At 42.2% G+C, this 72,089-nt stretch overlaps 1 protein-coding gene across 7 annotated transcripts; it reads right to left on the reverse strand.

The window, feature by feature from the left end:
• Positions 1-12,510: 12,510 nt before the first annotated feature.
• Positions 12,511-38,167, reverse strand: LOC103124992 (quinone oxidoreductase-like protein 2). 7 transcript variants are annotated; one of them, XM_016193722.2, is made up of 11 exons: positions 38,020-38,167; positions 37,838-37,946; positions 34,476-34,572; positions 33,816-33,874; positions 33,201-33,266; positions 30,297-30,406; positions 29,416-29,497; positions 25,682-25,738; positions 24,769-24,879; positions 21,051-21,279; positions 12,511-12,686 (listed from the first exon to the last, which is right to left on the reverse strand). In XM_016193722.2, the coding sequence occupies exons 1-10, from the start codon at positions 38,076-38,078 to the stop codon at positions 21,061-21,063; spliced, it is 969 nt and encodes a 322-aa protein (XP_016049208.1). In that variant the 5' UTR covers positions 38,079-38,167; the 3' UTR covers positions 12,511-12,686; positions 21,051-21,060. The 7 variants fall into 7 exon arrangements, with proteins under 7 accessions (XP_016049208.1, XP_016049205.1, XP_016049207.1 ...); XM_016193719.2 differs by having other exon boundaries at positions 24,698-24,879; XM_016193721.2 differs by lacking the exon at positions 33,201-33,266 and having other exon boundaries at positions 24,698-24,879.
• Positions 38,168-72,089: the final 33,922 nt, after the last annotated feature.

The following is a 72,089-nucleotide window of genomic DNA, read 5'->3' on the forward strand; positions in this document are numbered from 1 at the left end:
GGCTCCCCACCTGCAGGGGAGTCACTTCACAGGCCGTGAAGCAGATCTGCAGGTGTCCATCTTTCTCTCCCCCTCTCTGTCTCCCCCTCTTCTCTCCATTTCTCTCTGTCCTATCCAACACAACGACATCAATAACTACAACAATAGAATAACAAAGGGAATAAATAAATATTTAAAAAAATAGACACCTGCAAACCTGCTTCACTGCTCGTGAAGAGACTGACCTGCAAGTGGGGAGCTGGGGACTCAAAGCAGGATCCTTGTGCGGGTCCTTGTGCTTAGGACTATGTGCACTTAACCAGGTGTGCCACTGCCTGGTCCCCAATGATTTCTATTCTTTATAACTTTAAGTAAATTTCAATTTTTTTCCAGGAAGTGTTATTTTCATAATCCAAAGAAACAATAATGTTGGTTCTGTTATGTAAAAATTATTGTCAAGTGAGGGGTATATTGTGTGGTGGAGGATAGAAATGGTCTTTTCCTGGGAGTCAGGCTGTAGTGCAGCAGGCTAAGCGCAGGTGGCGCAAAGCATAAAGACCAGCATAAGGATCCCGGTTCGAACCCCGGCTCCCCACCTGCAGGGGAATCGCTTCACAGGTGGTGAAGCAGGTCTGCAGGTGTCTATCTTTCTCTCCTCCTCTCTGTCTTCCCCTCCCTCTCTCCATTTCTCTCTGTCCTATCCAACAACGACAACAACAATAATAACTACAACAATAAAACAAGGGCAACAAAAGGGAAAAAAATAAATTAAATAAATATTTAAAAAATTTAAAAAAAGAAATGGCCTTTTCCTGGTGAACTATATATAATGTGCTATATAAACATCGATTTTTAATGATGCATACCTGAAACTTATGCAGTATTCCCAATGTAGTGTAACTTCAATTATGGAAAAAATATTGATACTACTACCTTGCTTGAACTCTTAAGCCTCTGAGTAACTCTACAGAATCTTAAATACGCTTGGGCCTTTTTATTCTATGTGTTCCAAATGCACTTAACAATTCTAAAGATGTTTTTAAGCTTATCTGGAACAGATAGGCCATGCCAAAGAGAAATGTAAAGCACTTTTCTAGCCTAGACCTCACATTCCTTTTAGAGATTGTTTCCAGAACTGGGTCACATCTTCACATTCATCCATGGCCTGGGTTGCAGAGGGAGGGCCCCATTACATAAGTTCATAGGGAGATGTGTTGTGCTTTCTGTCAAAAATGTGGGAAAGGCCTGATATAAGTAACATTTCTGAACTATAGACTTCTTCTCAAAAAGAAGTCTTCTTTTACTTTTAACTACAAAAGGAACCCAAAGTAGAACCCAAAATACTAAATTTTTTCATTCAAGCAATAATTTTAGATAGAAATGGAGATTCAGAGAGGTTCAGTAGCTGGCCTGACAACACACCATAAAACTTAGGGAGCAGATTCTTTTGACTACAAATTGACAAGTTAATGAAAAGTAAATGAATTCCTGCAATCTCACCACTAGAAGAAAGCAGTGGAACTGGAGAGACAAAACAGAAAAAACTATCTGCATTGTGCTACAGAACTCAAATATAGATAAATCAGTAATGTAGCCCATTGAGCCATTACCAAGGACTAAATGGCTCTCGTTGCCACAGTGATACAAGAAAATTAAATGCATAGAAGAGTCACATGTTAAAGACAAGGTAGTGTTCACTGTTAAACTGTCTAATGTAGAGAGACTCAATTATAAAGAAATTTAAAAATAGGATAGGTTAATAAGACTTAGATTGCTCCAACTGGGCTTTCTGGAGAGTTTGATAAGTATTTCTGGGGTCTAGTATGAACATTCCAGTAAAGGGAGTGGGTCCTAAGCCCTCAAAGCTCACTGAGAGATAGTATCAGCACCCCTGTCTTAGTTTAAGAAACTAAGGTTTATAGACAGAAAGTGATTTTCTCAACATCAGAAAGCTAGAAAGCTTGGAAATTTCTAAGTCTGGCATAGAACCTGAGTCTTTCAACCTAGAATGTATGGCTTTGTCTACACAGCATGAAAGCGAAAGCAGAGTTAGGATGGATAAGGAGACATAAGGAAAATGTTCTATGTGTGGGAACAAGGATTAATATTTTATTATTACATTTAGCTCATCGGCTCCTGAGAGCCGGCCGATATCCCCAGATGAGAAGCTGTTTTCAATCCTTCGGCTCTTAAAATATCTAGGTCAGCAAGAAGAGGATCACAAGGTCTTCATGTGGTTATTTTTAACTACAAAAAATAATAACCTCTAAAAAAAAAAGCGGATGAAATGACTATTTTTTTTCACAAGTTTTGAAAGCAGACATTAAAAAGAATCTGTTCAATGGGGACAGCTATGTAAATGACCCCCAACTTGGGAGCTGCACAAATGGATCCCTTATTGTTCACAGGAATCCTGACTCCATCAGGATGGAGAAAGGTGAAATTGACATCAAAGAACTGACCTAAGGCCTGAGCAGAAACTGAAGGCTGGAGACCCCAAGGTGCTAGTGTGCCTCTCCTCACCTGCCTTCAAATGATACCATCCTAAATGCTTTCTGCCCAGAAAGAAATTCAGCAGACCTGATAATGATTCTTCCTTTGCCTCTTGCCATATTCAGAGCAAGAGTAAAGGAAGGAGATTCTTTCCAGCATAACGCTCTCTTTAATGAAAGTAGCATCAACTGACAAGTGAACATAGCTATTCTTACGAGAAAGGTATCCTGAGTGCTGCTCTGTGTGTTTTGAGACATATCAGCAATAATACAAACCCTGGGTATAGTTTTCCCATCAATGCAGATACCAGAAATGAGGCAGCTATTAAGTGCCAGAAAACAAGTTTCCCAGGACCTTAAAGTGACAGGTTGCAACAAAACATTCCACTGCAACAAGGGCCAAATGCAGCCCAAGGACAGGCGTGTTCCTTCCGGTCTGGGTGAGACAGGGGCTTTCCTACACCAGGTCAGTGGGTGAGAGAATATTCAGGGACAGATCCTGACTCTAAGGAACCTTCTCCCTATTCTCATCCCTAACACAGATGGTGCTAGGGACTAAACTTGGGACCTTTGAAGCGTTAGGCATGGAAATCTTTTTTGCATAAGCATTACGCTATCTCTCCAAACCAAATGTCTTCTAAATGCAGAATGTCACTGAAAGATAAGATACATGATACAACATAGTAAAAATGATGCATTTATGTAAATTCATGGCCACCTGAGTTCAGAATGCTGTGACCTGGAACAGCAAAATCAATAAAAGCTGATTTCACTTAGAATGGTGCCTTCCAGGGGATGGGCGACTGCGTACAGGTTAAGTGCACATAGTGCTAGGCACAAGGACTTGTGCAAGGATTCTGGTTCAAGCCATTGGCTCCCCACCTGCAGGGGGCTTGCTTTAAAAGCAGGTCTGTAGGTGTCTAGCTTTCTCTCCTCCTATCTTCCCTCTCCCCTCTCAATTTCTCTCTGTCCCATCCAACAACAACAACAGCAGCAGCAACAATAATAGCAAAGGGGTCAGGTGGTAGTGCAGCGGGTTGGGCGCACATGACCGTGAAGCGCAAGGACTGGCTAAGGATCCTGGTTCAAGCCCCCAGCTCCCCACGGGGGTGGGGGGGGGAGTCACTTCACAAGTGGTGAAGCAAGTCAGCAGTTGTCTTTCTCTCCCCTCTATGTCTTCCTCTCTTCTCTCCATTTCTCTCTGTCCTATCCAACAACAACACCAATAACAACAATAATAGTAACAACAAAGATAAACAACAAGGGCAACAAAAGGGAAAAAATAGCCTCCAAGAGCAGTGGATTCTACTGCAGGCACTGAGCCCCACTAATAACCCTGAAGGCAAAAAAAAAAAAAAAAAAAAAAGCCTCCAGAAGAAGTGGATTCATGGTGCAGGCACTGAGCCCCAGCTATAACCCTGGAGGAAAATAATAATAATAATAATAACAACAATGGGCGGAGGGTAGATAGCATAATGGTTATGCAAACAGACTGTCATGCCTGAGGCTCCAAAGTCCCAAATTCAATCCCCCGCACCACCATAAGCCAGAGCTGAACAGTGCTCTGGTTAAAAAAATAATAATAAAATTTTTTAAAAAGTTAACATTAAAAAAATAATAACAACAGCAACAACAACACTGGAAAAAAGATGGCCACCAGGAGCAGTGCAAAGCCCCAGCAATAACCCTGGAGGCAAAAAAAAAAAAAGAGCCTTTTGCTGGCCCCTGAATGGACACAACTTGCAGAGAAAGGGAGAGACTAGAGAAGGGGGATTGTTGTCCACTGTGCAGTACAATCTTCCTTGTGATTTATTTTGAATCGCCAAACAAGCCCTCTGAATCTTTTCTGTGATTGACAACACAGTTGTGAAATAATGATAGTTCTACTGAAAGATGAGATGTTCTAGACCCTCTTCCCTTTCATACTCCATACTTTCCATGGACCACCTCAGCCACATCACAGACATCAATATCACCTTCATGCAAATGATTCCCAAATCGGAGTCGCTAGGCTACATATCTCTTTCTCTAAAGATAGACAGATAGAAAGTTATATATAGGGGGTTGGGCGGTAGCGCAGCAGGTTGGGCGCCAAGTGCGCAAAGCGCAGGGACCTGCATTGGGCCCCCGGCTCTCCACCTGCAGGGGAATCGCTTCATGGGCAGTAAAGGAGGTTTGCAGGTGTCTATCTTTCTCTCCTCCTCTTTGTCTTCCCCTCTTCTCTCAATTTCTCTCTGACCTATCCAACAAGGAACAACATCAGCATTAACAACAGTGGTAATCACAGCAGGGCTGCAACAACAGAGGCAACAAAAGGGGAAAAAGAGGGTGGCCTCCTGGAGCAGTGGATTCATGGTGCAGGCACTGAGCCCCAGCAATGACCCTGGAGGCAAAAAAAAAAAAAAAAAAAAAAAGAAATATATAATGGCATTCCTGACATCTTCTGATGTCTTGATAAATACAAAGCTTTCTCTCTGCCCCCATCATAAGCACTCTAATTGTCTTTGGGAAGCCTAAAACCATTTTTCTTTTCTTATTTTTTTTTTCCTTTTTATTTCTGAGTAGCAACAGAGAAAAATTGAGAGGGAATGGGGGAAAGGAGAGGGAGAGATAGAAAAACACCAGCAGCACTGTTTCACCACTCAGGAAACTTCCCCCTGCAGGTGAGGACCAAGGTCTTGAACCTGGGACAAACCCAATTTTCTTTGGATGTCTTTCTTTGAATGCCTATGCAGGAACCAGGGAGTCATTTTGACATTTCTCTCTTGTGCCCCACTCAGTCTCACTCCTTTGTCCATCTAACACAGGTCACTGCAATCAATTTTACCTGCTGTAGATCTCTCACTCTGTCCATTTTTTTTTCTTCCCCATCATTGCCTCCTTGGTTCAAACTCCATCATCAGATCTACTTCACCGATTGTGAAGCAACTCCCCTGCAGGTGGGGAGCTGGGGGCTCAAACCGGGATCCTTACATCAGTCCTCGTGTTTTGCACCATGTGTTTAACCTGCTGCCTCCAGGCTCCCCAAACTTTCTTTTTTTTAAGGTCCTCTTGTCATGCTTTCATCTGCAGCTAAGTTCTAAACTATTCTACCCTTACTTCCCTGACTACTGAAATTCTAAGAGATCAATTTCTAGAAGCCTCATGAAAACCTTCCATGACCTGAGTTACCACAACCACCACCTCCACCTTTACCCTTACATGGTCCTGCTATGGCAGGAATTTCTACTTTTAATAAATGTTGCACTCCCCACTAGATTTGCAAACTTTTTCTCACCATCACATACTCCGTGCTGAGCTGGGCACACAGAGGCACATAAATCAGTATTTGTTAAATAAATAAGCCCACAAATGAGAATATGGCTATACTACCCAAATAAAGAGACCCCTTACAAAATGGGAGATCTTTACATGCCACACATCCGACAAGAAGCTATTAGCCAAAATATATAAAGAGCTCAACAAACTCAGCAAAACAGACAAACAAAAAAATCCAGAAATGGGGAGAGAATATGAACAGAATATTCATTCACCAAAGAGATCCAAAAGGCCAACATATGAAAAAATACTCCAAGTCATTGGCTGTCAGAGAAATGCAAAGGAAGACAGCAATAAAATACCACTTCACTCCTGTGAGAATGTCATACACCAGAAAAGGCAGCAGCAATAAATGCTGGAAAGGTTGTGGGGACAACGAAACCCTTCTGGTGAAAAAGCAAATTAGTCCAACCCCTATGGAGAGCAGTCTGGAGAACTCTTAGAAGGATAGAAATGGACCTTCCCTATGACCCTGCAATTCCTCTCCTGGGGATATATCCTAAGGAAACAAACACACTCATCCAAAAATATTTGTGTATACCTATGTTCATAGCAGCACAATTTGTAATAGCTAGAACCAGCAACCCAGGTATCCAACAACAGGTAAGTGGTTGAGAAAGTTGTGGTATATATTCACAATAAAATACTACTCAGCTATTAAAAATGGTGAATTCACCTTTTTCACCTCATCTGGATGGAACTTGAAGGGATTATCTTAAGTGAAATAAACCAGAAAGAGATGAATGAATATGGGATGATCCCATTCATAGACAAAAGTTGAAAAATAAGAACAGAAGAGAAAACACTAAGCAGAACTTGAACTGGATTTGGTGTATTGCACCAAAGTAAAGGACTCTGGGGGTGGGGGAAGTGTTCAAGTCCTTGAACATGATGGTGGCAAAAGATCTAGGTGGGGGTTAGAGTGTTATGTGGAAAACTGAGAAATATTACACATGTACCAACTGCTGTATTTTACTGTTGATTGTAAACCACTAATCCTCCCAATAAAGGAAAAATAAATTTAAAATAAATTTTAAAAAGAATACTTTAAAAAAGAACATGGTTGTATATGACCTACATAGTCAACAAAGAAAGTTAAATACTGGGAGCCAGGTGGTAGTGTACAGGGTTAAGTGCACATGGCATGAAGCATAAGGACCCCAGATCCCCACCTGCAGGGGGGTTGCTTCACAAATGGTGTATATCTTTCTCTCCCCATCTTCCTGGCCTCTCTCGATTTCTCTGTCCTATCCAACAACGATGGCAACAACAAAATAATAATAACTACAATAATGGCAACAAAAGAGAAAAAAATAGCAGTGAATTCATAGTGCAGGTACTAAGCCCCAACAATAATCCTGGAGGCAAAAAGAGAGAAAGGAAGAAAGGAAGAAAGAAAAAAAAGAAAGAAAATAAAAATTAAATACCTATTAATAAGAATGGGATAGTAATTCCATGTTTACTAACATTGAACGATATCCATGACATATCATGGACATCATGACCAGTACATTTCAAAGCCTCTGTGTGTCTCAATAAAAATAAAAATAAATCTGCATGAGTATGTTGGAAAGGTCTGTAAGACTAGTACCAAATACCTAGAGTGGTTTTCCTGGAGAATAGAAACTAGCTAGAATAGAGAAAACAGGATAACAATTTCTATTTACAAGTCTCTTGATAGTTTCACTTCTTTTTTTTTCCCTCAAGGGTTATTGCTGGGCTCGGTACCTGCAGCATGAATCCACCGCTCCTGGAGGCCATTTTTTCCCCCTTTTGTTGCCCTTGTTGTTGTAGCCTCGTTGTGGTTATTATTATTACCATTGTTGATGTTGTTGGTTGTTGGATAGGACAGAGAGAAATGGAGAGACGAGGGGAAGACAGAGAGGGGGAGAGAAAGATAAGAAACCTGCAGACCTGCTTCACTGCCTGTGAAGCGACTCCCCTGCAGGAAGGGAGCCGGGGGGTTGAACCGGGATCCTTATGCCAGTCCTTGCGCTCTGCGCCACGTGCGCTTAACCCACTAAGCCACCGCCCGACCCCCACTAGTTTCACTTTTTCAGTGACTCTGTGGTGTTGCTGTAATATCACTAAAAAAAAAAGAGGGGAGTCGGGTGGTAGCGCAACGGGTTAAGCGCAAGTGGTCCAAAGCGCAAGGACCGGAGTAAGGATCCTGGTTTGAGCCCCCGGCTTCCCACCTGCAGGGGAGTCACTTCATAGGTGGTGAAGCTGGTCTGCAGGTGTCTGTCTTTCTCTCCCCCTCTCTGCCTTCCCCTCCTCTCTCCATTTCTTTCTGTCCTAACAACAACGGCATCAATAACAACAGCAATAACTACAGCAATAAAAAGACAACAAGGGCAACAAAAGGGAAAATAAATAAATTAAATTTTAAAAAAAGATGCATTGCATTGAAGTTCAGGAAACCAACTCTTTGTAGTAAATACAGAAAAAAAAACCTTTGCATATGATTTCTCAAAGACATTAAAGTTCCAGTAACCAGTGTATTCTATGTTCAGATCTTCAATCTAGCAATAAGCTATGAGGAAGACTCAAAATGGGATAGACATACCAGCATCTGTTTATATAATTAGTCCCCTTACATGACTTTTATGTACAAGTAATATACTGAGTGCTATTTATAAACACACACACAATCTTAGGAGAAAAAAGAGAAAGAAATGAATCTTTTCTTAAATAAAAACATCTTTATTTGCCTTCACTTGCCAAGTAACACAATTATTGTTGTTTTTATTCTAACTCAAATAGAATGGATAGCTTTCTAAAGCCAGGCAGATTTCAGAAGAAAGAACAGGAACAAATACACCAATGAAATGTAGTCAGGCTTATTCCACAGCTAAAAGCCTAAAAGCTCACTTGGTTGTTAAGAGAAGTCTATGCAGGTAGAAAGACCCACAGTTCCTGAGAAAGGAGAGGCAGGTGTGTGGGTGCAATTTTTTTTTCCAGCAGCCAGCCTACAAGGGGAGAGCTGGGAAAAGTCTGTATTCTAGAATAAATGCTGTCACTTGGAACGACATTGCTTCTTTTTTCAGACTAACTAATGGCTCAGATGGTGGGCCAAACAATGACTAAAATATGAGTCAAATGCTTTTAAGTCAAATCATTCCAATGAAATAGGCACACAGGAGAGCTGAGGGCGGGGTAGGGGGTTGTCAGGAGTTCCAGCCAGTCTTGTGACACTAGGAGAAGTGCATGTTCCTTCAGACCTGCCTCCTTCCATCTATGTCACTTAGATTTTGGTGAACTGGGGATCTTACATCTCTTCTGCTAGATCACCTCAGTTCAACTGCAATGGGGAAGGTGGCTCCAAATGGCATGCACATCTCTCACCATGCTTGTCATCTGTCTTCCCTCCGGGGTCCATCAGCACATCTTTAATTATCCTGCAGGGTGCTGGGAGATTCTAAACTCAGCCTCAATATTGGTGTCCTGATATATTTGAAAGTCAACTTTCATTTACATGCAAGAACAGCTGGCTCACAGTAAGAAGTCAGGTGGGGAAGGAAGGGAAGGAGAAGCAGAATATGAAATGCTGCCCCCAGAGAGGTGAGATATGCCCTCTCCCCTAGGGCAGGAGTGAAGTAGCAACTGCTCTGCTCCCAGAGCCAGTGCCCCCCTTTCTCAGGGCCCATAGCAGACACCATGGATTGTTTCTGGGACATCTTTCCCCTGTCCCTGCATCCTGCCAACTTCTTTTTTATTCTTCTCCTACCCCACCCCCAGAACTTCTTGTTTTCAAGCTTCCCCAAATAGCTTTTTCCCCCCACTCCCTACTTTACAATTTGATTCTTCTTTTTAAATGTATTTATTTACCTTATATGAATGAGAATGCATGAGAGAGAGGTAAGAGAGAGACCGGAATGGTGTTTTAGCCAAATGTCCTCATGACAGGGATCAAGTCCAGGGCATGTGTTTGAATCACTAAGTCACCACCTCAGTCAACAATTCAATTCTTTAGTGAACCTTCACTGTTGAGGGGTCCCTGAGAAGAGATGTGTTTTCAAATGGTCTGAGGTGCTTCTCTGGAAACACTGCCTTCCACCACATTTATTGAATGAGGACCTCACAAAGACTCAGTAGAAGGACCACCATCCCTGCGGTATCATAGAAGAACTGAAAATGATCTTCAGCACCCAGCAAACTGACAGGAACCAATCCCCACAAACCAGAACTTTAAGACAGGGGGTTTTACCAACCCCAGTTAGGTACCCAACTCTCATCTTCTGTTAATTTCTCTGAACAGATTTATATAGACATGAGGAGAGCAAATTCATTTGTTAAATCTTCCGTAGCGTAGTAAAATATACATAATATAAAATTTTTTCCAAGGGGACATTCAGTACATTCATAATGGCCTGGGAGCGGAGGTTTGATCGTGGGTATTTGCACCTTGTAACTTCTGTATTCTTCCAGGTATGCCACCATCTGGCCCCAGTAGCATATTCTTAACTGACCCCCACCCCAAAATTTAAGCCTTACAGATACTTCAAATTATTTACCAAGGATTTCTCACTGTGCCAGACACTGTGGGAAGTACAAAAGTGAATGGTACTGACTCTCAAGTAAAAAAAAAGCTACATTGGGAAAAGGAGAGAGAAGTGAAAGTCACTAGAATTTTCTTTATTTTTTTTTTAGCATTCAGTATTTATAAAGCAGTCACATATTAATGTACAAATCAATGAATTATATAAGATATATATATATATTTTTTTTTTTTTTTACTTTTTTGTGCCTAAACAGATGTTCAAAAAATCACTCAAGCTCAAGGATAGAGAATTATTTGTGTCTTATTTGGGTTGAAGATCCAAGAGATACAAGATGTAATGCCACTATGCAGGGGCCAGGTGGTGGTGTACCTGGTTGAGCACACATGTTACAATGTGCAAGGACCAGGGTTCAAGCCCCCAGTCCCCACCTGCAGTAGGAAACTTCACAAATGATGAAGCAGTGCTGCAGGTGTCTCTCTGCCTCTCTCCCTCTCTCCCACCCCCTTCCTCTCAATTTCTGGCTGTCTTTATCCAATAAGAAAATAAATATAATAAAAAAATTGAGAAATTATTTTTTAAAATAAAAAGATAAAACCACTATGCAAAGTTTCAAGAAGCAATTTCTATAAACACAATGTTTTGAACCTAAACTGAAACCCCACCTCTATTCCAGAGATTAGAGAAGTGGGAAGAGCTGGAGATGGAGAGATTTGGGGTTTAGTGGCCAATATGCAGTATAATCTACTCCTAGTAAAAGATTCGCCTTGTGCCTTTTAAGCTAGCCAACTACTCTGGTTCAAGGACAGAGAGGCTGCTACACTTACAGCTTATATTTATGGAGATGATTACATTAATATGTTCTTGCTTGTGGGATATGAGAGATATGGGATATGAGGAAAAGCCTGTCTAGGCAAGAGAAAGCCAGCACAAAAGAATATTCCCAAAGGCTAAAGAAGAAAGTACAAGAAAGCAGTCGGAGGGGAGATCAGGCCCCATCACAGGTTGGACAGGTAGCTGAGATGTGTGCAGTGATCAGAAAAGTTTTCAGAAAATATCCTAGGAGACAATCTTTACAAATACCAAGTGCAAAGAAACCCCAGCTTTTAAGCAGGAAGTTTCCTCCTCCTCCTCCTCCTCCTCCTCCTCCTCCTCCTTCTTTCTCTCTCTCTCTTCCAGTAACCAGCATTTTCTAATAGCTTATCATGTGCAGGATGCTTTACCCAATCAGTACCTGCATTGTCCATCACACTCCCAGTGCATCACCCACATCACTGCAAAGTGTATGTAGTAATATCTATATCTTAGTGAAAAGACGATGGCCCAGAGAACCTTCTATAACCAATTCCAAAGGGGTGAGACTAGGGTTCAAATCCACATCATATATTTAGAATCTTGTGTTCACTTTTCTGGAGGTTCCCTGTGACTCAAAGCAGAGTATGAACAATCCTGGGGAACATACCATAGGAAAGAAGAAGGGAATGAGAAGAGATGACCCAGGGGATGAAATCAGGGCAGAGGTAGGTCTTTTCTTTTGAAGATTTTTTTTTTTCCAGGAGGGAGAAATTAGAGCATGGCTCAGCTTTGACACATGGCAGTGCTAGGAATCAAACCTGGGACCTCAGGCATGGAGTTCTATGCTCTACCACCAAGATTTCTCTCTGGTCCTTCAAGGTAAGTCTTGATGGTCAAAAAGGCTTACGTTTGACAGAGAGATGGGAGGAGAGAATATCTCGAAAGTACAGCAGAAGGGGAGGAGACAAAATTCAGGTGCAAACTTACAGATGGAGGTGTTGTGAAACATAAAACAGGAAAGCAGAGAAGGGCAAAGTCAAGTTTATAACTTAAGCAGTTCTCTATGCAGGCAAGGGTGAGCCACTATAGGTCTTCAGAGATACAATTGTAACTGTGCTTTGTGAAGGTCACATTGACATTAGGGGGTGAGAGGTAGTTTAAAGGAAAGAGAACCAGTTAGGAGATCACTGGAAATAGCAATGAGACAGTATCAGTCAGAATTGAAAAAGGATATGGAAGTGAGAGACAACTTAGACATGGGGAAAACAGAACTTGGCAGCCGATGTATGATGAATCACATTGCCTGCTTTACCCAGGACATAGGTGTTCCTAGTGTAATTACAGATGGTACCCTTGTATTCTCAAACAGGTCCAAGTATCTGCTCATCTAAATTGGGAACAATAAGAAACAGAATCAAAGAGGACTCTTAAAGATTCTGAACCTAGATAGAGGGGGACCAGGTTTATTTATTTGGTTTTAAAAAGATAATGAGTTTGGATTTGAACCTGCCACGTTTGCTTCTAAGGTAAGGCTTTATTTCATAGAGAGAAGCACCTTGCCTGTGGATTTGCGCTGTGTCACATGAAGGAAGGCAGCATTGATCTACAAAAAAACAAAAAAAAAAAATCAGAAACAATTGTCAGATTTCCATATTTATATATTTAGCAAGCACTCATTACTGGCTCAGTTCTTAAAATAGCTAAAGTATTATAACAAATCTCCAGTAAACTGTATTACTAGCTATACAACACTAAGAAAATAATCAACACAAATGCAAAGGAAAATAATAATATTTAAGGATAAACCAAGCTCAGAATTTTTCTAATTAGACTATTATTTTTTAGTGTGGACAAGTAAATGACAACAGTGGAAAGACCTCAGGCTCATCCATGGTCTATTACAGTATTTCTCTATGTTCTGTTTTTGAAAGAAGGGGACCATTGTCAGAAGATCAGGCATGAATTTTGCCACAGTTTTTGTCCCTATTTATTTACTGTATATTAACACCATTCCCATGACCAAAGGTCCATGTCTCCATCCCCATTCCCCTATAGTGAAGCTAAAAATCTACCATCTCCCCCCACACAGAGTTTTTTACTTTGGTGAAACACTCCAAACTTAGTCAAATTCTACTGTGTTTTTCCCTATCTGTCCTTAGTTTTTGTCCTTTTGTTAAAACAATCCTGTTCCCAGTGTGACTGTAATTGCAATTTATCTCAAAGCCTTTTTTTACAAATATGAATTTATAAAGCATAAATATAAAGTAGGCACAGTAATCAAGAGAAAGTACGATACTGGTGAAAGAACAGACAAGCAGATCAATAGAAAAGAACAGACAGCCCCAAATTAGACCTACACAAATATAGTCAACTGGTCTTTGACAATGGAGTAAAGGCAGTTCAATGGAGAAATGACAGTCTTTTCCAGAAACAGTGCTGAAACTGAATACCCACAAGCATGAAATTGATCAAAACACTGTCCTTGAACCCTTTGAAAAAATTAACTCAAAATGGATCTTACACATAATTGTAAAATTCAGAACTTTATTATTATTTACTTTGACTAGAACTAAACTCAGGGAAAGTTTTATCTATGTTGGATTAAAAAATGAGTACATTGGGGGACGGGATGGTGGCACACTATTAAGCACACATAGTAGTAAGCACAAGAATTGGGTTCAAGCCCCCCCCCACTCCTCACCTGCCAGAGGGATGCTCCACAAGCATGTCTGCATGCTTGTGAAGCATGTCTGCAGATGTCTATCTTTCTTCTCTCTCCATTTCTATCTTCCCCTATCCTCTCAATTTCTCTGTTCTAGCAAATAAAATGGAAAAAAAAAAAATGACTGTCAGGAGCAGTGGATTCATAGTGCCAGCAATGAGCCTCAATGAAAACCTTTGAGGCAAGGGGTAAAAATGAGTACATGAAAGTATAAGCCATAGAAAATAAATTACTGGGGAGTCAGGCGGTAGCGCAGCGGGTTAAGCGCACGTGGCACAAAACACAAAGACCTCTCCTCCTCTCTGTCTTCCCCTCCTCTCTCCATTTCTCTGTCCTATCCAACAATGACGACATCAATCACAACAACAATAATAACTACAACAATAAAACAACAAGGGCAACGAGAGAATAAATAAATAAATAAATATTTTTTAAAAAAGAAAATGAATTACTGGATTGGCCAACTGAGTTTGAATCCAGTTTTGGTTGTACAGTATGGACCTTATTCTATATCTGTGATTTATTAAGGAATAAACTTAACTTTTAATATTTATTTTCTTATTTATTTTATTGTTATTATTATTATTATTTTTTTTACCACTGCTCAGTTCTGGCTTATGGTGGTGTGGGGACTGAACCTGGGACTTTGGAGCATCAACATGAGAGTCTCTTTGCATAACCATTATGCTATCTACCCCCTTAACTTTTCTTTTGTAGTCATCATAACTCACAGCTCCAGGTGACTTTTTCATTCATATAAAGAGACATACAGATGAGGCAAATACCACAACACTGAAACTTCCTCTATTGCCATAGCAGTTCCCATGTGAGTCCAGGGGTAAAACCCAGGTTGTGTGCCTGGCAATGCAGGCATCCTACCCAGCGAGCTCCAGTCCATAAGAAATAAAACTCTCGGGAGTCGGGCGGTGGCGCAGCGGGTTAAGCGCACGTGGCGCAAAGCGCAGGGACCGGAGTAAGGATCCCGGTTCGAGCCCCCGGCTCCCCACCTGCAGGGGAGTCGCTTCACGGGCGGTGAAGCAGGTCTGCAGGTGTCTATCTTTCTCTCCCCTCTCTCTCTGTCTTCCCCTCCTCTCTCCATTTCTCTCTGTTCTATCCAACAACAAAAGCAACGTCAACAATAGCAATAATAACCGCAACGAGGCTGCAACAACTAGGGCAACAAAAAGGGGAAAAAAAAAAGAAATAAAACTCTCTAGGCAAAATAATAATTCTTTGTCTTTTGCAAGAAACAGAATCCTGAAGATCCTAAGTGCATTAGACCAATCTGAAAAGAGGGGAAAGATTTAATGAGGATTAAGGAAATACAAACAACAACAACAAAAAAAAAAAACCCAAAAACTGGCAAACATAAAAACAGAAGATAGGCCATGTGTGGTCCAACAACAAAAATGTTTATAGAAATGAAAATTATGATTAACCAACCCTTTCTACTTAAAACCTCCCCTTAAAGCATAAGAAAAAGAAAGGAAGAAAAAGAAGCAGGGAAACAATTATGGCAGTGTCTGTAGCATGAAATGTCTAATTTCTAAAACACCTGTCTTCTGGGACTTTGTGCCTTTCAGCCACCTTTCCCATCGAAACAGATTTAGACTCACTAGGAGGAGGTGAAAGAGGTCTAAAATGGATCAAGGACCTGGATGTTAAACCAGAAACTATCAAATACTTATAGGAAAACATTGGTGGAACACTTCCCCACCTAAACCTCAAGGACATCTTTGATGAAACAAACCCAATTGCAAGGAAGACTAAAGCAGAAACACCAATGGGACTACATCAAATTGAAAAGCTTCTGCACAGTCAAAGAAACTATCACACAAACAAAGAGACCCCTCACAGAATGGGAGAAGATCTTCACATGCCATACATCATACAAGAGACTAATCACCAAAATATACAAAGAGCTCAGCAAACTTAGCAACAAAAAAAGCAAATGACCCCATCCAAAAATGGGCAGATGATATGAACAAAACATTCACTTCAGAGGAGATCCAAAAGCCTAACAAATATCTGAAAAAATGCTCCACATCGCTGATTGTCAGAGAAATGCAAATAAAGACAACATTGAGATACCACCTCACTCCTATAAGAATGGCATACACCAAAAAGGACAGCAGCAACAAATGCTGAAGAGGCTGGGGACACAGAGGAACCCTTCTATACTGCTGTGGGAATGTAAATTGGTCCAACCTCTGTGGAGAGCAGTCTGGAGAACTCACACAAGGCTAGACATGGACCTTCCATATGACCCAGTAATTCCTCTCCTGGGGATATACCCCAAGGATTCCATAATGTCCAACCAAAAAGATATGTGTACACCTATGTTCATAGCAGCACAATTCATAATAGATAAAACCTGGAAGCAACCCAGGTGCCCAACAACAGATGAGTGGCTGAGAAAGCTGTGGTATATATATATACAATGGAATACTACACAACTATTAAGAACAATGAACCCACCTTCTCTGATCCATCTTGGATGGAGCTAGAAGGAATTTTTGTTAACTGAGCTACGTCAGAAAGATAAAGATGAGTATGGGATGATCCCACTCATCAACAGAAGTTGAGAAAGAAGAACAGAAAGGGAAACTAAAAGCAGGATTTGACTAAATCTGGAGTAGGGCACCAAAGTAAAAACCCTGTGGTGAGGGTGAGGGTGGACATTTGACTTCCTGGGGCGGTGGGGGTGGGGGGGTGGGATGGGACACAGTCTTTTGGTGGTGGGAATGGTGTTTATGTACACTCCTATTAATTTGTAGTCATATAAATCACTAATTAATATGAGAGGAGAAAAATTGACTGTATGCCTCAAACTTTTTAAAGCACAGACTGAGTCTTTTTATACATAGGCTGAGTCTTTGATATGTTGACTTTCTCAAAAGCCTAGACCAGGGAGAACAGAAGCAACTGGTGGCACAGCTATATATAAGATGCTGGGTATTATACAGCAAATCCTAACAAAGGGACTTTTCAAAGTTAACCCAGTTACCAAATAATGTGATGATAACAATAATTATCTATTGTCTTCTTGAACCCTAAGAGAGCACTATAGAACCTGTATTTCCCCCAGTCCTGGAACCTTTGGGTGGGGCCCACTTTCCTGCATGCTTCTCTCAATTCATATCAAGTAATATTGCATCTGCTGATCACAACCTAATCAATGCAACAAGTGCCACCTCAACATGCTTCACTTCAGACTGTATCCAAAGACTTCAGGTGTGGAATGACAACCCTTCAGCTTCATTACTTGGGTGAGACCTTTCCTTTCACAGTATTCTCTAATTCCATTCTAGGTGGTTCACTTCCTAACAAAGTTCCCAAACCTAGATATAGACCAGGTCCCCTGAGATAGAGCATATGGTCACATGTATCCATAAACTAGGGCAAAATATATACCTGAAAGCAAAAGTACATAATAGTCTTCAGTGAGTACCCCCCAACACTTCATCTGCACTATTCCAGCTTTTAGGTCCATGATTGTTCAACAATTTGTTTGGCTTTGTATGTTAACTCTCTTTTCAGCTACCAGGTTCCAGATGCCAGCATGATGCTGACCAGACTTCCTTGGACAGATGACCCCATCAATGTGTCCTGGAGCTCGGCTTCCCCAGAGACCCACACTACTAGGGAAAGAGTGAGGCAGACTGGGAGTATGGGTCAAACAGTCAAAACCCATGTTCAGCAGGGAAACAATAACAGAAGCCAGACCTTCCATCTTTTGCGTCCAACAATGACCTGGGGTCATACTCCCAGAACAATAAAGAATGAGAAAGCTATCAGGGAAGGGGATGGGATATAGAGATCTGGTGGTGAGAATTGGGTGGAGTTGTACCCCTCCTATCCTACAGTTTTGTTAATGTCTCCTTTTGTAAATAAATAAATAAATAGGGGTCTAAGACCAATGTTTGACACACACTGGTCCCTGTTCTGTCAGTCAAGTAAAAGTACAGCTCCAGGTGACTCACAGTTGCATGTTTCTCTCTCCCTGTCAGCTAGAAGCCACTTTTTCCCAGATATGTGTCATAAACCAAGAGCAGGAACAACTGGAGAAAATAGCCATAATCTGAGATAATGGTGCTTTTCTCACATGGCATCCTAGAGATATGAGGAATATGCCACAGGTCTATGTTAACCTAAATAAGAAAGTGGTCCCTTCAAATGCTAAAGTTTATTATTATTTTGCATATAGACACTTATTGCAATATGGCATATATTTACCAGCTTTCTTTCTTTTATGATACAAATCTTATAATTTTTGTACCCTAAGATATATTGATAATAATTTTTACAAAAGTACTAAAATAAAATTGATGTATAAGAACTATGTACATCGTGATTATCCTACAAATTTTTTCATTTAACAGAATGTTGACATTACATTCTGCTAAGTATTACTTGAATCATGGTGTTACATAGCCCTTTTTTTTTTTGCCACCAGGTTTATTACTGGGGCCCAGTGCCTGCACAACAAATCCACTGCTCCTGGCAGCCAATTTTTTCCCTCTTTCTATTTTATTAGATAGGGCAGAGAGAAAATGAGAGGGGAAGGGAAGTCAGAAAGGATTGATAAAGATAGACATCTGCAGCCTTGCTTCACTATTCCTGAAACTTTCTCAGCATATGGAGAATGGAGGCTTGAACCTGGGTGATCGCACAAGGTAACATGTGCATTCTACTGGGCACATTCTATCTGGTCCCTTCATGATTTCTTTTGTAAAATAATAATGGGGGGAAAGTATAACTTCCTGGTCACCTGTTGGGAACATGTGTAAGCCTGATAGAGCTTAGGGAGAACCACCCCCATCTTTGGATGGAGGTCTGAGAAGATAACCTCTTGGTAAGTCTCTCTCAACCGAGGTGAGCATAAGGGGGGAAACTCAGACTTGGTTCTTTCCTTCTTGACTCTCAGGCCCACAGATACCCCAGTACCTCCCTCCATTAACCACAGGCCACATGGCTGCAGATTCACTTATTCAAAGTCACCTTCTGATCACAGAAGAACACACCTTATCACACACTTCATCACACACCTCAGACCCCAGACAAGATAAATTCCAAACTATATGGCCTTTTGATATTCATCTTCTCTCTGTCTCACCCTACGAGTTTAACCCCTATGCTTCTCTCAAATACCTTTGGATAATTAAGTTGCTTGTGTCATGGAGAATAACTGTCTTGTATCTCATCAATTCCTGTCATACCAGCCCCCTACCTTAGGGGCATGCTGACTGTTAAGAAAGCTGTAATTTCTGTCATATTTCAACAATAATTACCTCCATTGCTTTTCTATTTAACTCATGTCAATTTTGCTAATAAACGGACTCTAGGATTCTGGGACTCTAAGGACTCAGATTCTAGATTCACGCTAAGAGTCCCCTGGTGTCTTTTACTTCATGTCACCCCTGTCGTGAGCAAGAAAGAACCAGCCCATTACCTTTCCCCTGGAGGCCACCCTGCCGGAGAAGGAGAGAGACACCCCGAAAGTCACCTGAGGATGTCACCATTTGGAGACCAATATTTTGTCTTTTGGTTTCCAAAGGTTCTGTCACATCTATGTACAGTTGCTGCTTCTTCTGTGATTGTAGCTGCCTCTAAAAATAGCCTAATTCTGTCTCCTTCCGCCTGATGGTTTTGTTCCAATGCAGTGGACTAGGAAAACAACTATTTGCATTAAAGACTACACATTTAGTAAGAGTAATAAACAATGTGATGAAACTCACAGGAAGGAAGGAGACCTAGAATTCTCTAAAGTGGAAAGGCAGGAGGATATCAGCAGTGTTCAATCTGTGCTTCAGAAGCCACAGTGGAGATATGGGGGTGATAGATAGGGGGGTGGGAGTAGACAGGTGTGGACTCAGGCTGCCTGGTCTGTGTTCCCACCTCCGCTGGCATCTGAGTAGCTGCATATGCCCTTCCACTTTAGAGATAAGGAAACAAAGGGCTAGAAAAGGGAGGGAACCTCCATAAAAGTATGCAGGGGGGGCAGGAAATGGGGATGAGGGTACCAACATGCAGTCAGTTTCCTATCAGTTCATCACTCCCCCCCCCCCTTTTACCCAGAGTGCTGCTTTCTGGACTGACATTCCACAAGGATGAGGAAGGAAGGAAGGAAGGAAATGGTGTTTGAGATGTCTGTAAATCATCACAGGAAATACATATAAACAGAAGACTGGTGAGCAAGCTGCACTGACAGCTTGGGCTCCTCTCCTCTGCACAGAACAAAACATTGCCTCCACTGGGCTGACTCCAATTACCAAAACAGGTTTTTGAACATTAAAATTAATTAAGCCCCCCAAAAAATGTTTTAAGACTTCGCATTGCAAGGTATACAGATTCAAATCTACATCTATACTGCAAATGCAGGCACAGGATGACTCTTTGGAGGACGTTTCAGCCATGTTCATGGGCCTGTGTGAACTGAAAAGGGGTGTAACTGGCCAACAGAATCAACTACAGGAATAAACTGAGAAATTCTAGTCTTAGGATGCTAGGTAGGGTTTGGTGTTTTCTTCACAGGACTCCAGCTCAGATCATGTGGTTGTACCTGAAAGTGTTTTCTTTCTAAAATCAAAGGTCAACTTAAGTGCTTCCTTCCTGGGGTTGGGTGATGTGGAGGTCAGAGGTCACATCAAGGCATGTAAATTATTTTCTAAGGTGCCATCACTTCCCTCTGTTGACAATACCAGTACTATAGTCCCAGCAGGTTCACTAAATCTGAAGCTTCAGCCACAAAACCCAGGACACTGGGAGAAAGCCTATCACCCCCTAGTCTGTAAGAACTCATTATTCTGCATGGTGTTTTCACCATTACATTTTTTTATTCGATGATTGGGAGTAAGCAAAAGGCTTATGCAAATTACTTTCATGCCTGTGGCTTTTATGATCCCAGGTTCAGTACCCAGCACCTCCTTAAGCCAGAACTCTTTCTCTGTATCTTTCTCATAAAAAATAAATAAAATATATTTTTAAATTTGTATTTGTTTATTTTTATAAGAGAGTAAAAAGCAAGCACCACTCAGCTCTGGCATATAGTGGTCAGAGACTGAAGCTGGGAACTCTAACATCTCAGGCATACAAATCCTGTACATTAAGCGCTCTTCCGAGCTGCATTTCCATCCCAAAAAAGGGAGGATATAAATAAAGTAGCTTGGCAGAAATGGTCCAATAGCATGATAAAGTGTTTGTTTCCTAGGCTTATCTACATTACCTCTCCTTCCAGTACCTCACCTCCTCCAGCTTAAAAACCGCTCCAATGTATGGCTGAATGCGCCCTTGCTGGCAGTACTGAAGAGCTGAGGTGAGGCTCCTGGAGAAGACGGGAAAGTTCTGCTTTTTGTATCGACCCCAGAACAGCCCCATAGCAGAGATATTCTTCAGAAGCAGAAGGTTGGCTGGCAAAGAGGCAATGGTTCCTCCAGCGAAGCCCACCACCACAATCCTGCCCTCCCACGCCAAGCTGCAGGGAAAGAGGAGAAAGAAAAGACATTATTAAAATAAAAAACAAAAACTGTACATTTGCTACCAGCAAAAACATCAGAAATAACAAGTGCTGGCCAAGATGTTGAGAAATCAAAACCCTCATGCACCCTTAGCGGGAATGTAAACTAGTTGGTGCTGCTATGAAAAACAATATTAAGTTTCCAAAAAAAAAAAAAAAAAAATTGGGAGTCGGGCAGTAGCACGGTGGGTTAAGCGCAGGTGGCACAAGTGCAAGGACTTGTGTAATAATCCTGGTTCAAGCCCTGGCTCCCCACCTGCAGGGGCTCGGTTCACAGGCGGTAAAGCAGGTTTTCAGGTGTCTCTCTTTCTCTCCCCCTCTCTGTCTTCCCCTCCTCTCTCCATTTCTCTCTGCCCTAACAACGACAACAACAATAAAAATCAACAAGGGCAACAAAAGGGAAAAAATAAATATTTTTTTAAAAATTAAAAAGGATTATTACAGTGTCTACCAATCTCACTTCTGGGTTTAAGCCCTAAAGAATTGAAAATAGGGGAGTCGGGCAATAGCAAAGCGGGTAAAGCACAGGTGGCACGAAGCGCAAAGATCTGTGTAATGATCCCTGTTGGAGCCCCCAGGCTCCCCACCTGCAGGGAGTCGCTTCACAAGCGGTAAAGCAGGTCTGCAGGTGTCTATCTTTCTCTCACCCTTTCTGTCTTCCCCTCCAATCTCCATTTCTCTCTGTCCTATCCAACAATGACAACATCAGCAAAAACAACAATAATAACTACAACAATAAAACAACAAGGGCAACAAAAAGGGAAAATAAAATAAAATTTTTAAAAACTGAAAATGGGTAGTCTGGGAGGTGGCTCAGTGGATAAAGCACTGGATTCTCAACCATGAGATCCTGAGTTCAAACCCTGGCAGTACCAGAGTTATGTCTGGTTCTTTCTCCTATCTTTTTCATGAATAAATAAATAATTTTTAAAAAGGGAGTCGGGCAGTAGTGCAGCAGGTTAAGCGCACGTGGCGCAAAGTGCAAGGACCTGCTTAAGGATCATGGTACTGAACCCCAGCTCCCCACCTGCAAGGGAGTCGCTTCACAGGCAATGAAGCAGATATGTAAGTTTCTATATTTCTCTCCCCCTCTGTCTTCCCCTCCTCTCTGCATTTCCCTCTGTCCTATCCAACAATGATGACAACAATAACTACAACAATAAAAAACAACAAGGGCAACAAAAGGGGATAAATAAATACCTTTAAGAAACTGAAAAAATATTATAAATTCTGCAAAATCCTGTTACATATTTCTGCTGCAAAATGTAGAATGACAATTCTTTTATTTTTTATTATTATCTTTATTTATTTGTTGATAGAAACAGCCGGAAATTAAGAGGAAGGGGGAAATAGAGAGGGAGAGAAGGAGAGAGACACCTGCAGCACTGCTTCACCACTTGTAAAGCTTTTCCCCTACAGGAGACTTTGTGCATTATAACATGTGCACTCAACCAGGTGCGTCACCACCCAACCGCTAGAATGAAAATTTTAAAGCAAGATGCATTAATTCATAAGAGACAAAGTCGAGTAAATGAGCGGGGATGAAGGGAAGGGACAGTTATTATTTAACTAGGGGAGAGGGGTTTACACACAACTGCATGAGCACATTTCATACCACTGCAATGCACATTTACAATGTAGTTACAGGGGTAAATATTAGACTATATATATTGCACCACATTTTTTTTCTAAAGCAATATGCATTACACACACAGCTGGGAACTTCCTCTTTATCTTACAATTGGTTGGGGGGATCGTCCTATGCTCCACTGAGTTGCTCAGTAGAAAAATGCAAAAATAAACCACATAAGCAAAATAGGGGGGGGGGGCAGAAGATCTAGCTCATTTATAAGTGGACCCACCTCAGAGTCAACACGTTTCACTACCTCTGCTACTTAGAGAAAATAAACTGAGGGTGAGCAAATGTCATTCCACACACTAGAAGATTTTGAAACAACTCAGCTGTACAATCTTGCACTTAGGAAGTAGGAATAAAAAGACAGATGCTTGAATGAAGCATCATTTGCTTTCCCTAACAGCTTACTTCAGGACTCAAGCAAGACTTGAGCTTCTCTAGAGAATTTCAAATAATCTACAAAAATGCACAATACAGTGCATGCTAAGTAAGAAGGTACAAAAATAAGTTGTGCAGCCATCTTTGATATACATGTTTGTGTGTGTTTGGCTTTTGCTTTTGGCTTTTCTTCTTTCGAAGGGAAATGAGAAGTTGTTGTTAAAACACTATGTAAAGCAGAAGGCAAAAGAAGGGGAGTACCAGAACTGTCCTGGTTCTCCTTTCAGTTAGCACTCCTCCCTTTGCTTCTTCTCTAAATGCAGTAACAGGCACAAGCAGTAATACCCATAGTTATAGAACCAACTAGATTCACTTAGGAGTAAGTTGCTCTCTTTGCTTCTCTTTCTTCTACTAAAAACTGAGATAAATCACACACACACACACACACACACACACACACACACACACACACACACACACACAACTGTGCTTACCAGGATGACATGAGAAGTGAAACTAGTCTGAATGGATATTATTATACTGCTATTTAATGTTATCATCATTATTATTTCAAGTGGAGGCGCTAGCTGAAAACAGAATTAAGCATGGGTGTAAATGTAACAGCCCTCCTGGTCATATAAATATACAATCAAGATGACCCCTATACAGCTGGCTGCTTCAGAAACCAGTACCATGTACCATCAAAACTGCTTCAGTATTGATTCAAAGAGCCTGTACCATGGAGCTGGGTGAGCTGGAAACCACTCCTTCCCAGTAATTTTCTCTCTTCCTCTATTTCCCTCTCTCTCTCTCTCTCTCTCACTGACAGGAGAGAAATTGAGAAGCTGTAGATAAAGGAAACGAGAAAGACCTGCAAACTTGCTTCACTACTCCTGAATCTTTCCCCCTGCAGGTGAGGATAGAGGTTTGAACTCAGGTCCTAGTGCATAATATAATGTGTGCGCTCAACAGGGTGTGCCACCACCCAGTCACCCAGTAATACTTAACATCTGAATAACAGCCTTCTGAAGAGTTACCCACACCATGTATATAAAGGAGTCCGTGGGAGTCTCCCGTTTGACTTTCACACATGTATCATTTCTGAGGCATCTAACATTGCCAACAAGAGTCTGCAGAAATATTTTCTGGATACTTTTCAGTTGAGTATTTTATTTTTGCTATATTTGAGTGTTTCCTGATTTTCCCTCTGCTTCTCTTCCTTCTCACCCACCGGCTCAGCTGTTCTGGCTGACGCTGCTGCCCGCAGGAGAAATGAGCAGCAGAAAGAGCAGGAGAGGCCAGGTCAGAAATGAGCCCAGGGTTGGGAAAGTGTCAGCCCACCCGGGAAAACCATGGAAGCACCTGCGGAGGGCTTCCAGGAAAACGTTTCCTCCTACAGTGTCGATAACCACGTTCACCCCATCATTGCCCACCAGCTGCTGCACTGCCTCCTTCAAGCTGCCCCGGGTGTAGTTCACGCTGGCCTGGGCGCCCCGCTGCATGGCCAGCTGGCACTTCTCATCACTTCCAGCTGCAGCTATCACCTGTAAGAAGAACACATTAATTCTGGTGGTCCAGAACACAACTGCAGGGGGGCCCAATATGACCTGGCTTCCTAACATCGGTCTCAGCCCCATATATCAAGCCCAACACACAGCATCCTATACCCCAAGAGGCATGGGATCCCGCTTTCCTAGAATCTTGGAATCCCAGAGAGGGATTGTTACATGAGATACTCAAAAAGGTCTTCTCTTCTCTATATTTTTTATTATTCTACAAAATTACATGTCAACAGGGGTTTAAATCTACACCATTCCCACCACCAGAGCTCTTGACTATTCAGTCTCCCCACTACAAGCCACCACAGTTCCCCTAAGGTTGTAGACATAGACCAACCATCATCTCTACAACTATCTGTCCACATTTATACATAACTGTCCCCTTCAAAAAGTCTTCCCCTGGGGGCTGGGAGACAGCTCACCTACAAGAACATGTACCTTACCATATTCTAGGGCCTGGGTTCAAGCCCCAGTATTACAAGGCAGCACCTTAGGTGGGACCAGAGGAACGTCCATGGGTGGTATAGCAGTACTGTGGTATTTCTCCTGTCTTTCTCCCTCTCTCTCAAATAACAAAAAATTGGCTGTGGGAAGACTGCTCAACAATGGTATCATGTGTAAGGTTCTAAGCACAAAAAAAAAAGTCTTTTCTAAATGAAAATATAAAACAACCATTTATTGAACAGATACTATGAAGTCAACATAAAAATTCAAGCAAAATATCTTGCATGGAGAAATAAAGTAAGATACAGCAGTATGATAGGGAAGTGCAAACAGGGTGTCTCACCAGATCCATATCAGAAAAGGCTTCCCAGAAGGCCAAACATGATCCCATGGAAAGATTCTGAAGTAAGACAGACAGGCCTGAGTTCAAAGCCAGAATCTGCCATTTACTGGCTGTGTGACCTTAGACAAGTTACTGAGTTAAAAGCTAACATTTCTATAGTGCTTACTATGGCCTAAACACTACTGCTTTACATACATTAATAACTTGTTTACTCTTAATAGCCATTTTTTTTTGTTCTTAATATTTGAGAGAAAGGGAGAAAGACTGGAGAGGAGAGATACCACAGTACTGCTATAACACCCATGGAGCACCCAAGGTGCTGCCTTGTAATGCTGGGGCCTGAACCCAGGCCCTAGTCCAATATATATAGTAGCATTACTCTCATTTTTAGAGATTAAGAAACTGAGGCCAAAAAGCAAGGGAATTTGTTCGAAACCAGACAGTTAATGGAGGGCAGACCTAGGATACAAACCTAGGTAATCTGTCTCCATAATTCATTCTTTGAATCTCTTCCCTGACTGCCAACTTCTCTCTAAGCTTTAGCTAACTTATCTGTAAAATGAGATTTACTGATTTTAATAAATAAATGCAATACTATCTATAAAGCATCTAGAAATTAAACCAAATCTATTGTCACACACAGAGAGAATTATTTACTCTCTTCAGATGTCAGAAGGACATTTTACTCTGATTCAACATGTGGATGGAGACAGGCTCTGAGAGGATGCTAGTGACAGGACAATTATTCAAATCCAGCATTGTCTGACCCCAAAGTCCATTCTTTTCACTCCATCACTGGGGAGAAAATCATATCCAGGGCCTGGTAAAGAGGGTACAGACCGCCATGGCCAAAATGTATAGAGGTCTGGGGATTAGAAATCTCTAGAAAAGGAGGGTAGAAGGTGGCATATCTGGTTAACATATGTGTCACAATGTGCAAAGACCTGGTTCAAGCCCTCAATCCCCACCTGCAGGAGGAAAGCTTCATGAGTGGTGAAGCAGTGCTGCGGGTGTGTGTGTGTGTCACTCTCCATCTCCCCATTCCCTCTTGGTTTCTGTCTCTATCCAATAAATAATAAATAAATAAAATATATATAAAAAAGAAATCCCTAGAAAAACTTAAAATCTAAAGCACTGTCTATAGGAACTTATCTGTGAACAGTAACAGTCAAGCACCGTTACCACTGAGAAATACCACCACTCACTGTGACACCAAGGTGACAGACTGTCAGAACCTGCAGACAAATATCCCAAGGACACATAACAATTAAAGAGTGAAAGTTATCTTCAGGTATTCACCAGAGGAACTCCCAAATAGCCAAAGCTCACTAAGCGCTATCTGCACCCAACTCTAATAGGGGGCAGCAGGTAAGTGCAAAGTATTTCCATACCATCCCCAGGATTCCCAAGACTCCAGCTGAAACCTTTTCCTCTCCCAGGGGTTCTGTGAGGTCTGTAGGAAAAATAATTGCCTGTGGAGGTACTTTGAAAGCTGAGCAAGGAGGTGCTACCAAAACAGCTTGCTCCCTGGAGGTGATAAGACAGACATTTTATTTATTATTCTTTGTTTGCTTTGCAGCCATTACTGCCACCAAAGAAAACAGTTCAAGTTTATTTTAATATCTGAACTGAACTATTTAAGACAAACAGTACAACTTTCTCTTCCTAGGAATGGGAAGGTACCCTTACCTTGCATTACATTAAATCTGCTCTTCCCCCCCCCATAAAGAAGGTGCTAAGCACTCTTCCTTTTAACACTAAAATGTGTTAATATCCACCAGCTTCCTGGTGTATGAGATTGCTTTCACAATTCACACATCTCTCCCAAAAGGGACTTAACAGTGAGAAAGGAGAGATGCCACCTGAAGAAATCCTAGACCAATCTCATTATCTCCAAAGCTGCACATGTCAGTGCCTTCTGGATCCCCCAACCGCCTGCTCCCCAGAAACCTTACACTTCACATATCCCAAACTCCACTCACATTTCCTCCTGTGTTCTAATCTCATGACCAAAAAAAAAATGGCAAATGCACAAGTTAACCTCCTTTGATCCTGCCCACTCAACACCTAATAATAGCAGATTCCTTTAGTAAGAGTCTCACCTACATGTCCTGTCTTCTAACAGAGACATTGCATGTGTCACCTCAATATTCCCACAAGAGGAAAGCATTGCTTTACAAGGGGGGTGGGGGTGGGGGGCTTGAGCCTTTTAAGAGAGCGGCAGAGCTGGAGTCTGCTTCTAGGTCAGACTAGCTTCAGAGTCCTTGTCACTTCAACTATATTAGCATGCTCTGGGGTCACCAATTTCTTCTTCTTTTTCCACTTTAGTAGCTTTCAGTTTATTGCCTCTTCTGTCTCAGTTCAAGCACCATCATCTCTGGCTTAGATGATTCCACAAATCTTCCCTACTGCCCCTAATCTAGCCCTGCCTTAACCCTGCACCTCATATCCACTGCTTCCTGGGTTTTGTAAACTGCAAAGATGTGCATGTCACCTCTAATTTAAAGTCCTCCAAAATCACCTCCCAACTTCCAATAAGCTATCAAAGTCTGTAGCACCACAGGGAGCACTTCTACCCACCTCTCAGAATCATCTTCTACCATTGCCCACACAGGTCACTGGCTTCACTGCTACTATTTGCAAATCCCAGAGAGAGTATCATGTCAACTTCTACTTCTCTGTCTTCCATTATGTCATAAACACACTATTAAAATGGCCTGCACTCTCCATATTCCTCAGTCAACTGTTCCTGGCCCTTCAAAAGCCAGCTTAAATGTCTACCTTCTCTAAGAACTCTTCGTCCAATACTTACAGCTTCAGAAAGATGTGCCTTTTCTTTTCTTTAGCCACTCATTCATTACTCAAGAACAAGTTACTGAGTGCCTGCTATGATCTGGGTGCCATCTAGCTGCTGAGATTCTACTGATGAATCCAACAGACACTGTTCCTACCTTCTTGGAGATGGCAGCCCAGCAGGAGGGGGAGTTTAAGAAAAATACACTGGGAAGTCCACTATGGAAGAGAAGTAGAGGGTGCTTGAGGCCACCAACAAATAGTGGGAGGGGAAAAGATATCACCTGGGGGCAAAAGACACTTCCCTAGAAATATGCCATCTGAGTTGAGATCTGAGTACAGGAGAAAATGGTTCAAAGCACTACAGGCAGAGTGAATGAAATCTACAGAGATACTGAAACAGGTCAGAGTTCTCTCAGTTCTTATAGGACTGATTTCTACGCCCCGCCCCCACTTGCTAGTTTGCTAGTAGACCCAGTAGGCAAGGAGTACGATCTCTAGTAAATAGATGAATATATGTCATACTTGAAAACTAGAGGTATGATTTTTATTTTGTGTGTGTATGTTTAAGGACAAGAGTACCGCCCTGCCTTTTATAATCATCTTTTTTGCTTTTGTCTTCTAAATTGTTTTTATCTTTATTTATTGGATAGAGACAGTTAACAATTGAGAGGGAAGAGGGAGAAAGACAGAGAGACACCTGTAGCCCTACTTTACCACTTGCAAAGCTTCCTCCTTGCAGGTGGGAACTGGGGGGGGCCTTGAACCTGTGCACACTGTAACATGTGCACTCGACCAGATGCACCACCACCCAGCCCTTAGTCTTGTTTTTATGTATAGTAGGGAATAGAACCTGAAGTCTCATGAGTTCAAGACATGTTCTCTACCACTGAGCCCCTGGAAATATGATGTTTTTAACGAAGAATTCAACATGCAAATACCTTGGCCTGAAGAACATTGGTTGCCACATCTATTACAGCCAGGCCTGTGGCTCCAGCAGCTGCTGTCACTAAAACAGTTTCTCTGTGCCCAAGAAAAATGAATGTGACATCAGAGACCTTCAAAACACATCCAGTGAAGTAATTTCATGAACATTTACAGCTGGAACATTTTGAAGCAAGGAAAGGACTTAGGCCAGACCCACCCCCCATCCCTAATCCCAACTCTTCTCCAGTCCTTATTCTAGATCAGTCAGGGCTAATTGGCCCAATTTTGAAGACTTCCCAGGAAAGGAATTCCTTAATTCCTCTGGGTAATCTCTTCCTCATGCCAAATGGACAAACTTCCTATGAAGGACTGCTCCAATTTCTGCTTTGGAAATTCTGTCCTCAAATCAGTGTCATGCTGAACAATGCTGCATTTCAGAAGGTAGGGATCACATGTCAGCCACAACACAACTAATATTCTGAGTCTCTTCAGAAAGAGCAAGAGGCAGTAGTTATGCTCAGATGAGAAACTGTAGTGTCTACTGGGCACTCCCAAATAAGTCTCACAGTAACAGCACCATGGGCATCCATTCTTCCTCTAGAGTTAAGTTTCAATAAACTAGTTCTCAAGATTCTCTATGAAGGGATCACCACAGCGATTTCTCTAAATACTTACCATGCAAGTTTTCAGTCTAACGTTCCCTCTCAGACTGAGGGTCTGAGATCTCCCCACCATCACCAGAGCCCCATCTGGGGTCACAACTTTCCATTGGCCCTTTCTTCAGAAAGACAGAAGAAGCTCACAGCTAAGGCAAATGTGGGAGGGGTGTCTTGGCAGGCACACTAGATACCAGAGAAGGTTCCATCCAGTTCTCTGTCCTTTACTTGGTTCTCACCCAGGCTGAGTACAGGCCCGGTGCTCTAGGGCCAGAAGGGCAGTTCCATAAGTTACAGGCAGGGCAGCAGCTTCAAGGAGGGGAACCTTTTCTGGGATCTGCCACAGCATCTACAAAAAGAGGTTAACAGTAATTCAGAGATTAAGCATGCATACCTGGTTATAAAAGTTGCTCAGTAAATAATCTGATTTGTTTGACAGACTTTTGCAAAGGAAAACAGCTACCAGGAACCAAGCCCTGTAGAAGTCTTGGCTGTGAGCAAGTTCAAGATGTGGGCTCATCAGACTTCAAAAATCCTAAGGCTGGGGCAAGGAAATAGCTTACTAGTTAGAGTGTGCATTTTACCACACTCAAGGCCCTAGCTTCAACCCTCATCACGACATGGTGGTTCCATGTACAGTAGAGTAATGCTACGATATGTTTTCCTCTTTCTCTGTCTCTTATCCCTAACCTTTCTATTTCTCTCTGAGAGAAAGATAAAGAAAATAGAAAGTTAAATTGGGGTGGCCACTTAATGATATGCACAAAACACAAAGTTCACTTCCTGGTGCCACCTAGATAAAAAACAAAACAAAACCCCTAAAGCTAGCATCTGCCTCAAAAAGAAACCAATTACCAAAGAAATACACAGGTACTAGGTTCCCTAATGAGTGAATTATAAGGTATGTCAACATTACCCCTATGAAGCTGTGAACATAAATATGTACTGCACACCACTAGGGAGCATTGTTCACTCCCTATAAGACCACCACCACACACACACACACACACACACACACACACACTCTCTCTCTCTCTCTCTCTCTCACCTACCTCCCACCTCCTACCTAAGCTTAATCCATGACCAGTTTTAGACTGGAGGACTCATCTAACTCAAAGCAATAATCCAGTTTCTCAGCCAAAGTTTATCCTTTAGACTATGGTCTAAAGGGATAGCCAGTCAACTGTCCTTAATACTCCGAAAAGGAAATATCCATCATCATGAACTAATTTCAGCAAGGGAATATAGAAAATGGGTTTATGGAAGAGGAGATAGCATAATGGTTATGCAAAAGATTCTCATGCCTGAGGCTCTAAAGTTCCAAGTTAAATCATTCACATCACCGTAAGTTGGAGCTGAGCAATGCTCTCATCTCTCTGTGATTCTCATTAAAAATAAAACGGGGGTCAGGCAATAGCACAGCAGGTTAAGCACACACGGGTGCAAAACCTCAAGGACTGACATAAGGATCCTGGTTCGAGCCGCCAGTTCCCCACCTACAAGGGGGTTGCTTCATAAGCGGTGAAGCAGGTCTGCAGGTGTCTATCTTTTTCTCCCCCTCTGTCTTCCCCTCCTCTCTCCATTTCTCTTCTCTGTCCTATCCAACAACAATGACATCAATAACAACAATAGTAACCACAACAACGATAAAACAACCAGGGCAATAAAAGGGAAAAAAACAGCCTCCAGGAGCAGTGGATTTGTGGTGCAGGCACCAAGCCCCAACAATCACCCTGGAGGCAATAAATAAATAAATAAATAAATAAATAAATAAAACAAATGCCATGTGGTGGCACACCTGGTTAAACACACATATTACAGTTCACATGAACCCTGGTTCAAGCCCTTGGTCCCCACCTGCAGGAGTGATGAAGCAGTGCTGTAGTTGTCTCTCTCCCTCCCCCTCTCTCCTCAATTTCTGCCTCTATCCAATAACAAATATATATATATATATATATACATATACATATACATATACATATATATATATTTTTTAATAAATAAAACAAATACAATTAGAAAAAGAAAAGGAGTTGGGGGCTGGATGGTGGCTCACAAGATAGAACACAATTATTACAATGCACAAAGACCTGGGTTCACACCCCTACCTGCAAGGAGGGAAATTCACAAATGGTGAAACACTGTTGCAGCTGTCTCTCTCTTTCTCCCTATCTATCTCCACCTTCCCTCTCAATTTCTCTGTTTCTACCCAAAAGAAAGAAAGAGAGAAATATAGAAAGAAGAAAAATAGAAGGGGTTTACAAAAATAAGAAGTATTTGCTACTCAGCTGTTAAAAACGATGAAGTTGTCTCCTTTGCATCTTCTTAGATGAAATTTGAGGACATTATGTTGAGTGAGATAAGGCAAAAAGAGAAGGACAGATACCAAATGATCTCACTTATTAGCAGGACTTCATAAAGTAGGGACAGGGAGAGAGAGCACAAAGTGAAGCATGAACTGGATATGGTGTATTGCACCAAAGCAAAGAACTCTGGGAAGGGAGGGAAGGACGGAGAGGGAGAAAACTTTGAGGGCCTGGTACATAATGAAAATATATACATTTGTCAATGAGTCCACTATAAAGCATTACGCTCCTCAATAAAAAAATAAATAATAGGGGGTCGGGGGTGGCGCAGTGGGTTAAGCGCATGTGGCACAAAGTGCAGGGACCGGCGTAAGGATCCCGGTTCGAGCCCCGGCTCCCCACCTGCAGGGGAGTCGCTTCACAGGCGGTGAAGCAGGTCTGCAGGTGTCTATCTTTCTCTCCCCCTCTCTTGTCTTCCCCTCCTCTCTCCATTTCTCTCTGTCCTATCCAACAACGAATTGCGTCAACAAGGGCAATAATAATAACCACAACGAAGCTACAACAAGGGCAACAAAAGGGGGGAAAAAATGGCCTCCAGGAGCGGTGGATTCATGGTGCAGGCACCGAGCCCAGCAATAACCCTGGAGGAGGAAAAAATATATATATAAAAAAAAATTAAAAAATAAGTATTTGAGAAACAAGATAGAGTCAAATGTACACAAAGGGGGGGGGGGCAGAGATAATAAGGAGTTTGAAGAATTAGTGGTATGTGGGAATTAAAGAAAAGAAAGGAGAGGGGAGTTATCTCCAACCATGACTGTGGAGGGATAGAGCTACCTTCTGGTCAGTGATGCATTCTTCAGCCATCCCATTATAGCCACTCACACCAATTACTTGATCTCCCTGCAGAGAAAACACCAGAAAGGGCATATTCAAATGCACAGCCTTGCCATTCTTCTCTTCTCCAATTAATCAAAAAAAAAGGGGGCGGGGGACAAAGAAAATATTTTTGACCTCATAAGACATAGGTTTGTTTACCTTAATTATCTATTCAGAGTTCACGTTTAGCATATAATTCAGCTCTTCTCTGGATACCTCCCACTCAGTTGCCAAGGCAATCTGAGCACATTTTAGGCAACAATTGGGTAGAAAAAGGAAAAAGGCTGATACAAATTTGAATCCCAGAGTTCATTTCTCTCATCACACTCTGAAACTTGAGAATTTTCAACCCTCTCCAGTAACTATAGACCAAGGTGCTGTCATTTATTAGTAAGAAAAAATGTTCAACGACACCAGGAATTTCTGCTTGCTTCCTCCTCCCACCCATGTAGCTTCTTCCCTGCTCCATCTCATTTTCTTTGGCAGGGAAGAGTAGGATGCTTTAGCTATAAATGAGCTGAGCACAGTTTTCATAGCCACATACATCAATTCCTTCAATTTCTACTCATTTACCTCTTTCACTGAGTGGACTTCTGAGCCAGTCTCCAGTACAATCCCGGAAAACTCCATTCCTAAAATGAAGTTTTCCAAGATTAGGGTTCTACAAAGCCCAACCCCATAGGAGTGAGAACACTCCCCAGTCAACAGGTCATCCTACCAGCTTTCTGGAACTGACAGTGTTTGAGTCTTGTCTGCAGTCAGGGAAGAGAAAAGAGTGCTGTGCTCAAAGCACAGAACTTCAGATGGCATGATCACAATCAGAGAAGCTATAGCAATCCTATTCTTAGGGTAACACAAAAGAAAACTTCAAACGAATAGGCAAAAACATTAAGAGTCACAGTGACACGAGTACTTTTGGCCTGGTTCACCAGAGGAGCTTGGGGCCCCGTAAGCATCCAAAGGAGCATAATTCTTGTGAATATGATATGTGAAGATTCACTTGTTCATTCGTTTATGTATTTAATTGAGCATCTACCATGATGCAGTACTGGAGGATAAAAGGGAAGGTGTATTGGTAAACCAGTGCAGTAATGATGATACAGTGGTGCGGTTGACAGAGTTGAGACCTCACAAATGGTTAATGGGCAACCACCACTGGAGAAGGTCCTAAAGGAAACACATGGGCCAGGTAATTCTTGATACCTACTTGTCACTCAGTCCTTCCATACTCACCAGGTGTGAAGGGAAGTTGGGGCTTTTCTTGATACTGACCATGGCAGACCAAAATATCAGCAAAGTTAACTCCACAGAAATGAACATCAACTCGGACCTGCCAAAGAAAAGGAACAACAGGTAGCTGGGGAGGTGGTTCAGTAAGTGAAAAACAGGACTTACAGCCACAAGATCCCAGGCTATATCCCAGGTATTGCCTAGGCACATATCTAAATGTTCATTTAACATCTACTAAATACCAGGCACTGAACTGAGACATCATGTTATAAAAGGCAGAATGGACCAAGTTCCTACCATTCTGCAGCTAAGAGCTGAGCAGATAGATATTAGCCAAATAACTGTGTGGTCTGTGTTGAATTAGAACTCACATAAAATGTTAAAGGTAGAAATATGTGGTGCTATAAAAACATGGAATTAGGGGAGTCAAGTGGTAGGTAGCACAGTGGGTTAAGCAAACATGGTGCAAAGCGCAAGGACCATCATAAGGATCCCAATTCAAGCCCCCAGCTCCCCACCTGCAGGGGAGTCGCTTCACAAGCAGTGAAGCCGGTCTGCAGGTGTCTGTCTTTCTCTTGCCCTCTCTGTCTTCCCCTCCAATCTCCATTTCTCTCTGTCCTATCCAACAACAATGACATCAGTAACAACAAAAAGGGCAGCAAAAGGGAATAAATATTTTTAAAAAATCAAAAAAAGTCTTTAAAAACACATGGAATTGTTTTATTTATTTATTTACTTATTTAGGAAAGTCAGAAGAAATATCTAAGCAAGTAATATCTGAATGAAGAACTACTTCTGCCAACCACTGAGAAGAGGACAAGAAGTCTAGAATGAACAATGTGCAAAGGTCCTGTGTCCAGATAGACAATAAGAAAACTAGTGACCTGGGAGCAGAAGAAAAAAAGATGGCACTGAAAAACAGGGCTCACAGCACTTAAGGTTTATAGTTTAATAAGTATCTGGCTTCAGAGTATGAACAATGTAAACAATATAAGATTTCAAAAAGAAAGGTCACATAATGAACTGTTTGGGGAATCAAAAATCCTACTACCTAGTCCTAAATTCTCAGCTTCTGTATTTCCTGGTGGTGCTAGAACTGAGACAGCTGGCCCTTTTACACCTTTTAAGTCATTGGCTCTCAAAGTATCATCCTGAGACCACCAGTTTCAGTGTCACTTGGGGACCTGGTAGAAATCCAAATTCTCCAGTCCAACCTACTGAACCAGAAGTTCTGGGACAAAGGCCAGCAATCTGTTACAACAAGCTGGAGGTGATTCAACAGATAGAACAAGTTATAGAACTGTCTTGGATCAACCCATCTCAAGAGGAATCTCAGAAAGAAAAGAAGGCTGAGAGACATAAAGACATTTACTTGTTTGCTTTATTTATTTGCTTCAGTTTAGCCAGGAATGTAACTCAATGGTAGAGGGTCTGCTTCCCATGTATGAAACTCTGTTTCTGATCCTCAGTATCAAAAACTAAAAAGTAAATAAACTGTTTTGTACAGGAGTGATCATATGGGTAAGAAACTTTCATTGACAGAATGCACTCATTTCAGTGTTTTAAGCATCTGTCGTGTGGGGATTTAATAGTAGATTAACTCACGAAGATCTAGCTCTTGTGAGCTAATCCCTGACAAGGTGGTGTCTGAGCAAGTAAGAGAGCAAAGAAGTCCAGTCTTCAGCCCCTGCACCTGTGTGCATGACACATTCATTATCCTCCAGTCACTCCATCCTTGACTCAGGATGATACAACAGAATTTACTTATGAGTCCAGAGGAGCAGACTGCTGGTTCATCTTAATAATCACTTTGGCCTTAAGATCCCCATATTAGATGCACTTCAGGCCTGCAGGAACATTTAGCCTCTCACCTAGAATCCCCAAAGTCAAGGCTCAGCACCTGCTTCAATCACAGGGTCTCCTTTACATTTGATGCTATATCACTATGTGTCATGGTATCTGTGTGTGTGTGTGTGCGTGTGCGTGTGCATGTGTGTGTGTGTTGGGAAGGAAGAGGGTAGTCAACAGACAAGGCCTTCCACATCTCATCCTAGACAATTCTAGACAATCCCCACCTCAAGTCACTGTAGAGTCCCAAGCACATTTTCATGTCGAAATATGGGGTGTAGTGGTGAGGAAACAGTTCATCCAGTAGAATTCATACCTGCACCATTCTACCATTTCTGCCCTCCCTTTTAACTTTTTTTTTTTTTTTTTTTGTCACTAGGGTTATCACTGATTATCATGGGTTTGGTGCCAGCACTATGAATCCACTACTCCCAGTGGATTTTTTCTTTTCTATGCTGGAGGACACAGGTTTGAGCCCCATGCTACCACATGCGAGGCAGAAACCTGACTAGCAGTGAAACAGGGCTGCGCTGTCTCTGTTTCTCCTACTCTTTAGACTGCTATCTGGGAAAAGGAAAAATAAATGTTGGCAGGATGGGCAGTGGTGCACACAGTTAAAAGCATACATTACCATTCACAGGGACCTGGATTCCAGCCCTGGCTCCCCACCTAAAGGTGGGTGAAGTAGGTCTGCAGGTGTTTCTCTTTCTCTCCCCCTTCCCTCTCAATTTCTATCTGTTCTTTCTAATAAAAATAGAAAGAAATTTTTAAAAGGAAAAATGGCCACTGGGAGTAGTGGATTCATAGTGCTGGCACCAAACCCATAAAAATCAGTGATAACCCTAATGACAAAAAAAAAAAAAGTTAAAAGGGGAGGGCAGAAATGGTAGAATGGTGCAGGTATGAAGTCTCGATAAAACCCAGGAAGAAAAGGAAGGGAAGGGGAGCACAGTGAATAAAGAACTGGGCTCTCAAGTATAAGGTCCTGAGTTCAATCCCAAGCATCATATGTGCCAGAGTGGTGTTCTGGTTCTAGCTCCTCCTAATTAATAAAATAAGATATTTTCAAAATAATGGGCAGCCTGGGAGTTTCCACCGCTGGATTCTGGTCCTGGGTTTGGCCTACAACAAACATTGCATGTTCCAGAGTGATGCTCTGGTTTGCTTTCTCCCCTTCCTCTCTCATAAACAGTGATAGCAAAAAGCGTGTACTCACTTGTGTGCTAAATCAGTAGCTTTCAAATGGTTATGCAAAATCCTGTGCAGAAACAGAACTCTAAGACAACAACTGCAGGCCTTTCAGAATGGTGGTGGGGGTGGGGGTAGGGGGCGCGCCACTTTTCTTGAGCATTTCTGACCTCTCTGAGAACCCGGAAGGGTCCTTCCAGACCAGGATGTAGCCGAGCTCCCCAGCATGAGTCTCCCCTTCGAAAAGCTTGAAAAGTTTACGTGTGCACACGGAGTGGCCTAGGGGAAGGGGGTGGCAAGGGGTCCCTGAGACAGGCCCGCCACCCTACCTCTTGAGGCTGCAAGGGGCGGGGGGCGACCTCCTCGATGGCAAGTGGCTGCTTCAACTGCGCGCAGAGCGCCGTGCGGTAGTGGCGACCCCCTCCGGGAACAGCTCTCCTGCAACAAGGAAGGCGAGTCGGGTTATTTGGGTCACCTCAGGGAGGCCTCTTTTGCGAGTTCAGGGTCGCACCTGCAGAGCCACGTCTGCGTCCGCGGGAAACATCGTCCCCAAACCCCCACCAGGGTCATGGTCAGGGTCCGGGGGGTCTGCGTTGGGCAGGAAGAGGACACTGGGTTCCGCCCCTGGCGGAGGAAGGAAGGACGTAGGCCCTCGTGGGTCCCCGGACGCCACGCCCCCAACCCCTTGTGCCCACTGCTGGAGGCGACAAGCCCCTCCCTTGCCCTGACCTCCCTATAGGTCGGGCCTACTGGAAGCTCGGAGGTTGGGGGGAGGTGGAGAGAATCAATGAAAATTATCGATTGGGGGTCGCGCGGTAGCGCAGCGGATTAAGTGCACATGGCATGAGGCGCAAGGACAGGAGTAAAGACCCCAATTCCAGCCAGCGGCTCCCCACCTGCAGGGGGGGGGGGGAGTGGCTTCACAAGTGGTAAAGCAGGTCTGCACCAGTCTTATCTTCCTCTCTCCCTCTCTCCTACCCCACCTCTCTCCATTTCTCTTTCCTACCCAACAACAACAGCATCAATAACAAGAACAATAACCACAACAACGATAAAATAACAATGGCAACAAAAGAGGAAAAAATAGCCTCCAGGAGCAGTGGGCTCATGGTGCAGGCACCGAGCCCCAGCAATAACCCTGGAGGCAAAAAAAAAAAAAAAAAAAATCATCGATTGCCCAGTTAAACTGTTTTGAGCATGAATTCAACGACCACATAATTCCTAAGTCAGCAGGTATTCTCTGGAAAGACTGGAAACATAACAAAAAAATAAGTATAATACTATAATTATATAAACCATAAAATAATAACTATAACAATATGTTAAATATCATAAAACTGATAGCTCACTATTACAACAGTAACTAAATATTTATATATTAGCAATATAAGAGAAGCACACTTTATCCTAGAGCGAATGTCTCAGTTCCTTCTCAGGTCAGAAGGATGTCTAATAAAAAGACACCTGGTTATAGGTTGCAGCCTCAGTTTCAAGGCAAACTCTACCTATTTGTGTGGCGTTGGCATAATTGATGACTATAGGCCTCAGTTTCCTCCATAAATCTAAAGCTTTATGCAGGATATTCTCCCCCCCCCCCCCCGCCCCAACTAGTTTCTTAACTGCTTCTATCTTTGGAAGGAAAACTATTCTAATATAGCAAATTATTGGAGAACAATGGACCAGGCGGTGGCTTACCTAGTTAAGCGCACACATCACCATGTGCAAGGACCTGCGTTCAAGCCCCTGGTCCCCACCTGCAGGGGAAAAGCTTCATGAGTAGTGAAGCAGAGTTACGGGTGTCTCTCTTTCTCTCTCCTTCTCCCCTCTATTTCTCTTATCCAATAATAAAAAACAATAAAATTAGGTGGTAGTGTAGCTGGTTAAGCACAGGTGGCGCAAAGCGCAAGGACCGGAGTAAGGATCCAGGTTTGAGCCCCCAGCTCCCCACCTGCAGGTGAGTCTCTTCACAGGCAATGAAGCAGGTCTGCAGGTGTCTGTCTTCCTCTCCCCCTCTCTGTCTTCCCCTCCTCTCTCCATTTCTCTCTTTCCTATCCAACAACAACGACAAACATCAATAACAACAACAACAATAACTACAACAATAAAACATCAAGGGAAACAAAAGGGAATAAATATTAACAAAAAAAAACAAGGGGGAGTCGGGCTGTAGCGCAGCGGGTTAAGCGCAGGTGGCGCAAAGCACAAGGACCTGCATAAGGATCCCGGTTCGAACCCCGGCTCCCCACCTGCAGGGCAGTCGCTTCACAGGCGGTGAAGTAGGTCTGCAGGTGTCTATCTTTCTCTCCTCCTCTCTGTCTTCCCCTCCTCTCTCCATTTCTCTCTGTCCTATCCAACAATGACAACAACAATAATAACTACAACAATAAAACAACAAGGGCAACAAAAGGGAATAAATAAATAAAATAAATATTAAAAAAACAAGGGCAACAAAAGGGAAAATAAATACATAAATATTTTATTTTATTTTATTTAGTCCCAGGGAATTTGAAAAGTGTATTCTTTGTGTGTGTGTTTGTTTTGACTTGGGCTGAATACAGATTAGAAGGTGAGTGGTCTGGGAGGGGGCACAGTGAATAAGGTGTCAGACTCTCAAGCAAGAGGTCCGGAGTTCAATCTCCGGCAGCACATGTACCAGAGTGATATCTGGTTCTTTCTCTCTCCTCCTATCTCTCTCAATAAATAAATAAAATATTTTAAAATAATTAAAATTAACAGATTAGAAGGTGAGATAAAAGAAAAAAGATTCCCAATGAAACACTTTGTAGAGTTAACAGGCACATAAAATCCATCCAAGAATAATGGAGAAATGCTAGCATTATCATCATCAAAATGCACATTCTGGCCTCGTGCGAAGATAATAGCAGTTTTGAAACCAAAGAAAGACCCAACACTGGCCACCAATTTCTCTCCTCTCCGTGTGTTACAAACTCCTTGAGAGGCTGCTTCTGTCATGTATTTCTCCTCTTACAGAGAAATTCCTATCACCCGCCCAAGCTGGTTTCCGCCCAGGAAGATCTACCTGCGAACAAGCCATGGCCCTCTCAACTTACATTGAAAATGGATTCCAGAAGAATTTAAAGACGGGTGCTGTCTTTGTTTGTTGATCTCACAGCAGCCTATGACACGGTCTGGCACCGTGGTCTCCTAGTCAAGATCTCAAGATGCCTGCCTCCATGGGTGGCCAACACTATATCGTTTCTTCTCCAAAACAGAAGATTCCGGGTGCATCTGGGTGACAAGTCTAGCAGATGGAGACTTGTCTCAAGTGGCCTCCCCCAGGGCTCTGTTCTGGCTCCTACGCTATTTAATATTTACATCAATGACCTCCCAGAAACTTCTTCAAGGAAGTTCATCTATGCCGATGACATCTGCTGTGCAACTCAGGCATCCAAGTTTGACATCCTCGAGGAAACACTCACGAAAGACATGTCTCTGATATCTGATTACTGTAAAAAATGGCGACTAATCCCTAGCACTACAAAAGCGGTATCATCTGTTTTCCATCTACACCATACCTCGGCCTCGCGTGAGCTTAATGTGCAGCTTGGCGATACGAGAATCCGGCATGAAGCCCAGCCAGTCTATCTTGGCGTTACTCTCAATCGCACCCTGTCATTTCACGAACATCTCATAAAAACTGCAGCAAAGGTGGGCGCGAGGAATAACATCATTGCAAGACTGGCCAGCTCCTCATGGGGCGCGAGCGCTTCCACACTACGGTCATCATCTCTGGCATTATGCTATTCCACTGCAGAATACTGTGCCCCAGTATGGTTCCGTAGCCCCCATGTCCACTTGGTCGATTCCAAATTATACTCCTCCATGAGGATAATTTCTGGAACCATCCGTTCCACCCCGGTTCCATGGCTGCCAGTTCTTAGCAACATCGCCCCGCCAGATAATCGTCGGGATGCGGCATCATCTAAGTTCATTTCCCACGTCTACGCTCGACCGGACCTGCCAATATACGCGGATATCTTCGCCCACCCTGTCCAACGCTTGACGTCTCGTCATCCAATCTGGTCCCCTACGCCTACACTGAACTTCTCTGTTCCAGACTCTTGGAAACAGAGTTGGCAGTCAGCTGAGGTAAAGAACAAACACCTCATCACAGACCCCTGCAAGCGTCAACCCGGCTTTGACCTGGCACGTTATGATTGGGCCCTCCTCAATCGCTATCGAACAGGCCATGGCCGGTGCGCCGCTATGTTCCATCGCTGGGGAGCCAGAGACGACCCGAACTGCCCCTGCAGCTCCAGACAGACTATGACCCACATAGTCAACGACTGCCACCTCTCCAGATTCAAAGGAGGTCTCGAAACTTTACATCAGGCTCAACCTGACGCTGTTGACTGGCTACGGAAGAAGGGCAAACGCTAGAAGAAGAAGATTGAGCAACAAGAGCACTCAAGTTTATGAAATATGAATCCAGAATTGATTTGTCTGGAAAAAAAGTCGTTACATGTGGAAACTGTTTTATAGAATATTCAGCACTTATGTAAGATAATAAGGCAAGTGGTTTTTACTTGAATTTGAAAGCAGCAACCATCCTTTAATCACCATTGTGTTTGCTGTGCTTTCAATGATGCAACACTTTAAGGTATTTAATGAATGTTTATCTAATGAGTTGTTGAATGAGCACTCCCCTATCTAATATCAATTTGCCAGATAATTGGTAGTAACTTTAAGTATCAACTCCTTTATTTTTAATTAAGTACTTTATGGAATTTTTTTTTCTACTATGGCTTTCATAATAACCTTGTCATACTCAGGGAACAAGAGAATCAGTAAGTTTTGAGAGAAACTGCCACTACTGCTTTCTATATTTATCACAATATCTGCAGAAAATAGTCTAAGTCCCTTTAAGAAGAATCCTGGAGGGAGATGAAAGTACCTGAGGTAACTGAGGCGATTTTAAGCACTTATATGCAAAACAACAGTTCATGTTTCTAAAAGAGCTTCAAAGGTGACAAAGCATTTCATAGTGGTTGCTATAGTAGCAAAAGAAATATTTAGCCTATCTATAAAACACCATACCGCCTATCACACCATACTGTCTTTTTTTTGTCATTGTTTCATTTCTGGTTGTGTTGGTTTACTGAATGAGGGGGAGGGAATAAGGAGGGAGTAAAGTGGACAGGAAGAATAAACTGGCGGTGGAGGGCTGAGATGGTGGGGCAGAGAACAAGACTAGCAGCTAAATCTGAGGCAATCAGTCCTCAGGGTAGGTAAAATATTGATAGCCAGCCCAGTTTGAGGGCTCATTAGGAAATAAGAGAGGAACAGATGATTTTCCTTATGGTACGGCTCACACAAAGAGATAATATTTAACATCCAGAAGCTGCCGAGGGCAAGAAAGTGGAAAACGAAGTCAGAGCTGACTACACAAGCAGCTATGTTTTCACAGGAGAATATACACATCATATACACAATATAAGTACCATACAGAACTATGGTAACAATATAATGGTTCCCCCCTCATTTTTATTTGTATAAATGCTTTATCAAATCAACAATTACTTGCCAGCTCCTTAAGAATAGAGATCATCTTGATGTATTGCACCAAAGTAAAAGATTCTGAGGTGGGTAGTGTGAAGTGTTCAGGTCCTGGAACATGATGGCAGAGGAAGGGGAGAGGGGTAGATTGTTATGTGGAAAACTGAGAAACTTTATACATGTATAAAATACTGTATTTTACTGTCAACTGTAAACAATCCCCCAATAAAAAAAAGGAAAAAAATCTTTATCCTCCATACCAAAATAAATAAATAAAATAAATAAAGTCGTTTTTTTGTTGTTGTTGTTTTTTTACCAGAGCACTGCTCAGCTCTGGTTTATGGTGGTGCAGGGGACTGAACCTAGGGCTTTGGAGCCTCAGGCATGGGAGTCTGTTTGCATAACCATTATGCTATCTACCCCAGCCCATAAAGAAAGTTTTTATGGCCTAGAGCTTGCCAGTACATCTAATATATAGTGAGGAGTCAAGTCCTTGGGAAGGTAGGAAATAAACTGAATGGGAAAGAATTCCATCACATTACTATCCAAAGTCATAATATATATATACAGTTTATGCACCTACTTTCCTGCTAGTGTTGCAGCTGCTGACATAATCTGATCAATTATTATACCAGCTCAATATTGCCATTACAGAAAGGAGTCATTGTCTTCTGCCATAGTGATATTACCCAAACTTCCTGAGGTGTGTTAAATTAGTTTGCCTTTGTTCTTAAGTATGCTTTATTGATTTGCTATTGACTTACAATACTATGAAATTTCAGGGGCACAGCTTCACACCTCTATATATGTATAAACCTTACCACATCCATACCCACCACCCTCCTACTCATTTCTCCCACCCTGTTCCCCTTTACCTCCAGTAACCACCAAAGTTTACTAAGTCAGGGTGTGTGTGTGTGTGTGTGTGTGTGTGTGTGTGTGTGTGTGTGTGTGCGTGTGTACACCATAGTTCTGGCTATTGATAGTGTGTAGGATTAAACCTGGGACTTATGTAATGTAAGTCTTTATGCACTACCATGGCACAATCTCCCCAGCCTTTTTTTTTTTTTAATAATGACTAACAAGATTGGAAGATAACAGGTACAATTGCACACAGTTCCCACCACAAGAGTTCTGTTACACCTAACCAACACAATGATTGCCACCTCAACATGCTTCACTTCAGACTGTGTCCAGAGACTACACGTGTGGAATGACAATCCTTCAGCTTCATTACTCGGGTGAGACCTTTCCTTTCATAGTATACTCTAATTCCATCTCAGGTGGTTCACTTTCTAACAAAGTCCCAAAACCTAGATATACACCAGTTTCTGTGAGAGAGAGCATATGTTCACACGTATCCGTAAACTACTGCAAAATATATACGTGAAAGCAGAAGTATACTAGAGTTTGCAGTGAGTATCCCCCTAACACTTCCTCTCGACTATTCCAAGCTTTGGGTCCATGATCGCTCAACAACTTGTTTGGCTTCGTATGTTAACTCTCTTTTCAGTCACCAGGTTCCAGATGTCATCAGGATGCTGACCAGGCTTCCCTGGACTGAAGACCCCACCAATGTGTCCTGGAGCTCTGCTTACCCAGAGACCCACCCTACTAGGGAAAGAGAGAGGCAGACTGGGAGTATGGACCGACCAGTCAACTCCCATGTTCAGCGGGGAAGCAATTACAGAAGCCAGACCTTCCACCTTCTGCAACCCACAATGACCCTGGGTCCATGCTCCCAGAGGGATAGAGAATGGGAAAGCTATCAGGGGAGGGAGTGGGATATGGAGAATGGGTAGTAGGAATTGTGTGGAATTGTACCCCTCCTACCCTATGGTTTTGTTAATTAATACTTTCTTAAATAAAAAAAAAGAAAGAAAGAAAGAAATGATAAGACCAAAAAAAAAAAAAAAGAGTTCTGTTACCCATCCCATAGTGTGAAGTGCAAGTACTAGCACAAGGATTCCAGTTTGAGCTCCTCCTCCCCACCTGCATGAGGGGGTGGGGTCGCTTGGAAAGCCATGAAGCAGGTCTGCAGGTGATTTTCTCTTCCCCCCTCTGTCTTCACCTCCTCTCTCAATTTCTCTCTGTCCTATAGCAACAGCAGCAACAACAACAATAATAGCAACAACAATGGAAAAAAGATGACCTCCAGGAGCAGTGGATTCTAGTGCAGGCACTGAGCCCCAAGGATAGCCGTGGAAGCAAAAAAAAGATTTGCTACCCAGTTTATTTGCTCTAACACTCATGAAATTATGGAATTTCAGAGGTAAATCCTCGAGATAATCTGTCAAAATATTTTGTTTCAGAGGCTGGGCAGTAGTGCACCAGGTTAAAGGCACGTAGTACCAAATGCAAGAACCTGCACAAGGATCCCAGCTGGAACCCCTGGCTTCACAAGCTGTGAAACAGGTCTGCAAGTGTCTGTCTTTCTCCACTCCCTCTATCTTCCCCTCCTCTTAATTTCTCTGTCCTACCCAATTAAAAAAAAAAAGTCCTACAAGACTCCAGTGGTCGCATAATGGTGGCACTGAGCCCCAGCAATAACCCTGGAGGCAAAAAAATAAAAACAACTTTGTAACAAAGTGGAGGTTCAGAGATGTGGGCCCAAGGTTTAGTACAGGCAAACTTCCCTAATTTCCTCCTTCTCTTCCTAGTGAATTCTTGGGATTTAATATATTATCAGTATACTCCATAATAACAATACTCGTAATACCTAACAGTAATAATATTTCACAGTTACCTAACACGTCATAGGTTTCAAATCCTTACCCAAAGTGCTTCAACCTGTCAAGTGATAAGAGCCATAATAATTATCATGGCAACTAGCCTTTGTTGGCACCTTGTAACAAACCAGTCACTAGTTGTCTACATTACTTCATTATTTCCCATAGTAAACCTATTACTAGGACACTATTATTATAGTTACTCTTTTGTAGATTGGGTATGGAGGCTTAAGGAGGTTAAGCAACTGGCCCAAGGCCACACAGCTAGGGAAGGGAGCAGTTTTAGAAGGCTCCTAATTGCCAGATGCCAGAGCCCCCACAAAGGCATCCGGCCGCCCACTGTGCCTTCCCTCACAAAGACCCTCCCAGCAGACAAAGAAGGTTTTGTGCCATACATTTTAAAGCAATGCTTTGCTTGTAGTTTTAAGCTGAATTTTAGAGGAATTTTATAGTCATTCAAGCCTAGAAAATACATGAATTCCCTTAAGGAGAGAAGATAGAGGAAGCAACCCCCAGGGTGGCTTACAGTTCAGAGACAAGAGCAGCAAGAAAAGCTAACACACAATTAGGAGCTACTACCCTATTCCATAGAACCATGGGTTTGAACAAGCATGGATTTCGCTTCCATGTAAAATACATTGTGTGTGATTAAAACTGTGACTAAGTAAAGATGCTTTCAAACACACACACACACACACACACACACACACACGCACACAGTTATTATTTTAATGATACAAGTTCTGACTGGTTGCCTAGTAACTTGTCATCACTTATGCAGGTAGCAGCAGGCATTTAAGCTAATTTTCTGGCACCTAGATGGTCCTATCTGGACTGCCAGCCCTCCCCATCCCCCCCAAATGAACACTAATCCACTGACACAAGAATCTGTTTCCCTCCCAACTGACAGCATCATTATGAATGAAATCAGTTCACAAGACCCCAAGCACTCTGGCAACTTTCCGAAGCTTTTCCAATCTCCACACACACCAGAAAGAACAAATCCTGTCCTTCTGTAGATTCACTCAAAGAATTTAATGGAAACTTGTATTAGCTCACTAATCATTATTCAGGTGGCATTTATTTGTTTATCTATCCTAGCAACGGAGCCATGAGCATTGTAGATGGTTCTGATGATTGCGTAGTAGAGGGACAAGAATTTTAGTCTTAGAATCAGACGTTCCCATGTTCAGAGCTCAGCAAAGCTACTTACTCATCATGACCTTGGTAAAGTTATTTAACCTCTCTGAGTCTCCACTTCCTTATCTGGAAAAACAAGCATAAATATACCCATTTCCCATGGTGGCTGTGATGATTAAATGAAGTGAGAATACATGGGTTGCACTCAATAAAAATCTGCTCTGATGGTGGGTGGGTGGGTGGATGAGGGGGAACAAGAGGCATATGGTTAAGTGGGTAGACTGTCTGCTTTTCAGTTCCTGACACCAAATGAGACAGAGTTCTTTGGTCTATCTTATTAAATAAATAAATCTTTTTTAAAAATGCTTATTCTTGAGCCAGTATAAACCACTTGAATAGTGTACTGTTTTGCCATGTGATAGATGCAGGTTTGAGCCCAGCCTCCACTGAATTGAAGGAAACTTAAAAGTTTCAGTCCTGTGGTCCGGGAGGTGGCGCAATCGTTAAAGTATTAGACTCTCAAGCATGAGATCTTGAGTTTGATCCCTGGCAGCACATGTACCAGAGTGATGTCTGGTTCTTTCTCTCTCTCCTCCTATCTTTCTCAGTAATAAATAAATAAAATCTTTAAAAAAAAAAAAAAGTTTCACTCCTATGGTGCCTTCTGTCTTCCCCTCTCTCTGTCTCTATCTAAAAAAAAAGGATAGCACCGAAGTTGCATTCTTGGGGCTCTGGTTTGGTCCCCAGCACTGAATATGCCAGGTAAGTACTGTGGCCTCCCTATTTCTATCTATCAAATATAAAAATAAAATGAATCTTTATAAAAAGGACTACTCTTATTATAAAGTAATGCCTGTCCCTAAATTTCTCACCATCAAAGTATACAAGTGACATCAGAAATCTCTGTGACATGTCCTAGGCTGCAAGGGGAGATCACTGAGGAAGCTGACCTCCCACACTGGGATGTCGAAAGTTTTTCAGAGGAAGAATCAGCTAGAGCCCAGGCAAAGTTCTGTGTGTTCCTTGCAAAAGAGTGTTCTGCAAGAAAGTGCAGCATGTTTGATGAACTGTATGTGGCTAGTTCTCACTGCAGTGGTTAGAGCCCAAAACAGTGAGAAAAGAGGCTGGAGAAGCATGTGGTAGATAAAGAAACCATAGGTTTTGGAATCGGCTGCCAGGAAATACAGCTTTACCTCTTTATATGTATTATGTAAATATAAATATTGCTTGGCACAGACCACATGTTTTATTACTGTGTATCTAGGCTGAGTTTGGTGGTTGACTCTACATTCATTTTGATCAAATCAAGGGAAGGATGAATGAGTAGGCAAATTCATTCATCAATATATTTATTAGACACCATTCATGTGCCAGACACTGACCTCATCACTGAGGATGGAGCAATAAATAAAACAAAAATATCTTCCTTCAGGGCACTTGAAATCCCTGAATTGAGATGAAAAAGGGAGTCACTGATGTCTGTGAGGGTACATTTCACCTATTAGCTCCTGTGGTTCTAGGGTTATCTGATGAAAAGCTAATAAACATTCTAAGAGGTCTGGAAGTGAGTTTCACCTAACAACAGTGAGGAAGCTTCTGTCCCTTCCTTTAATTGCTTATCAACCCACAACTTCCTGTTGTGATCCAGAGGAACCGGGGAAGTGATGTTTGGCAGGAAGAATTGTCAAGGAGGGCTCCATTCATTCCTGGGCTCTAAGGTCAAAAGTAATGGCCAGAGGAAATAGAAAAGTAAGCACACAAAAAAGCTATGGAAAGATTTGCCTGTCTCAGCAACCAAGCTCTAATAGGGCTTGAATGCCTTGCAAGCATAGAGGTCTTATTTCAGTAGCAGGATAATCATACTTCTCTTGTATATATCTCTTTTCAAAAAAGGTTCACCTAGGAGACCTAATTTAATGCTCAGAAGGACTCTACAAGGTGGGCATTAACTCAATCTAATTCCATTTCTCTCCTTTGAATTAACTCCTCCCTCTCCACATCCTCCTTTCCTGTGCAAAGGAACTATGCCCTGTGTTCAATCATAAGCAAAAACAACAGAAATCGTTATCTCTCATGCCTCTCTAAACAACACCCTATTTATCTTTTCATGGGCAAGTCCTCAGACATTAAAAATATGCTTCTCTCCTCTTCAAGCCCCAGCAAATGATATAAATTAATGAATAGGGAGTTGGGCGGTAGCGCAGCAGGTTAAGAGCAGTTGGTGCAAAATGCAAGGACCGGCATAAGGATCCTGGTTGAAGCCCCTGGTTCCCCACCTGCAGGGGAGTCGCTTCACAAGTAGTGAAGCAGGTCTTCAGGTGTCTATCTTTCTCTCCCCTTCTCTGTCTTCACCTTCTCTCTCCATTTCTCTCTGTCCTATCCTACAACGATGACATCAATAACTACAACAAAAAAAAAAAAAACAAGGGCAAGAAAAGGGAATAAATAAATAAATATTAAAAAATAACTAAATAAATTAAAGAATAAGGTATGGCCCAGGAGGTGGCGCAGTGGTAAAGCTTTGGACTTTCAAGCATGAGTTCCATCCCCGGGCAGCACATGTGCCAAAATGATGTCTGGTTCTTTCTCTCTCCTCCTATCTTTCTCATAAATAAATAAAATCTTTTTAAAAAAAAAAAAAGGAATAAGGTGAAGGAAGGATTTCCTTTTCTTCCACAAACATTGTCCTGGCTACCAGGTGTGGAAGAATTGCTTATAGACTTTCTTTTCAAACTCTAGGATAAGAGAAGGGGGGAGGGAAGCTCATTTTGCCTCTCTTCCTCCCAGTGGACAATCAACCATCATCATTTCCCTTCAGAGCCAGGAGTCAGGAAGCCCTTCCCATTCCCTGATACTCCCCACTTGAGAGGGATAGAGAGTCACTTAACGGGACACTTTGTAACTGGGCCACCCCTGAATAAGATCATTTCCACTCTGAAGCAGTGCTTGGGGGAGACCTTCATAAGGGGTCACAAATGCACCTGGGAGGAAGCAAGTTTGCCCCTGCACAAGGACTAAATAAGCTTTCTAGGGAGACTCTGAATCAGACAATGTGTGCATTGGCCAATTACAAGCTCAAGTTCCACCCAAATACACACAATCAAAGGCTTTACCAAGGGCCATCATTAGAGGCACAGAGCCCTCCTGCTGTTTGGACCGCATTTTAGCTTTGCAATCAAGCAAGATAAATGTCATCAAAGCAGTAAGATAAAGGTAGGACACATTGGCCTTATATTTCTAAAGCTGCAGTTTGGGAGAGAGAGAAGGAAATGAAGAGGAAAAGAGTGGACTGTGTGGTGCATGTAATTTGTTTTCCCCATTTCAGACGGCTTTTTAACAAACTTCTCATTAAGGGCTCTGAGTCCATACTTTAAGTTTTTCCAGACAAGTAAATGAGCAGGACTGAAATCAGATGGCATCTGGCCAGCCCCTCTGGTTTTGTTTTAAAGATGTATCAATAGAAATAGGGAAAGGAGGGTGAAAGAGAACACTGTTATTTGTGGGAAGACAGATTTAATAACTCCTTTGTCCACAGTAATTTGAAAATGATGGGGTTTTACCCATTCTTCTAAAAAAATAATGTTCATCTAATTAATAATGTAATTAAATTATGGGGGCAGTGTTGGTTGAAGGAATGGGTAGAAGGAGCTCCTTGAATGGAGGTGAATGGTAACTAAACCTTTGAAGGTGGGCATGGCATGGTATCTGCATTTATCAAGGGGTGAGGCTGTGGGGATATGAAGCTTGTAAACCAATGATAGTTCCACAACAAAAAATAACAGAAGCAAAAGAATATCAAAGTGGACCTGTGATAGCATTTCTCTGTTTAAGCTGTTCCTATGGAGAGCAGTAATTGCATATGTATGGATTTATATTTCTGGTAAAAGTTTTCATCACACTGATCAGAGATAGTGTCCCCTCTAGACTCTGGTCCTCATGGGGAGTTTATGGCACTCAGCTTTCCCTGGCATTTTTTATTTCCCTCACCCAACACAGTGCCCGTACACATAGTAGACAAGCATTTAATGTGGTTATATCATTCATATGAGTGTATTAGGAATTGTTAGTACATGGCAAAGCTCATGAAAGAATTAGACCAGAATATGAAACTTCATGTGAGAGCAATATATCACTTGGCAAGGTTCATCAAACATTTTTTTTCTTTTTTTTTTATTTTTTAAAAAAATTTTTATTTATAAAAAGGAAACATTGGGGGTCAGGTGGTGGCACACCTGGTTAAGTGCTCACATCACAGTACACAAGGACCCAGGTTCAAACCCCTGGTCCCCCTGCAGGGGGAAAACTTCACGAGTGGTGAAGCAGGGCTGCAGGTGTCTCTCTGTCTCACTCCGTCTGTATCTCCCCCTTCCATCTCAATGTCTCTCTGTCTCTATCCAATAATAAATAAATAAATAAAAACAAAAAAATTTTTTAAAAAAGGAAACATTGACTAAACCATAGGATAAGAGGGGTACAACTCCACACAATTCCCACCACCAGAACTCTGTATCCCATCCCTCCCTTGATAGCTTTCCTATTATTTAACCCTCTGAGATTATGGACCCAAGGTCATTATGGGATGCAGAAGGTTGAAGGTTTGACTTCTGAGCATGGGCATTGACAGGTTGATCCATACTCCCAGCCTGCCTCTCTCTTTCCCTAGTGGGGAAGGGCTCTGGGGAAGTGGAGCTCCAGGACACATTGGTGGGGTTGTCTGTCCAGGAAAGTCTGGTCGGCATCATGCTAGCATCTAGAACCTGGTGGTTGACAAGAGAGTTAACATACAAAGCCAAACAAATTGTTGACCAATCATGGACCTAAAGGCTGGGATAGTGCAGGTGAAGAGTTGGGGGATGCTCCATTTTGTAGATAGCTAGTTGGCATATGTTAGTTATATTCCAAAGGGCCTGTGGCTATACTAGTTTTTTCTTTTTCTTTCTTCCCCTGAGCTTGAAATCTGATATGCCAGTGGATCCAAGTCATTGCCTGGGGAGATGATGTCATGGTTGAAAAAAGGAACAGAAAGCTGGATCAGGGAAGAAAGTAGCTCTCTAATTTGGGAAAGGGGTATAAATATTGTTGGCTGTAAACCCCATTGATTTAATGTGATCTGGGGCCCATAATCAGCTTACAAGCCTATGTGAGTTATGCATCCCTCTAGATCTGAGCTCACATTCTGTGGTCATGAGTAGGAACATTCCAGGCTGCCCCAATATCAAGACCCATCTTCCTCAGGTGGAGCATAGAGTATGTTGTCCAGTCTCCCTTCAGAGGATGGAATATTCTCTACCATTGTTGATCCAAATTGAGAACAAGGTCCTATGGGGTCCACAAACGGGTCTATTGTGTTGTTCCTGATAGAAATGACCAGTAACAATGGAGAGAAGGATTTATTTGAGGTCTAGGCCCATTATGTGGGTTTGAGAATCTCAGGACTCCTCAATTAGGGCCCCAGCTGATGGGGTGGCCTGATAGTGACTAAAGAGTTATCATTAAAGTATGCCAGTCTCTTGCCCTTATTCAGCTTTTGCAGTCCTTGCTTTGCTAAGGTTAGCTTTGGAGTGAGTGAGAAAACTGTACTAGGAAGTAGGTGAGGAGGGTATCTAAGTCTAAGTAGACACTATTTCATTATGAACTTGATACTGACTCACTACAGACTATTGTGTATTTTTGTTTTCAGGTATATATTTTGCCCTAATTTATGGATAGATGTGAACATATGCTCTATCTTATGGGACCTGGTCTATATCTAGGATTTGGGACTTTGTTAGGAGGTGAACCTCCTGGAATGGAATTAGAGAATACTACGACAACAAACATTTTAATGTGCTAATATAGTCCTTAGTTAAAACCTTTTGTTTTAGTTGATACAGAAGGAACACATTTGGGGAGGATTTGGAAATACAGTATTTTCATCATTTTTTTTCATTGTCCATTTTGATGGGCAGTGTCTACTGGATTTGGGAATATGAATTGCTTTTATTATAGTGGAAAATGTGATTGTTGCTTTATTTTTCTAGTGAATTTGCTGCATACAGAATAAAAATAAAAAACAAATTATAGCTGTTGCCCATACATGAACCAACAACCCTTTTCTCTGGTGTTTGGCATATGGAGTGATTGGCTTGTGATGATTCCAGGGATTTCCAGAGATGATATATGTGAACAATCTGACACATTGAAAAAGTTGCTCAACAAAAACCAGGTGTCTGTGACCAGGATGGTGACAAAAAAAGAGGAGTAAGTCCACCTTCTCTCAGACTGAAGAATAAGCATGGGGCTGAGGGGTGATGCACATGGTTAAGTGCATATGTTACCATGCACAAGGACCCAGGTTCAAGCCCCCAGTCCCTACTTCCAGGGGGAAGCTTCACAAGCTGTGGAGCAATGATGCAGATGTCTGCCTTTCTCCCATCTGAGTACTAACTAGGCCTGACACTGGCTGTTGACTATTTTGTGCATTCTGGAATATGAATATGTACCCCATGCCTGAGGTCCAGATTATATGTGTCTTTCTCTTTCACATGCAAATCCACAGTTGAGTAGTCAATAACTTTTCAGTGATTCATTCCTAGTAGGAGAACAGTGAGTTTGGGTGTCCTCAGACCTCTTATCTGTATATATATATATATATATATATATATATATATATATATATACATACATATATATATATATATTCTGATGGACATCACCTCTCTACATTTCAAAGTGTGATCGATCTGAGGATTATGGTCAGACCCCTGCAGATACTAATAAGAAGGATGAAACTCCTGACAGCTTGGCATTCTGGCAGTCTGTTTACTCAGGCTCGCTCTCACAGATTCTGCTCCCTTCTGAAGCTCAAAAGCTTTTGGCCCTGACTTCTGACCTAGTGGTGCCTTGGGTCACTAGAGGGCACCCTGGAACAACATTTTTTTTTTTTCCCAGGCTGTCGGCTTCTGACTTCTGCTAAAGGGCCAGGACTGGCGGCGCACCCACACAGAGTTCTGAGCTATAGTTTCCTGCAACCACAGTTTCCTTTCAAAAACTTAGTCCAATTGCCACATCACCAAATCTATGCAGCCTTTTCACAATAGTTCAGTGAGGATTCAACTTGTACAGAAAATGAGATCTATGTCATCTTATGTTTATTCACTAAATACAAACTGACTAATGAAACAGTAGTAGGTATGAAAATGATTAAAGGAGACAGACTTCATACTCTCCATTGAAATATGAGAACTATAACACATACATTTCAATAATTTTAAAATAGTCATAATCAATAGCAATTTAATTTTTGAAATAACAAATAGAGTAGCCTGCTAAATCTGACAAAACAAGCACTCATATACACAAATAAGAAGCTCTCCCAGTGACCTTGAACTGATGGAGGAAACAGCCCCAGATCCCTGGGAGACACCTTTGAGAAGGGAGTTGAGAAAGGGAAGGTGATATTCCAGGTTATGTGCACCCATTATCATGCACAAGGACCTGAGTTTTAGCCCCTTCTGCTCCCCACCTGCAGAGGAGATGCTTCATGAAAGGTGCAGGAATATCTTGCTCTCTTCCTCTCTCTCTCTCTCTCTCTCTCTTTATCTATCTTCCCCTCCCCTCTCAATTTCTCTCTGTCCTATCCAATTAAAAAAAAAAAAAAGAGGAAAAAATAGCCACCGGGAGTAGGGAGTAGTGGTTTCCTAGTGCCAGCATTGAGCCCTAATGACAACCCTGGTAGCAGAAGAGAAAGGGAGAGAGAGAAAGTGGGGATTCCAAGACCACCCAACTGCAACAGAGGATTTTGGTTTGTTTTTACCAGAGCACTGCTCAGCTCTTGGTTGTGGTGCTGCTGGGGATTGAGCCTGGGAACTCAAAGCCTCAGAAATGAAAGTCTTTTGTATAACCTTTTATTTAAAGATTTTATTTATTGATGAGAAAGGTAGGAGAGAGAAAGAACCAGACATCACTCTGGTGTTGCTATGTTTCATATTGGTTTGTTCCCCTTCCCCCCAACTCTGAGAGAATTGGTTTGGCCCTTGCTAGTTTCGCCCCCTTTTTCTCCCCGCCCCCTATGCTAAGGACGTCAAGAGTCCCAGCAGCAGCCTTGGAGAAAGAATGATGGAGAAGCACATGGTGTGGTGATTTTCCCGTTGGTGAATAAAGATTAAACTGCAGCTTCTCAGCCCAGCCATGTGTCCCCAAGTCTCTGTCTCTGTCTACCGCCACGAAGCTAGCCCGGCCAGCTGGAGCCTCCGAAACTTAAACAACACTCTGGCACATATGCTGCCGGGGATGGAACTCGAGACCTCGTGCTTGAGAGTCCAAGGCTTTACCACTGCGCCACCTCCCGGACCACTTGCATAACCATTATGCTATCTCCCCAGCCCAACAGCATTTCTTGTAATTCAGGGCCCTTCTATTTGTCTTAACTTACAGATTAATTAAAACAAGCATAGCAAATGAAGAAATGCTAATTCATACATCTATATATGCATTTACTAGTAGAAAAGTTAGGGCCCAGAGATCTATCCCCAGCACTGTTTAAACAACCAGTATAGCATAAGTGATAGAGCAGTGTTCTGCTCTCCCTCTCTCCACATGTAAAAGTATTTTGAAGGGGTAGGTAGTGGTGCACCTGGTTAAGTGCACACACTACAGTGTGCTAGGACCCGGGTTCAAACCCTTGGTCCCCACCTGCATGGGGAAAGCTTCACAAATGGTGCAGCACGGCTGCAGGTCCCTCTGTCTCTCTCACTCTCTATCTCCCCCATCTCAATTTCTTTCTGTTTCTATCCAGTAATAAATTCAATTTAATTTTAAAAGCTTTAAAAGTAATAATTTGGGGGGAACCGGGCGATGGTGCAGCGGGTTAAGCAAACATGGCGTGAAGTGCAATGACAGGCGTAAGGGTCCCGGTTCAGTCTCCCGGCTCTCCACCTGCAAGGGGGTCACTTCACAAGCCGTGAAGCAGAACTGCAAGTGTCTATTTTTCTCTCCCTTCTCTTCCCCTCCTCTCTCCATTTCTCTCTGTCCTATCCAACAACAACGACAGCAATAACAACAACAACGATGATAAACAACAAGGGCAACAAAAGGAAAAAAATAAAAATAAAATAAGTCTTCAAAATAAGAATAATAATTTTTAAAAGCTTAAGGAGCAGGCAGTGGTATACCTGGTTGAGCACAGACATTACCATGGGAGAACACCCAGGTTGGAGCTCCTACTCCCCACCTGCTGTAGGTATCCTTCATGAGAAGTGAAAGCAGTTCTGCAGGTGTCTTTCTTTTTTTTTTTTTCCTTTTCCTTTTTCTTTTCTTTTTGCATCCAGGGTTATTGCTGGGGCTCAGTGCCTGCACCATGAATCCACTGCTTCTGGAGGCAATTTTCCCCCCTTTTGTTGCCATTGTTATTGTAGCCTTGTTGTGGTTATTATTGTTACTGTTTTTTTAATATTTATTCATTACTTTCCTTTTTGTTGCCCTTTTTATTGTTTTATTGTAGTTATTATTGTTGTCATTGTTGTTGGATAGGACAGAGAGAAATGGAGAGAGGAGGAGAAGACAGAGAGGGGGAGAGAAAGACAGATACCTGCAGACCTGCTTCACCGCCTATGAAGTGACTCTCCTGCAGGTGGGGAGCCAGGGGCTCGAACCAGGATCCTTCCGCAGGTGTTTGTGCTTTGCACCACATACGCTTATATTGTTATTGTTGATGTCGTTTGTTGTTGGATAGGACAGAGAGAAATGGAGAGAGGAGGGGAAGACAGAGAGGGGGAGAGAAAGATAGACACCTACAGACCTAATTCACCACCTGTGAAGCCAGGGACTCAAACCGGGTTCCTTACCGGTCCTTGCGCTTAACCCGAGGTGCTACCGCCGATCCCCGGTGTCTCTCTTTTTTGTCTTCTCTGTCTCCCTCTCCCCTCTCAATTTCTATCTGTCCTATCTAATGAAAAAAGAAAGAGAAAACAATCAGAAAGAAAGATTGCTATCAAGAGCCCCAGTGATAAACCTGGTGGCAATAAAATAAAGTAATAAAAAGTTTAAAAATTAAAAACTAGTAAAAAAAAAAACCAAATATAAATTCAAAAACTAAATAACCATGGCAAATGTCCATCTGTGAGGGGCTAGTGGTGTGGTCCTGTAGTTACACAAGTAATCACACCCCTTTATTCACAAGTACTTGGAGACATCACTATGTGCCAAGTACTCCCACCCATCAAGAAAACTACAAGGGGTAAAACAGAATGATGATGCCCTAGAGGTACCCACACTAGTTCACAATCCAGCAGGAGAGGTGGACAAATGAATGCAGAATTACAAAGCAGCCCAACAACATGTAAAGGAGGAGGCTTGTGGAAGCTCATAGGAGAGAGATCTATCCTAAAACTGGGGATGGGAATCCGAGGTGGGATGGGGAGTGTTGCTGAAGGCAGAATGCTCAATAGAAAAACAGTAAGGTGAATCGGGGCAGCAAGAGGTTGGATGCTTGAAAGTTGGAGAATAGAAGCCACACATGTGGAGAAAGTAGAGGAAACTCAGTAGAATTAGTGGAGTAGAGTAATAAAAAAATTCCATACTATAGCTCAAAAGTAACCAAAGAAGGAGACCTGAGGCTGCATGGAGGGCAGGGAGTTACACTTATTTATTTATTTTTATTTGTAAAATGGAAACACCAACAAAACCACAGGATAAGAGGGGCACAATTCCACACAATTTCCACCCCCAGAACTCCATATCTTATCCCCTCCCCTGATAGCTTTCCTATTCTTTATCCCTCTGGGAGTATGGACCCAGTATCATTATGGGTTGCAGAAGGTGGAAGGTCTAGCTTCTGTAATTACTTCCCTGCTGAACATTTTATGTTAATGGGTTACAGGCCAATTCCCACCAGACCTGCACACACCTGTGCTGCAGCAGTCAGCTTTTATCAGTTTCAAACTAGGTGCGGCACAAGCTGAGTGGTTACAGTCCATCAAGGTGCTAACAATAAAGGTGAGAGCAAGTTAGCTACAATCAGATCAGAGCCTGCAACTGGGGATACTGGAATGCAGAAGTGGGCATCCATCAGCAGCAGCCTATGGATTTTTCATTTTAGTAGGAGTATGTGGGAAGTTGTGGGGAGTTGGGGATAGGCAGGACAAGCAGGGACCAGGTCAAGAAAAGTCTTGTAAAGTCTGAGTGAGGATATTTAGAAATTATTTTCAGAGCACTGGTGAAAGTTTCAGACAGAGATAGCACTGAGAGGGAGAAGCATTTCCACAGGATCTGGCTATGTTGAGCTCACTACTACCTTGAAGTATTATTAATAAACCCTTTAATTGGGTCTCTCTGGTTTCCCTCCTCTATGTTCAATCACCATCTTCCCAGGAAACTCTTTACAAACACGTCTCCTTTTAAAGTTATCAACAGTGTCTGAATACAGCTAAGGTGGAAGTAACTTTAAAGATTCCCCCCAAAATAATCTCTCCTTCCTATAAGCCAGACTGTCCATTTCCACAGACCCCATGACTCTCACAGAAAACAACTTCTAGTAAAGTGAAGGGGGAGTAAAACAGGGCCACACTGGGTGGGAAGGAAGAGTGGTCCATACCCCATTTCCTTGGATGAACCCTCAGCACCACCATCAAAGCTGGTTCAAGGCAAAGCAGAGGAGAAAGAACAAACTTGTTAACGGCGCAGAAACTTGTGCACAAAATAGATGCCAACTGCAGCAAGGCTCTCTCTGCCTAGGTGGCCACAGTCATATCACTCTTATTATTACCCTGGGGCTTCTGTTGGCCCACACATCAAACACACATAATCAGGTTTCCATTGCTTATCTACCTGGTGGCCTGCAGGCAGGTGGTGACAGTAAACCTTTATGACCAGGAACAGCAGCAGACCTAGGCAGCCCTTTAGACTCTCCCATGAAAGTGAGTTCCAGGACTATTTGTCTAAAGAAGCATCAATGTCTCTTTCTTTTCTTTCGTTATTTTTTTTGTATTTATTTATTTATTTATTTATTTATTTTATTTTATTTAAGAAAGGATTAATTAACAAAACCATAGGGTAGGAGGGGTACAACTCCACACAATTCCCACCGCCCAATCTCCATATCCCACCCCCTCCCCAGTAGCTTTCCCATTCTCTATCCCTCTGGGAGCATGGACCCAGGGTCATTGAGGGTTGCAGAAGGTAGAAGGTCTGGATTCTGTAATTGCTTCCCCGCTGAACATGGGCGTTGACTGGTCGGTCCATACTCCCAGTCTGCCTCTCTCTTTCCCTAGTAGGGTGGGGCTCTGGGGAAGCTGAGCTCCAGGACACATTGGTGGGGTCTTCAGTCCAGGGAAGCCTGGCCGGCATCCTGGTGGCATCTGGAACCTGATGACTGAAAAGAGAGTTAACATACAAAGCCAAACAAATTGTTGAGCAATCATGGACCCAAAGCTTGGAATAGTGGAGAGGAAGTGTTAGGGAGGGTACTCACTGCAAACTCTAGTGTACTTCTGCTTTCTTACTTTGGTGCCATACTCCAAACTCAGTCAATTTCTGCTTTGCGTTTCTACTTCTTTTTTTTTACATGCATAACATTCCCCAGATTCCCATTTAACAATACAACCCCCACTATTTCATTCATCATTTTTCATGGACCTGTATTCTCCCCACCTACCCACCCACCCCAGAGTCTTTTACTTTGGTGTAATACTCCAATTCTTTCGTTATTTTTTAAAAATCTTTTTTTAACCAACTCCACCCTCCAGTCAGCCCCAGAGTAGCTCTCATTGTGTCCTTATTTCCTAAAATGGACACTGTGTGGAGGAAGGGTCCTGGAGGAGCCAGGTTCTCCTCTCTGGCCTCCTGTCCCACTTCCTTTCCTTTAGCACAAGGAAGAGTGTGTGCTAGGCCTGCAGTCCCTGCACAAAAATAGACTATCTGAGCATTTGGATTTTCCTTTCCTGACAGTGGACCAGTTCAGGAAGAGGCACTTAAACAAGATATTTTTGCCCTCTGTGTATTTCAGTAAGCACGTTTAATGTCAGGGCTGGGGATTCAAAACTGTTGCTGAAAAAAGACATTTCTACCCTGTTTTCTTTGTGCACCCCCAAAACAAGTTCAGGGTAGGTCAACCTTTCTCCCCCTTAATTGCTTTTTTCATCTTAAATCCCTTCAATCCTCTTCTTGCAGGCTTTTTTGCAGGGAGCTTCTCCAACCCCCATTTAGCCTTGAAAACGTGCACACACGCGCGCACACACTTTTCATTGCTGGGCTCCTGAGTGAGACTTCCCACACAATGATAGCAAGAGACATCTGATTCAAGCATCCCCATTCCAGAAATATTCTTAGTCTTCAGGGAAAAAATAGGGGCCTGCTCTGTGTCTGTCACCTGGAATAAACTCCCATTTGTTCCTCCCCTACCGCTCCACAGATGCTCTATTCGAAAGATGATTCCAGCTTATTCAGCCCTCTCAGAGTTTTCAGCCCAGGTTAGGGACCAAAGAAGGGGCTGGAGTGGGGTCAGGGGCTTGAACATGGCCACCTCAGGGTCTGCAGAGCATGTCTGTCACATGGAGAGAAAATGTGCTGGCCTAACCTCTTGGAGTCCTCAGAGAAGAGTTTGTGTCTCTCTGCAGAACTCAGAACAGCCTGTATGTTCTCTCCCTGTTGTGTGCCTGGCACTTCCCCAATGAGATATCTCCTGGAAAAGCTTTTCCTGTAAGGGGTGGGGATCTTTTGTTCTCTATGGAATCTGTGCAGCTAATTAAAAGCATTATCCTGGGAGGGGGGGTATGAGGGGTGGAAGTCAGAGAATGGATTTTCACCAGCTAGTACAGTGGCCTGACCTCAGGTCTCTGTGTGATATTCTTGATCTCTCTGCCCTGCTGAGTTAACCACTGCAGAGGAAGGTTGTGATAAAGTTCAATAAAATAAAAATAGCTATGTGAGGTGAAATCTCTCCCTCTTTTCTTAACATTTTCTCTGATGTGAATGGAGTTTCTATGATTAATTTATTCCAGAGAAGGGACCTTCTGTTTTGTTTTGACCCCTGCCCCCCACCTGCAGAAGCTGAAGGTCCCAGGTCTAACATCCTATTTAGTTTCATGTTCTTATGTAAGAACTATCAGCAGGGGAAATACAGTGAAATTTCCAGCAACTGTTTTGATTTTGATATTGGTTTCTAATGGTTAATGATTATTGATTTGCTTTAATTTTATTTTGATGAGAGAGAGATACAGAGAAAGACACAGCCAAAGACAAAGCACTGCTCAGCAATGGCTTATGATGGTGCGAGGATTGAAGCTGGGGCCTGGGAGCCTCAGGCATAAAAAATCTTTTACATAATCATTATGCTATCTCCCCAGCCCTGATTTTTAAAAATATTTTCTTATTTTTAGGAGGAAGGGGATGGGGGAAGAGAAGAGAGGGAGGGAGAGAGAGAGAGAGAGAGAGAGATGGAGAGAGGGAGAGAGAGAGAGAGAGAGAGAGAGAGATCAGAATACCACTAAGCTCTAGCATATGTGGTACATAGGATAGAACATGGGGCCTCAGGCTTGCAAGTTCTGTGCTCTTTTGTTGAATTATCTCTCCAGCCCCATCTTGGGCCTTGCTTTGGAAGAGAAGAAAATGGGGTTTTTCATTTTTATGACATTTTATAGGCTATAACACCATAAAACATTTTAATGTAATGGAAGTTTTGACTGTTCCTTTAAAGGCAAACTCAGTTAGGAGCAAGCTTCATTTAGGCAATAATAAGCTAAGAGTATCACTACATGATTTGCTCTCTCTGAACCCAAAAATCTTCATTAAGTCAATGCTTTACATATTTCCTGGGCATTTCTTCTGTGTTCTGGAGCTCTGGGGTATCTTGGGAAACTCAACAAACAAATCCTTGCCCTTATAGGACTTATATCCCAGCCAAGGATGATAAACAATAATCAAAGAACAACAGAGAAATTATTTAATAGATCAAAGATGATAAAATATTTTGAAGGAATGTGAGAAGAAAATCAAAGTAATAGATGTTGGAAGGACTGGGGTAAGAGGGAATCAGGCTACTTTGAAATAGGGGTTCCAAATAGCAATAAGGAATTCACTGAGAAGGTGGCAGTTGGATAAAGACTTGATGGGAGACAGAGTCTGCTGTGCGCTTTTCTATGGATATCATATATTCTCTTTTACTAAAGGAGAATATAATCAGTGCAAAGGACTGAGGTAGGATTGACTGGGAAGGTCACTCCACCCAGCTGAAGCAGTAGGGGTGACAGTGACAGGTTCCAGACTAGCAGAAACCCAAATATCATGGTAAGGGCTTTGCCTTTTACTCTGCTTGAACACAGAGATTGAAAGATTTTTGTTTGTTTGTTTGTTCGTTTTCTTACCAAGAGAGGAGCAATCAGACTTAGCTCATGACCTAATCCCTCTGTCTTTTACTTAGAAAAAAAGATTACAGGGGTCAGGTGGTGGCACACCTAGTAGAGGATACACTTTACCATATTTGAGTACCTAGGGTTCAAATCCCTGGCCCCTACTGGCAGGAGGGAATGTTTCATGAGCAATAGTGCTGCAGGTGTTTTGTCTCTTCTCTCTGTTTCTCTCTCCGTCTCTTGATCCCTCTGCTGTTTTTCATCCCCATCAACGAAAAGGGTAAAAAATGGGCACAGGATCAGTGGAGTTATAAGCCTGTAGTACAAAAAGTAAAAAGAAGACTATATTAGGATAGTAAAAAAAAAAAAAAGATGAATCCTAGGAATCTGAACAGATTTGTTCTCTGGATGTATTTGGAAAATGGATGGAGCCAGCCAGATGCAGGGTATGAGAAGAGGAATCAACTCAGGAATAACTCCTAGGTTTCTGATTTGAGCAGTTGGAAGATAGAATCAGCTGAGAAAGGCAAGTCTATTCCAGGGTCACTTGGAGGCTGGTTTGTCCAACTAACTTAATCTGAGGTTCTTATCCAAGTGTACTCATCAGGATCATAAAGACACCTTTGTCAGTGACACACAAGAATACCAGAGATCCTGCTTTAGTAGGTATGGAGTTGGGCCCCAAATGATTAATGGATGAGGCTGTGACTGAGTGACCACAAGAGATGATAGAGGCCTGGGGTCTGGAAGTGAAGAGAAAGTGCACCTTGAACCTGGGTATAGGTTTCTATCAGTGTCTAAGGTAAGAATACAAAGACAGAGAATGGGGTCAGATTTGCTGCAGATGGCAGGAAGGGGGCGGGAGCGGGAGCGGCACGGGGTGGGGCTGGGCTGAGCAGTGGCGTGCCGGGTTAAGCATAGTATGAAAACCAGAGAAAGTATCCCAGTTCAAGCCTCTGGCTCCCAATCTGCAGGGGTGTCACTTCACAAGCGGTGAAGCAAATCTGCAAGTGTCTATCTTTCCCTCTCCCTCTCTTATTTTTTCCTCCCCTCTCAATTTCTCTCTGCGCTATACAAAAAAAAAAAAAAAAAAAAAGATGGTCGCCAGAAGCAGTGGATTTATAGTGCTGGCACTGAGCCCCAGTGATAAGCATGGAGGTTAAAAAAAAATGTCAGGAAGTACACACTCTTCAGAGGAATGTGAGCAAATTCTAGAGTGAGGGAGTCGGTCGCAGCCGGTTAAGCGCATGTGACACAAAGCTTAAGGACTAGCAAGCATCAGGTTTGAGCCCCTGGCTCCCCACCTGCTGGGGAGTCGCTTCAAGGGCAGGTGTCTATCTTTCTCTCCCCCTCTCTGTCTTTCCTTCCTCTCTCCATTTCTCTCTGTCCTATCTAACAACAACATCAATAACAACATTAATATCTTCCATAACAATGAAAAACAACAAGGGCAACAAAAGGGAAAATAAATATTTTAAAAAATTCTAGGGGGTCTGGCGGTAGCATAGTGGGTTAAGTGCACATGGAGCAAATATCAAGGACCAGCGGAAGGATCCCGGTTAGAGCTCCCAGCTCCCCACCTGCAGGGGAGTTGCTTCACAGGCAGTGAAACAGGTCTGCAGGTGTCTGTCTTTCTCTCCCCCCTCTGTCCTATCCAACAACGAACGACATCAACAATAACAATAATAACCACAACAAGGCTACAACAACAAGGGCAACAAATGGGGGAAAAATGGCCTCCAGGAGCAGTGGATTCATGGTGCAGGCACTGAGCTCCAGCAATAACCCTGGACAAAAAAAAAAGAAAAAGAAAGAAAGAGAAAGAAAGAAAAAAGAAAAGAAAAGAAAAGAAAAGAAAAAAGATTCTAGAGTGAACTAGTCTGTTAATTTCAGGATTTCTTATTTGGGGTCTGTCTGAGATAGGTGGGCTATTCTTGGGAAAGGCAGGATAATTATTATTCATTAGGAGGCTGGAATAGACAGGGATTTTCAATAAAGGATGGAACTTTCCTGTAATTTAGGGTCTTTGCCTTTTTTGGACCAGATTTATCCCTTCTGGAGCCCAATAGGGATGGAAGTCTTATTATAATAATGAAATGAAGCTCAGGGTTGCCCAGTATTTCATTTGCCACCTGGGTGTTCCTTGGTTTATTCTAGCTCTTGTTAATCATTGAGACCTTAAGGAAGTGGTTTATCCTGGGTTAAGCACACATAGAACGAAGTGCAAAGACCAGAGCAAGAATCCTGATCTGAGGAGCCCCGGGCTTCCTACCTGCAGGGGAGTCACTTCACAAATAGTGAAAGAGGTCTACAAGTGTCTTTTTCCCTCTCTATCTCCCCCATCCCCAACTCCCTCTTAATTTCTCTCTGTTCTATCAAATGGGGAAAAAAAAAAAAAAAGGAATGCCTGCTAGGAATAGTGAATTCATAGTGCCAGCACTGAGCCCCAGCGATAACCCTGGAGCCCAAAAAATAAATAAATAAAATAAAAATATACTATCATATTTGATAGACACTTTATGCTGAGAACCACAGGATTGTAAAACTACATTTGGAGGGGTTTTGTGTTTAAAATTCTAGGCATTATAATGAATCAAGCAAATAGTTCATAGAGAGTTCTCCTATTTTATGCAATGAACTAACTATATACTATAGGCCATATTTGCAAAATATACTCCAAAAATGTATATAGCTTACTTACAATTAAAAATTTTGTATGCAGAAAAGATTAATCATAGGGAATGAGGGCGTAAAGGTCAGTCTCATTATAAAATAGGCTGTGAGACAGTCCTGCATATATTTAGTTTCTTTTGATGCTCATCCAGTGTGGACTAGACAAACATGAAGTCTATCACATCCATCCAGCAGTGCCTACAAAAGAAGAGATGGACAAAAACTCCTTCAGTGTGAAATAAACAGGGACACAGCAAGAGTTTACCCAGAGAGATTTAGGAAGATAGATTGTAAGGGTCAGAATTTTATCTCTAACTCAGTTACTAGATGTAAATGTTACCCTTATGTGAAGGTTATTTATCCCAGTCTCCAGATTAAAAAAACAAAACAAGACAAATAAGCAATCAAAAACAAACAAACAAACAAACAGAAAAAGCCAAGACTCAAGAGTCTTGCACTCAGCTAAGAATACAATGATAGGACTGAGTTTCACAGCCATGAATCAAAGGCCAGCTGGTCCCTAGGGGTGTCAAAAGTTCCTTGTCACATTGGTTCCACTGAGAACTGGAATCCCTGAATGAAAGGAAAAGTTGCATAATGCAATCACATTCATTGGGAACATTCTATTCAATCTGACTCCTGGCTGGATTGCTCTTTTTTGCTGGATTATTTTTCTCCAACCATTTATTTCTGTGAGGTGGTGGGGAAAACACTGATGACAAAATGGTACCTTCTTGCTCAATTTGGGGGCTCCCTGCATGTGGGACTCATACCTGCTGACAGCAAGGTACCTTGGCTTCTTCATTCCCTGCTGGGCTGGAGGTGGATTTGAACTTACCCTTACCCTCCCCATGAAGAATGTCAACTTAGTTCTGATTTCCAAAGAAAAAGGAAGAAACAAAGCCACTTCACAAACCTTTATTACTCAGTGGGGAGAGAGAGAGAGAGCAGCTCAATTCTCCATGCTCACATGGAGGGACCTGTGAAGGAATTGAAAGACCAGCTTTTGATTTGTAAAACAGCAGCTCAACTAGCCGCAGAGGCTCTTAGGCAAGTAGGCACAGGGGGCTCCCTTTTCTGAGCCCAACCTTTAAAGCTGAAAATACTCTTTTCAATGGGTCCACTTGATGACAACAATTTGGGGGCGGGGAGGAGGGACACTTAGAAAATTTGACAGATTGAAATCAGGTATGCATTTAACCTAAAAAAAAATAAAGCCCACCTCCAATGAGAATGTAGAACAAATTGATGGAATGTGCTATTCTTGTTGCTAATAGGCTGTGATGACAAGTTTCTGATTCATTTTCTCCATTCTGACAATAAACTGCTTCTCATGCTTGGCTTCTCCCAAAGCCAGACTTCTGAAGACCAGTTTTAGTCAGGGTTGTGTGGGTTACTTTTGCAGAAATTAAAGGTGACCAGTAAAATGTGAATTTGTCCCTAATCTTGCTTTCCTTAGATCCTTGCTACCAAGAAAGAGATGATTTGGCACGAGGTGCTGCTTTGGGGTCTATTTAGAGTCAGCCCATCTTGAAAAAAATAGCTTTTTCTTTTTTAAATGTTACTTATTTTTTTATTGCAGTACCAAGAATGAACTCAGGGTCCTATGTATATACAATATCTCTGAGCAACCTCCTCCACCCTATTTTCTTATTCTTTATTTTTATTTTTTAGAAAGAGAAGAAAAGAGAGAGAAAAAACACCTTAGCTTGAAATGTGTATGGCACTGACCATAGTGCTCTCATGTAATGCCAGGACACAAGCCCAGGGCCTTATGCATAATAAGGTGCACACTCTACTGAGTGAGGGGGGTCTCTCAGTCACTCTTAATTTTTTGAATTATTTCTATTTTATTTCACTACGAAAAAGAGATCAGAACTCTGCTCTGGATTAAACCCAGAATCTATCCATCTGTGCCCTACCTACTGAGCTAATTCCCTGGCCCAGAGAATTTTGTCTTTGCAGGCAAGGTTTGAGTTATGTTCCCACTGTATAGTAATATTTGACTTTTCCTTGCACATTTATTAAATGGCTAGTGATTGTGCTTTATTAATCTCACTACTAGCATTGCTGTGGAATATTGAGAAAGGGGACTCAGTTCAAAGGCAAATTGCTCTGATTAATATTATATTTATAGTTCTATCCTATCAAGGTCATTTCCCTAGATGCCAGCGTTCCTTTATGAAGACAGAAATACAGTGTCACTGTCTGAATAAAGTAGAGAAGCAGGCGGCCAATGAGAAAGGTAGGATGTGTATTTATTTACTGACATCTATATGTTCAGCAGCTTGTTGCCTTATACATGTCTGGCCCAGTTTTCTCTCCTATGCTGAAACTTCTCTTGCATCACCTGAGTTTTCTCTTAGACTATTCCTTTGAAAGAAAAGTCACCACATTCAAACAATTCTGCTTCCACCTTTCTCTTGACTAAACAAAACACTTACTTGGTGTACCACTTTTTCTTTTACTTACTTATTGCCATCACGGTTATCACTGGGTCTCAGTGTCTGAGTAGTTCCATCCCTTTTGGTAGACATCTTTTTTTAAAATGTATTTATTTATTTTAAAAAGGAGACATTAACAAATCCGTAGGATAGGAGGGGTACAACTCCACACAATTCCCACCACCAGATCTCCATATCCCATCTCCTCCCCTGATAGCTTTCCCATTCTTTATCACTCTGGGAGTATGGACCCAAGGTCATTGTGGGATGCAGAGGGTGGAAGGTCTGGCTTCTGTAATTGCTTGCCCTCTGAACATAGGTGTTGACTGGTTGATCCATACTCCCAGCCTGCCTCTCTTTTTCCCTGGTAGGGTGGGTCTCTGGGGAAGCCGAGCTCCAGAGGTGGGGAGCTCTGTCCAAGGAAGTCTGGTCATCATGCTGGCATCATGCTGGCAACCAGAATCTGGTGGCTGAAAAGAGAGTTAGCATACAAAGCCAAACAAATTGTTGAACAGTTATGGACCTAAAGGCTGGAATAGTGCAGATGAAGTGTTGGGGGGTACTCACTGCAGACTATTGTGTACTTTTGCTTTCAGGTATATATTTTGCCCTAGTTTATGGATACATGTGACCATATGCTCTATCTCAGGGGACCAGGTCTATATCTAGGTTTTAGGACTTTGTTAAGAAGTGGACCTCCTGGAATGGAACTAGAGAATACTATGAAAGGAAAGGTCTCACCAGAGTGATGAAGCTAAAGGGTTGTCATTCTACACCTGAAGTCTCTGGACACAGTCTGAAGTGAAGCATGCTTAGGTTGTGATCGGCGGATGCAATATTATTTGATATGAATTGAAAGAAACATGCAGGAAAGTGGGCCCCACCCTAAGGTTCCAGGACTGGGGGAAATATAGGCTCTATAGTGGAAATGTGAAGTTCCTGCTCTCTTAGGGTTCAAGAAGACAATAGATAATTATTGTTATTATCACATTATTTGGTAATTGGGTTAACTTTAAAAAGTCCCTTTTTTAGGATTTACTGTATAATACCCAACATCTTGTATATAGCTGTGCCACTGATTGCTTCTGTTCTCCCTGGTCTAGGCTTTTGAGAGAGTCAACATATCAAAGACTCAGCCTATGTATTAAAAAGACTCAGTCTGTGCTTTAAAAAGTTTGAGGCATACAATCAATTTTTCTCCTCTCATGTTAATTAAATAGTGATTTATATGACTACAAATTAATAGGAGTGTACATAAACACCATTCCCACCACCAAAAGACTGTGTCCCATCCCACCCCCCCACCCCCACCGCCCCAGGAAGTCAAATGTCCACCCTCACCCTCACCACAGGGTTTTTACTTTGGTGCCCTACTCCAGATTTAGTCAAATCCTGCTTTTAGTTTCCCTTTCTTTTCTTCTTTCTCAACTTCTGTTGATGAGTGGGATCATCCCATACTCATCTTTATCTTTCTGACTTAGCTCACTTAACATAATTCCTTCTAGCTCCATCTAAGATGGGTCAGAGAAAGTGGGTTCATTGTTCTTAATAGCTGTGTAGTATTCCATTGTGTATATATATCACAGCTTTCTCAGCCACTCATCTATTGTTGGGCACCTGGGTCACTTCCAGGTAGACATCTTTTTTATAGACAGTGAAAGATAGAGAGGAAGAAACAGAAAGGAGAGATTCCTGCAGCACTGCTCATGAAGCTCCCCTCCCACAGTTGAGGACTGGGGGCTTGAATCTAGGTCCTCATGCATAGTAACCTGTGTATTATACCACTTAACTCACTACCCAGCCTCACATTACTTTCATTTAAAAAATCAAATTATTGGTCTATTGCACCAAAGTAAAAGACTCTGAGGGAGGAGGGCTTTCACATCCTGGTGCATGATGGTGGAGGAGGACCTGGGCTGGAGGTGAGAGTGTTTTGGCAGAAAACTGAGAAATTTTACACATGTACTGACAACTGTATTTGCTGTAAGCCATTAATCCCCCTGGAAAAAAATCAAATTTTATTGATTTACTATTGGTAAATATTTTTTTTTTGCCTCCAGGGTTATTTCTGGGGCTCAGTGCCTGCATCATGAATCCGCTGCTCCTGGAGGCCATTTTCCCCCCTTTTGGTTGCCCTTGTTGTAGCCTTGTTGTGGTTATTATTGTTATTGTTGATGTCGTTCATTGTTGGATAGGATGGAGAGAAATCGACAGAGGAGGGGAAGACAGAGAAAAGGAGAGAAAGACACCTGAAGACCTGCTTCACCACCTGTGAAATGACCCCCCTGCAAATGGGGAGCCGGGGGCTCGAACCAGGATCCTTCTGCTGGTCCTTGTGCTTTGTCCCACGTGCACTTAACCCGTTGTGCTACCATCCAACCCCCTATTGGTAAATATTCTAATATTATATAATACTCACCACTGGTAAATACTATAACATTTCTGGAGTACAGCCTCACATTGATACATGTATTAGATTCAGGGACTATCACCAAAGTTCCAGAGCCATCCCACCACCAAAATGACCCCTTTTCACACAGCCTCCCACTCACTCCTCTTTGCATACCATATTTTTCAGAGTCCAAGAGTCATTCCTGTTTTACTTGGTGGCATAACTTCCACTATTACATTATTAAAATTTGACTTTTAGGTGTTTTTTTGTTTTGTTTTTGTTTTTTTTCCCCAGAGCACTGCTCATCTCTGGCTTCTGGTAGTGCAAGGCATTGAACCTGGGACTTTGGAGCCTCAGGCATGAAAAAGTCTCTGCATAACCATTATGCCCCCCTCCTCTTCTGACTAAAATTAGACTTTCAAATCACAGAAGCTTATGAGGTTTGAACTAAGATTGTATTTCTGTGACTCTGGAAAGGAAAGTACCCACAGAACACAGTCATCTACTTAAGTAGGATGGGTGAGATTACAGAAGTCTGTGACACTGGAAAGAATGGAGGGCCCAGGAGTCTTAAGTTACTGGAAAACAAGTGAAAACAGTTACCTTAATGTTTCCTTGCTTTGAGCAGTCACGTTTACATAAAGAAGACATTACCTTACTCTCGGTCATGACGTCTTCTGGAACCTTGAGGTGCCCTGTTTGACTCACACCTCCCTGCTCAGGGGAATATAATTCCCTGATCACTCAGGTAGAAATAGAATGACCTCATTTTCAAAAAGCTCCAAGTGACTAGTCACTACCACAGTGGTGTAGTTTTTATTCAGGGTGCATAGTGTAATATATTTAATATTCCCTTTTGGATAAGTGTTAAGAATTTTAATGACATGTTTAGATACAAACACTTTCCCTTATTTATTCATGAGTGAATAGCTCTGTGTAGACAGAATGACACAGTACTGCCTTCAAATGCAATACCAGCCTTCTTCTGAGCACTTTCCTCTGGATCAGACAACATTGGGTTTTTGTTTTTTATTCTTTATTATTTAATGTATTCTTTATTTTCCCTTTATTGAGGGGATTAATGGTTTGTAGTCAACAGTAAAATAGTTTGTACATGTGTAACATTTCTCAGTTTTCCATATAACAATTACCTGTATTAGGTTCTCCTCTGCCATCATGTTCCTCCCCCCACCCCAGAGTCTTTTACTTTGGAGCAATACAACCAAGATCTTTGTATTTTCCCTTCTGTTCTTATTTTTCAACTTCTGTCTATGAGTGAGGTTATCCCATAACCATCCTTCTCCTTCTGACTTATCTCAATTAACATGATTCCCTCACACTCCATCCAAGATGAAGTGAAGGTGAATTCACCTTAATAGCTGAGTAGTATTCCACTGTGTGTGTCACAACTTACTTAGCTATTCATCTGTTGTTGGACATCTGGATTGCTTCTAGGTTATGGCTATTAAAAACTGTGCTTCTAAGGAGTTGGGCGGTAGCACAGCGGGTTAAGCACACGTGGTGCAAAGTGCAAGGACCTGCATAAAGATCCCGGTTTGAGCCCCCGGCTCCCCACCTGCAGGGGAGTCGCTTCACAGGCAGTGAAGCACGTCTGCAGGTGTTTGTCTTTATCTCCCCTCTCTGTCTTCCCCTCCTCTCTCCATTTCTCTCTGTCCTATCCAACAACAACATCAATAACTACAACAACAATCACTACAACAATAAGACAAGGGCAACAAAAGGAAATAAATAAATATTAAAATAAATAAATAATAAAAATTGTGCTTCTATGAACATAAGGTATACACAAATCTTTTTGGATGGTTGTGTTTGGTCCTTGGGATATATCCCCAGGAAAGGAATTGCAGGATCATAGGATAGGTCTATTTCTAGCCTTCTGCGATTTCTCCAGATTGCTCGTCACAGGGGTTGGACCAATTTACATTCCAGCAGCAGTGCAGGAGGGTTCCTTTGTCTCCACAACTTCTCCAGCATTTGTTGCTACTACATTTTTCTCATCCAAGTACTAACCAGGCCTGACCCTGCTTAGCTTCTGAGATCGGACGTGATCAGGGTGGTAGGGCCACAGGTGCTGCTATCTTTACTGATGTATGACATTCCCACAGGAGTGAAATTGTCTTTATTTGCATTTCTCTGATAATCAATGACTTAGAGCATTTTTTCATTTTTGTTGGCCTTTTGGGTCTTTTCTTTGGTGAATATTCTGTTCATACCCTCTCCTCAGGCACCATTGGAAATGCTTTACTTAGACCTTCTAATTTAATCTTGACAGCAGCTCTAGAGGTATGTGCTATTATGGCCTTCATTTTGCAAGTGACAAGACTGAGGCACAAGCTATCTAA

Source organism: Erinaceus europaeus, chromosome 9, assembly GCF_950295315.1.
Source record: "Erinaceus europaeus chromosome 9, mEriEur2.1, whole genome shotgun sequence".
NCBI lineage: Eukaryota > Metazoa > Chordata > Mammalia > Eulipotyphla > Erinaceidae > Erinaceus > Erinaceus europaeus.

What these genes read in the sequence shown, in the direction of transcription:
- LOC103124992 (XM_016193719.2), bottom strand. Translation starts at nt 38,078, where the DNA reads ATGACCCTGGTGGGGGTTTGGGGACGATGTTTCCCGCGGACGCAGACG. An exon ending in CGGGCCTGTACTCAGCCTGG is followed by an intron (nt 29,498 to 30,296) that starts GTGAGAACCAAG and finishes TCTTGGGCACAG; the next exon opens with AGAAACTGTTTTAGTGACAG. An exon ending in TTCCTGGAAGCCCTCCGCAG is followed by an intron (nt 21,280 to 24,697) that starts GTGCTTCCATGG and finishes CTTTCCCTGCAG; the next exon opens with CTTGGCGTGGGAGGGCAGGA.